The following is a 68014-nucleotide window of genomic DNA, read 5'->3' as shown; positions in this document are numbered from 1 at the left end:
CTTCCAGTGAAAGCTCCGGGTCAAGGAGCACTCCCAAGCTGCGGACCTTGTCCCTAAGAGGGAGTGCAACCCCATTCAGGACTAAGTTCAATTCCCCTTTCCCGAAGCCCGATCCGCCAACCAACAGGACCTCCATCTTGTCTGGACTGAGCTTCAGTTTATTGGCCCTCATCCAGCCCATTACCTCGGCCAGGCACCGGTTCAGCACAGCCACTGCCTCACCTGGATTGGTGGAAAACAAGAGGCAGACCTGGGCATCATCAGCATACTGATGGTTCTGCAGCCCACACCTCCTGATGACCTCTCCCAGCGGTTTCATGTAGACGTTAAACAGCAAAGGGGACAAAATGGACCCCTGCGGAACTCCATGGCATAACTGCCATGGTGCAGAGCCATAGTCCCCCAGCACCATCTTCTGGAACTGGCCATTGAGATAGGAGCGGAACCACTGCAAAGCAGTGCCTCCAACCCCCAATCCCGCTGGCCTATCCAGAAGGATACCATGGTCGATGGTATCGAAAGACTCTGAGAGGTCCAGGAGAATAGGGATGCACTCCCCCTGTCTTTCTCCCTGCACAGGTCATCGTACAGGGCGACCAAGGCAGATTCAGTACCGTACCCGGGTCTGAAGCTGGACTGAAATGGGTCCAGATAATCAGTTGTTGTTCAGCAGCACCCATGCCCCCCAAAATTCCACCTTGCTAACAGTCATTGATGTCACATAAGATGGAAGTTTACAGGTGATCATGAAGCTGGACAGAGTGCATGAGCTCTTACATATATAGAAAGAAGGCCAATCCGTAGAGGAACCGAACAAAGCCTTGCTGGGAACAGGAGAGTAGGGCAAGCGCCCTTCCTTCCAGCCACTGGGAATCTGGCTGCGCATGCCTGCTCTTCCCAAAGCTGCCACGGGAGCAGCAGTAAGATCGTGCAGTCCCGTGATATCTCGGGGTGGGAAGAACCCTTCCATGCAAGCTGGCCCCATGCTGGGCTCACAGCCAGAGCTGAGCACTGCTTGGGCCGGGATCCCCCACAGTTCTAGGCTCTTGGGGTCAGCCAGGACCAGCCCAAGCTGGACATCGGAAGGCAGCAGGCGAGCTGGCCGTGTGGCACAGCACGGTTTCCACGCTCTTGCTGTCACCTCCCAGCATCTAATGCCTGAGGCAGCCCCCCCACTCTGTCCACTGGGAGGGCTGGTGCCGGTGCCCATCCCCCTTAGCCTGGTGGGGACATCCTGGAGACATCTTGATGCCCTCCAGATGCACTGGACTTCAAGCCACACACCCCTGCCTCCACCACCTGGCAACCTCCAGACATGCTGGGTTACGAACCACCACAAGCCCAGTCCGGGGTTGTACTCTCGCACGCCTGGAGAACGCCTCTCGGGACGTCTGCCTGCCCTCGATCCGTTGCCGCACCCCTCTTGCTCTGGCATCCTCTCTCTCCTTGTCTCTCCTTGCCGCGGCCTCCTGTCGGTGTGGCAGGAGGCGCCAGCGTTCACAAGTGATGCCCAGCTGGCAAAGGCGGAGCTTCTCTCCATTGGCAATCCATGCCCAGGGCACTCCAGATGGACCGTGTGGAATTCGCCTGCCGTCAAGAGCACTGGAGGCAGCCGATGGTGCAGGAAATACCGCTCAGTGGCTGTGCAAGATCACCTTGTGCTTCATATTCCAGATACCATATGTGGATTCCCATTTTAGAAAACAGAGAGAGAGAGAGAGAGACAGACAGAGAGAGAGAGAGAGAGAGAGAGGATGCCTGATCCACCAGGTGAAAGAAGCAGACCACAGAAGCAGAACCAAGGTACTCTGCTGTGATGCCACTAGATCACATGTGCATGATGGCAAACGATGGACCATGAGAAGTCACCCTTCTTTAGTAATTTGTTTAATTGATTTCATTTATATCCCGCCCTGAAATGGCACTCCAGATGGCTTACAAAACTAATTTAAAACAGATTAAAACAATAAACCCCATTAAAATTCAATAAAAAACATTGCCGTTACTGAATAGAGAGAACACCGAACCCGAAGGGCCATTTACAGCATTTTCCTGGAGTCAGAAGGACAGCAGACAGAGAGAGACCCCTGCCTCCCTTGGCACGGCATGTCACCCCCAAACCTACCTCTGGTGCAGGAGAAGGGCCTCTCCAGGAGAACTTAAGGTTGGGACAGGCTCGTCTGGGGAAGGTGGTGTTTCAGGGTCCCTGGTCCCAAGCCACATGGAGCTCTATAGGGCCTAACCAGCACCTTGACTGCTGCTTGGAACCAGGTTGTAGTGAGCCACCGTAGCGCTCGTGCCAACGACACCCTTGCTTGGCAGGTGAGCTCCAGAAGCTTTTTTCTCTTTGCTGCCTGGCCATCCTCACCACTGCCTGCAGTCCTTACCCAGGTCTGCCTCTGGAACCCGTTTGTCCTTGACCGGGGCTTCTTCGGCCCCCTGTTCCTGTTTTTCTCTGTTTGTTTGCATCTCTGGGTGGTCTCTCAGAGGAGAAGTCTGATCCTGCTATATCTTTGGAAATCTTTGTCCAGGAAGCCTGATGCTCGCCATGTCCTCCTGCTCTCTCTCCTGTTGAGGAATCCGCCATGAACAAAGGGCTCGTGAGCCAAAGGTTCTTTTGCAGGGGATCCTGGGACACCCTCTCCACTGGCATGGTGCAAGAAGCCGCATGAGAGCCTGGAAGTGCAGGCGACTTGCTCCAGAGAAGGTACGCCATGCCTCATGCTGCACAGCCTGCCTGTATCCACCTAGCACAGCCCTGGCCACGCTTCCTTTGAAGAAGAGGAAGGCAGCATGCTCGGATCTCTGCCCTCAGGGTGACGCACTTGGCTGCTGCCTAGTTCGGATGAACACACTCCCCCAGAGGCACGGAACTGCCAGCCTGCAGGCCAAACCTGGCCTGCCGGGGTACTGGAGAAGCCCATGTCCCTTCTCCCAGCCGCACCTCATTCCCTCCTGCCGGCAATCGGTTAGTGCTTCCCCAGATTTTTCAGGGTTCCCCCAACTCTAAGCAGTTGCAAAGCCTCTCCTAGGCATAGTTCTTGGCAGTCAGAGCTTTGAGGTACGTGGAAGAGGCTGGAACGGGCCCATCCCTTTTGCCCCTGCCCACGCTGAGTGCCACATGGGAGGCCTGGGGCTGAGGAAAGGTTTCCCCCCTGCCCTACCTGTGATGCCAGAGCTGAGCTGGCATGCTTTCTGACTGAGCGAGAATTGGAGCCGAGGTCTTCTGTGCCCCAGACCCTGGCAGGGCCCATCGCACTTCAGTGGCTGCCACGAGGGGGGCAGGATAAGGACTTCGACTCTACATGTTCTGGCCTGCCAGCTGCCTCCCTCCTGCTCGAGGGGCTTTGGGGAGAAAGGGGCTCGTTGCATCCCTCTGCCTCTCGTCCCTCCAGCCCTCCCTCCGGCTGCAGCGATGGCCCTGGCAGGGCTGGCTCCAGAATGCCAAGTGGGGGGGGGGGGCGCCACACTGCAGTCTCATTCAAGAGATTTTATGAATAAAACGGGCTGCGTGCCAGCACTGCTTCTCCGGGGACAGGCTCTGGGCGCCAGAGACGGACTCTTTGCACGCATTCCTGTGCCAGTGGCCACAGATGCAGCTCCTGGCAGATACGCACAAGGGCCGGGCACACAAGGAGCCACACACACACACTCCGACTTATTCAGGGTGGCACCCAATTGCACACGTCCTTTTCCTCCACAGCCCCCAAACTGGCCTGATAGGCCCAAATCAGTGGCAGGCCCACGGCCATGGCTGTGTTACCTGCTTAGCTCTTGGCCACACGGAAGCCCTCCATAACCAAGGATTTTTGCATCCGAGGGCATCTTGGGAGCTTCTGGGCAAAACTTGTCACTGGGCTAGCCGGGCTTTTATTTGAGTCCAGTGCGGTTCTTGTGCTGTTCTACTACCCTTCCTAAAGCTACTGGGATCCTCCAAGTAAGGCTGTCTGCTCACAAGCCCTGGCAGACCAGCAGCACCTTGGTCCCGCGCAGCAGTGGGGCCGCCCTCAAGCTGGCAGCTCAGGCATGGCCCACTGGCCTTTCCTTCCAAGGCTGGCCATCCCTGCCTATGTTCTGCACCCTCCCCTTTCTGTTGAATGGCCCAGTGGGATTTGTGGCCCCAGCCACTCCACCTGCACAAAGGAATGCAGTTCTTCACCTGGCCATAGAGGGAGCCTATGCAAAACCCCGTTACCCCAAAGAATCCTGCAGTACCTGAGAGCAGTGGAGCTGGGGGGTCTCCCTGGCAGTAGGGTGGTGAAACAGGACTGGGTTCCCGTCTGAGCTTTCCAGGAGCTATCCATGCGGCACAAGCCCGGCTCCCGAGGAGGTTCAGGACCATGGATAGCCCCTTCAAGCCTCCGCCTGGAACCTGGAGCGGCCATGCTGCTGACTGAAAGACAGACAGAGTAACTTGGAGCGTTTTCTGTAATACATGCTAACACAGCTACTCCTCTTGAACTTGTCTCATTGCTTCTGCTTCCACTTTCCGGCCCTGAGCAGCCCGCTGCCGCCTGATTTCCTGCGCGCGCGCGCGCACACACACACACTGCTTCCTGATCCCCCCCCCCCCACACACACACCCTACCGCCCTTGCACACCTGCCCGACTCTCCAGGCCACCCGCCTGCCTGGGCTCTGCGCGCAGCCCCTTCGACAAGCTGCCCCCCGGACACCCCCCATCACAGCTCCCAGCATCCCCGAGCATCAGCCTTGCCAGCAGGGGCTGGTGGGAGCCGAGTCCCAAGCGCCTGGAGGGCACCGGGGTCTGGGAAGGCGGCTGTGTGAGACGCGCTTCCTGGGCGAGAGCGTGCCGAGGGAGGCCCGCCGCCCGTGCCCGGGAGGGTCCCGCAGCCCAGGCGCTCGGTGGTGCCGGCGCCCGCCTCCCCCGGCTGCAGGAGGGCCAGGGGGGCAGCGGCCCAGGCGGGCGGGCGGCCCGACCCACCCTTTGGACGGAGACCGCGGGGCGGAAAGCGGCCGGCTGCGGCGGACCCGCCGGCGGACCCCCTCACGCAGCGCGGCAGACGGAGGGGCGGCGCGCCAGGGAGCTGGCCGTGGTGCTGCATAGCAATCCGCCCCGGCTGCGCCCAAGGAGGCGGCTCCGCGGAGCCCCGGCGCGGCTTCGTCCGGGGGGGGCGGGGGGGCCGCCTCCGCCGCGCTCATTGAGAAAATGCTCCAGTCGCATTCCTGCCGTCTCTGCGACAGCGGCAGCCCTTGCAGGAAGCAGCATCGCAGGACGAGGAAAGAGCCAAGCATGTTATGCAACCAGCCCTGCCCTGAACTCGGCCGAGCCTCTCTCACAGCCCAGACGCAGCAGGCGGCAGAGGTGTCCGTGCCGGGCGTTTTGCAGAGCTGGGCAGGGGGAGGCTGGCCTTTCCATCCCCACCAGCGACCCCCACCAATAAAGCCCCCGCACGGAGGCTTTTTCTCCGTGGAGTCCTGTTGAAAGCCTCACCAGCAGCCTGGGAGGGAGCGAAATCCCCAGGGGAAGCTGGGCTCACGGTGGGGCTCCTTAGCCACTGCAGCTTTTATCCTGAGCTTTCCATGGGTCTGAAACCCATCCCCACCTCCTAGATGGTTCAGCACCAAAAGCACCCTGGATAGCACCCGTAAAACATGGGGTGGAAAGCTACAGTGGAGAAGGCGCGCCACTGTCAGAGGGGCTCACATGCCTCCCCTGGAAACCCTTCTTGGAGAAAAGTGCTGGATTTCCCCTAATGCCATTTGCTTTGCCCAGAAGCAAAAATGACAAAACTCAGGCTGTCATACTTTGGACACATCTGGTGAAAACACAACTCACTGGAAGAGACCATCATACGAGGGAAGGTTGCAGGCAAAGGAGAAAAGGAAGACCAAGCATGAGGTGGATGGACTTCATAAAGGAAGCCACGGTCCTGAGCTCTGAAGAGCTGAACAGGGCTGTCGCAGATGGAAAGTTCTGCAGAGCTTTCCTTCAAAGGGTCACCATAAGTCAGAGACAACTTGACGGCACAGAACAACAGCACAAAAGGGTTTCCTGTACCCCCAGTGGCACTTTTAAGGAGGCAGATTGTCCGGGTAACCCATGACTTTATAGACGATATGATTTTATTATGTAGCTCCATCAACAAGATGTTACCTGGCCAGATAGCCTCAACTACTGGGTGGCATTAAAATAGACAAATAAGTAAATAAATGGTATTCTTTTTCATCTCAGAAGGAAAAGTCTCTGCCCAAGAAGCTCGTGGTCTAAATTTTAACACAGGAGAAACTGCAGAACATCAGAGGCTGCCCCCTGCTGAATCCGCCCCTTGGTCCATCTAGTCCAGTATTCGCAACACTGACTGGCAGCAGTGGCTGAACAGAAGTTCAGGCAGGAAGTTTTCCAACCCTCCCTGGCGCATTGGATGTGGGGCTGGATGTGGGGCGTTCAGCATGATTTGCTACTTGAAAATCGGGGGGAGGGTCTATGGGGACAAGGCGGCTGAGCAAGGCTGTCATGCGTGGGACACTGGGAGGGCTTCCATTCATAAGGGTGCCATAAGTTGGAGATGACTTGAAGGCACAAAACAATGACAGACGGGGATGAAGCAGAAGGCAGAACCAGACCAGGATACTGTGATTGCTTCAGGTACGTGAACGTGGGCCAGGTGATTGTAGGTCTAATGCCCACCACTGGTCAGGCAGTCTGGACTTGCAATTCAGCACAACCAAAGAGAACCCGCTGGGGATATTTGCAATAGGATGTGGGAATTAGGGGTTGTACCCAGAGACCTTCATGGAAAAGGTGGGCTGGAGGGATGCAATGAGAAGCAGGGGGCACCACTGGGAGGCAGTTCCAAGAGTTAACTCTGGGTTCCTCTTTCCTTCTGAGCTGCCATTCCTTGGTTCTTAGAAGTTGGGACTAGGTCCTCAGATCACTTGGGCCGTCATGTGGACTGAGCTTCACTGAGGACTGTAATTTGTCTAACTTGCCCTGGGAGCAAAAATGGCAAAACTGAGGCTACTTCGGGCACATCATGAGCGGGGAAGACTAATTGGAGAAGGCAGTAACATTAGGGAAGGTTGAAGGCAGAAGAAGTGAAGAACCAGCTATGCGATGGATCAGTTCCATAAAGGAAGCCACATCCTGGAGTCTGCAAGAGCAGAGCAGAACTGCCAGGGACAAGCCACTCTGGAGGATACTCTTCATATGGTCACCATAAGTCAGAGACAACTTGGCTAGGAATGGCAACAGAATTCTTATATTTGTCATGATCTGAGAATGCCCCATGCTTTGCATGCCTGCATTTCATTTGCTCGGTGCTTTATACTCCCGTTTTTAGTCCTCTGCCCTTTTACAGAGGGGGAAACCGAAGCATTAGTTGGATGACACGCTCCTGCTCAACCGACGGCTGCACAAGGTGCAACTGGACCTTGCAGTCAAGATTGGTCAGAAGGCGAGATTGGGATCCGCAGGCAGATTTACTATAGATCAGGAAGGGCTTCTGATTCTCAGTTGTCTAAGAACAGGAACCACTAATAAGACCTCCCCCCCAACCCCCCCCCCCCAATGTTGCAGAAAAAGAATGCCTGGCAGAGAGGATTTCTGTTTGAAATGACTTGTACTAACAACAAATTCCTGGGATGAGCATGTGATCGGAGGCGTCCTCTCCTCTGACCAGGCTCCCTCATTCTTGGTGTACAAGGGTCTGTGTAAACTACTACTGCGCTTCCTCTCTTTGGTGGATACTGGGTTCTAGTCAAATGCAAAGAAGATCGAGCAAGCTCCGAACTGCACCTCTCGGCTGTTCAAAGCACAGACAGTGAAGTACAGGACTTAAGAGAAGATTTTGTATGTCCAGGTCTGGGGTACAGGGGGCAGCTAGGTTTCAGAGGATGAGTAGTAGAGTTGGAAGAGAGGAGAGCAGGTTCCAGCCAAATTATTACCTTAGAGTTACATCCTGCTTTTTCCCTTCCAAGGAACTCAAAGCGGCTTACATCATTCTCTCCCTGCTGCTCTCAGTCTTATCCCCACAACAACAACCCTGTGAGGTAGGTTGGGCTGAGAGCCTGTGGCTGCCCCAAAGTCACCCAGTTGGCTCCATGGCTGAGCGGGGACTCGAACCCGGATCCTCTGAGTCCCGGTCCCACGCTCTTAACCATGGCGCCACACTGGCTCTTGATAGTCAAGGTAAGGTGGAAGCCCAGGATTGGCTAGCTCTCTTGAGACGAAGCCCCGAGAAGGGCAGGGGCTGGGTCCAGGCAGCATGACAACCCACATAGTGTGGCTGACGACACTTAGTGCCAGTTGTGGTGCAACCGTGGGAGAAAGGGCGTTTGGATCAGCCTGCAGCTCGCAGAGCAGAAAAGGGGAGGCCAGCTGGTTGCAGCGGGGGTGGCGCTTGCTAGAAGCCGCAGAGGCCATGGAGGCCGGATGGTAATAATTCTCTCCCTAATAGCAGAGGAGCTACGAAGGGGCAGAGAGGTCAGCGAAAGAAACAAGGCGAGACATCAAGACAAATGCCCCGGTGCAGCAGCATAAATAAGGCCACAGACCAGCAGATCACACCTGGAGCACAGAGTCGCTGTAACTGGCGCAGGTGCCGCTCCTCAGGTGCTGGACAATCACGTAATAACAAAGGAAGCGACAAGCACGCTTGTGGCAGGGCCGGGGGGGGGGGGCGCTGTGATTGTTCCCCTTTTGTCCCCTTTCCTGTTGCACCCAACTGTTGCCTGCCTTTCTCCTGTGCACCTGCTCTGCTTGCCCTGCTTCCTAACCTTGTTTCTGCTACTGGCATTCTTGCCCAGCTTTCTGGACATATTAAACTACAGTTCCCAGCATCCCTGCTCTGGGGAAGGTAGGGAATGTGGCCCATGACATCTGAAGGATGCCAGCCTGGGGAAAGCAAACCCTTTTGGAAACCCCCTTGGAGCCACATCTTTGTTTCCGTTTGGGTGCGATGCCATTAAGGGATGAACAGAGTGGGACATGGCACAGCTGAGAGGGTTGATGCTTGTGATGGGACCATGGAGACATGGAGCCTGCCCAGCTGGTTCCCACTGCATCCGCAGCACAAGCAGCTTGCAGAACCCCTAAAGAGCATGACAAATCCACAGAAAATCTGTGTTGCAGATCACAGGCTCCGTGGGAGGCCACCTCGCTCTCTCTGTGTGGGTGAGAATTGGCTCCCCATTTTGAACTCTGTCAGCAGTGCGGAAGGATCCCTCGGAGCCCTTGAACGAGCTCCATCTGCGTCAAGGTGATGCAGATGTTAATTACTTTCCCCTTAAAATCCTGCAGAGGTATCAGTGGAAAAGCCAGGGAAAGCTGAATGAAGCCTTTCCCCCTCCCTTGCCCAAGAGAACCATTCAGGAATTAAAAATGGAGGGAAAGGAGTGTTTGTGTGTGTGTGGTTTTCTCCCAACGATGATAAAAAATAAACACAAGTTCCGAGTAAGGTTTTGCCTCTGTCTGTTTTAGTCCAAGAATGGCTTTACACTCACACACTCTGCACACATACTGAGAATCCAGTAGTGCCACTTAAATGGATGGCACACACACAAATCTCACATAAATAGAGAGCGTAATTAGCACATAAACAGACAAGAGCTGCTGTTCTCAGTGACAGGGGGCAGAAGTCCTAACGGAGAGATGTGGGGTCGGTGTGCCCGTCTGTGTGTTTTGCATGCCAGGACCCCGTTATCTGCAGCTTTGTCAGATGCTCCTGCAGTGGTTGCTCGCAGGCGTTCGGTTTGACCTTCACAGGCGATCATGAGGATGCTCGCCTCGTCTCCCTCCGTCATCCCAGTGATCCTGCCGGCTGAGTCGGAGGAAGGGATTTGCATGCAGCTGCGTGCGTGCTCCCTGCCAATCTAGCACTTTGAGGCTCGAGAGATGAATGGGGTTTTCTTCTTCACAGCAGCACTGCCAGCAAAAGGAAGAGGAACTTCCGTCTCTCCCCACCAGTCCATGCAGCACTAGAGTCGCAGGCAAGCTCTGCCCAGGGAAGGGAGTCTGCGGCCGAATAACCATCAGAAACCTCAGGCCTCTTCAGTGCAGGGAGCCGCCCAGGGATCCAGAACTGTCCCCAAGGCTTTGAGCATCTCCCCCCACCAAACACAGGCACCTGCTGCCACCCTCAAATGGCCAAGATTCCGGGGCAGCTGCCCCAAAAGGGAAATTTGCTGGCACCGGAGGCAACCCACAGGAGAGGCTTGTTCTTGTGCCATACGATTGAGTCATCTCTGACTTTTGGTGGCCCTACAAATGAAAGCCCCCCCCCCACCCTTCACAGCCTTGCTCAGCTCTTGCAAACTTAAGGCTGTGGCTTCCTTGAGGGAACCTGTTCTCCTCTTCTGTCGTCACCACCAAATTCAGCTCACTTTCAAGTTAGATGTGTCTCTTTTGAGTTTCTGTGGAAGGAGCTGGGTTCTTGCTGTTGCGACTGCAGGCAGTGAGGCCCTAGAGGGATTTCTAGGACGGAACGTGGTCCCAGAGACACCCAGATTTGCCCAATATTGTCACCCAAAGTTGGTCTAGGAGGCCTCAGCAGGCACGTCTGTTGCCACACTGAGTCACTGGATTTGGCCTGTAACCTGGCTTACCTCCCCTCCCTGACAATTTCCATTGGAGCAGACATCTTCTTCTACTGGCATTCTGGAAGCATAGACCCACCTCCCTGGATGTGACGAGACATCCCCCTGCCACAGCTGGTTCAAGGGTGTGAAGGAGCAACAGAAGTTTATGCAGTTCTACCATCCTTCAGCCATAGGCAGCCATGGGGTGCTCTGCAGAGGACTGTTGCCCCTCGTGAAGTGATAAATCACACGTGATGCATCTTTGTAGCTGTGTACAAATGCCAGTTTAAAGCCCCAGACTGCACACGTGCCACACTTCAGCTTCTCCCACAGGGGGAAACACCACAATCCTCTAACTGGTACCTTGATGTAGTGACTGAGACCCAAGATACCCTCATGAATGTCGGTGCAGGGCTGGAGAAAGACCCACAAAACCCATGAAGTCACCCACAGTTCCTCAGAAATGGCAAGGGAAACTTGAGGGCCAGATGGACAGGAACAAAAAGGATGGCCCAGTGCGGCACATATTTGTGTAGGGTTACTTTTGTAACCCAAAAGCTGGCTCCAGCATCCTTCAGGAAACACGAGGGCCACATCATGTCGGTTAGACATCTGCTGTAAAAACACTTCTGCTCTGTTCTGTTATTCAGTTGTTATTCCTTTGAACTGGTACAAAATGAACAGAAGGGAAGCTTGCTATACTCTTAAGCCCTGCTTCAAATTTCAGCTTCAGAGACAAGGATTTCAAACAAGGGCATGATTTGCTCATCCAGGTAGTTCGACTCTCCTGTAAACAACGCTGAGGCTTTCTTTGTTCCTATCCAAAATGTCTTTTGCTTAGTCTGCGTTTCTCATGAGATCTCAGCTGTGTGACTCCATCATAAGGTTTTCTGAGGGCATCAGCCAAGTGACGGATTTGGCAAGAAAGCTGGATGGTCAAAACATTCTGAGCAAGAGAACGGCAAAGCATTGCCGGACTGGGAGCATTTTCCTCTCCTTTGCAAAGCTCACTCTTGGCAGCAATGTGAATGCCTTAAGCCGTGTCGGACTGCTAGGAAGGGTTTGACATAAAATATAATTTCTAAGCCAGGTGCTTTGTCTCGAGGAGACTGGAACTTCACCGACTAGATGTGCATCGGGGCCCATGGCCTCTTGTCTCCTTCGCTGTGGCATTGTCACTTAGAAACATAGAGCGAGTCAGAAGGGGATGCCTGAGCCATCTAGTCTGACCCCTGGCTCCAGCCAGCTCCACTTATGCCTACCATGTGCTTGGCTCTGACAAGGAGTCAATGTCTCTGAAAAGATTCCTGAGCCTGGCTCAGTGATCTTAGCTATTTTTCAAGAAGGCATCTCTCTGGTGCTGGGCACTACTACAGAGAGCTCTTGTGTGAGTGTGTGTGTGTGTGTGGGGGGGCTTTTCGGGGCTCTTGCAAGGCCTTTCCTCTTCCCCTGTCAAGCAGCGAACTGGGCTTCACTGGAGGCCTTCTGAATTCTGCCCTTTCTGCTCTTCTCCACTGCCCAAGCAAGGCCTCTGCCAGTCCGTACCCAGGCAGCCAAATCCCTTTGGACCCTGGACGGAGAGGGACCTTTTGTTCCTCACCAAAAGTATTTTGCTACATGCTGCCAAATCTCCCAGCACAGGGCTATGCTGCTCTCTCTTTCGCCTGCGCATTTCAGTTTCTCCTCTACAGCATGTGCGGTGCTCCTAGCCAACCACATCTGGTGCTTGGGCTTCTCCTGGTACCTCAGTCCGTGGCTCTGGCACCCTGCTTTTCCCTAGCTATCTTACAGCTGCAAAAAACGGCAGGGCTTCTGTCTCCCCAGCTCTGATACCCACCCGGCCCCCTTGCTAGACATGGCCATTGCCAAAGGGAAGAACAGATGTGAGCAGCTACCAGGGAGAGGGAGAAAGAGAGAGCCACACTAGGAACGGCTAGTGGCTCATGGGCCCTGCAGTGCGAAAACACTGGCCTAGGGGACGTAAAAAGTAGGGTGCTGAAACTAGCTAGAAAGTTTGTAGTCTTTTCTCACTGACATGCATTGCTCTCTTTAAGCTACCGTGACAGCCCATGTGCACAGTGGTTAGAGCACTGGATTGGAGCAGAGCAACCCAGGTTCTCAGCCACGAAGCTCGCTGGGTGGGTCACCAACTTTCCACCTAACCTACATCACAGGGTTGTTGTGAAGATAAAATGGAGAGGGTGAGGATCACATGGGATGCCTTGGGCTCCTTGCAAGAAAGGCAAGCTCTAAATGCAATGAGCAAATGCATACCAGAATAGATGGGGTGCCATGGGGTGCAAACTTACTCCGTACTTCAGCTCTGATCGGGTGCATAAAAAGAACTGAAAAGGAACCATAAGCTGCCTCAAAAGTCCGGCAAATCACACCGCTACACACACATGCACGCATCTGTTGGTTCAGAAGGCAAGAAGCATCTCCTACCCCAAATGGGGCACAGAAGGCAGCAGATAGCCCGCCTCGCTTGAAACCCACCCACGCGGGAGCTTTTTAAGACTAGGTAATGGTCTGTTAACTTCTTATTGTTAAGGCAGACGCTCGGGTCTTATTCTGGTGTTCCCCAGAGGAGGCAAATAAGGCCATCTTTATTTGCAGCAGGCAGAGATGAAGCACGTGAGATCTTAGTGTTGCTTCCCCTATTAAAGGCACGGGTGAGAGGTTCCCCGCCTGCAAACAGAGGGGTTCCCAAAGGCACATAAAAGCAGCCATGCCGTTACAGAAAAGGGAAGGGCTCCAAGGTGCATCACTGGGCACCACAAAAGGCTTTTATAAGTCCAACGAAAGTGCCAGGAAAAACGAGCAAGACTTCCAGGTCTCCAACATGCTTCATGCAGAGCAGAGTGGGCAGCAAAGATGAACAAACATGCAACAAAATGCAATACTTGGTATTACTCTCCTTGCAAGGCCTGCGTCCGTTTGTTCTCAAAGAAGAGTGTTGGATAAACTTGGAAGTAACCTCAATCCTGCCAGTCAGTTACATCAGCCTTTGGTGACCCCCAGATGTGTTGAACTACAAATCTCATCATCCCCAGGCAGCAGGGTCAATTGCAAAGGCATCCATCCATCCAACGTTGATACTGCCCAATAGCTAAAGCTCTCTGGGTGGCTCACAGCAATTTAAAACCAATGACGCAGTATACTGTGTTTCCCCCAGAATAAGACCTAGTACTGTTTTTGGTACTTGCTAAAATATAAGACCTCCCCCGAAAATAAGACCTAGCTGTGTTTATTCCCAGGGCCAGTGGGGAACATAAAGAGCCTTTCTAAACTTTATTTTTTAACTGAACTTTAACTTAGTGCACTGTGTGGAGGAAACACGCTTAAGCAGCTCTGCTCCCTGCGCTCCGTGCGGAGGGAGCGGAGCCACACAAGCCGATGCTTCCCCTATAGCGCCGGCTCCTGTCACAGGCGGAGTGATACCAAATGTACTTGTATTCATGCTGTTGTACATGAATAAGTGTGGATTGTTGTACACATTTAAAAATAAAATAAAAAATAAGACCTAGTGTGTTTTTGTGAGTCAAAAAAAATTAAGACAGTGTCTTATTTTCAGGGAAACATGGTAAATGCAATACAAAAACTTAAATAGTTAAGACAACAGTCTACAAGAAAAGTGAGAACTGAAGTGAAACCTAGCAGGAGTACAACATTCCAAATACAATACGGAATTTAAAATCAACAGAAAATAAGATTTCTAGGAGAAACCCTTCTGGTGGGCACCAGGTTGGGGGTGGCTGAGCTATATCCATCCAAGCTGCAGATGGAGGGAACAACTTACCTCAGCTGCTGACATGCACTTGAGGTAAACTCTCACCCCAATTCCTTCCCCATTCATCCCTGGCTAACATGCCTCCTTGCCAATAATTCCCGGGCAGACAGTAAAGGGTTTGGAGGTGATTGACAAACCTGGATGAGACTGTATGCCAAGAATTCAGTGACCGTGTCTTAAATTTTAGGGCCTAAATGTCATCAGAAAAACCATGAATCTCTTAGTTGCCTCCTAGCATTTACTGTTCAAAGGGGGAGAAGCGTATCCCACGGTTAAGTCCTGCTAAACAGCGCCCCCCCCCCATAAAAGGGCACCTGCTCCTTTTTGTTGTACAGGTGTGTGAATATTTAAAAGTGTAAGGTATGTGGGTTGCCTGGCACTCAGGCAGCATGGAGTACCCGAAACCCAGTCAAGCACAGATTTATTCACAAATGTCCCTGGGTGTATTTAAGATTCTCTCTGAGCTGGAATGATTAGATAGAAACATAGAAACAGAGTGAGTCAAAAGGGGCCTCCTGCCCCATCTCGTCTGACCTCTGGCTCCAGCCTGCTCCACTCATGACATGCCCACCATGTGCATGTCCAGCCTATCCTTGAACACCCTCCCTGATGGGGCCTCAACCACCTCCCATGGAGGCCAATTCCATGCCCTTGGGGTCCTAACCGTCAGGAAGCGCTTCCTGGCATCCACCTTGAATCTTGGTTCCCTGAATCTTGGTTCCCTGAGCTTTGCTCCATTGGAACGATCCATGACAACTGGTGGTAACTTGGAAGTTGTGTGGTATAAAACCAATGCCAAAATGGGGCAGTGCAAATTTTCCCAACCAGGTACCCATTCTATGTGTTCAGAGAATAGTAGAGCTGGAAGGGGCCGGAAGGCCTCTTCTGCCTCTTCTGGCTCTTCTGCCTCTTCTGCCTCCTCTGCCACTTCTGCCTCTTCTGCCTCTTCTGCCTCTTCTGCCTCTTCTGCCTCTGCCTCTTCTGCCTCTTCTGCCTCTTCTGCCTCTTCTGCCTCTGCCTCTTCTGGCTCTTCTGGCTCTTCTGGCTCTTCTGCCTCTGCCTCTTCTGCCGCTGCCTCTTCTGCCTCTTCGGTTCTAAACATGTGCAGCATTGTGCCCCCACCCGTGGTTGGCAGATGAGCTACTAGTTTTCCACCTGCAGGGTCGCTTGGTGAAAACTTTTCAATCCCCCTCTGCCATCCTGGTGCTCTCCAGACAATTTCAACTCCTCTCCTTCCCAGTCAGCTGAGAAAAGCCAGACAGGCGTGGTCCAATTCATCTGGAGGACACCAGGCCGGGGAAGGCAGACGTTGGCAGCCCGTCTAAGCCAGGCTGGGCGCCCTGAGGAAGAGGGGGGCACAAATGGAATTAAGACGCACTGACTCTTCTAGTCTGGATGTGAAGCTATTTCTAGGTATTAAATAAATGCGGAACTTGGAAGTTTACTAGGACCAGGATTCGGTGCAATGGCGAGAGAGCCAGGCCATGGGAATGGCACATTCTCTCTTTTGCTCGCCTAGCCAGTGGAGTGCAGGTAAACCCCTGAACAGGGGTTGTCTCAAAACTGAAGCACAGAAGCTAATGGCATTATTCTTTGTGTGTTTAGCCTGAAAGAAAGGACTATAGCTCCCAGCATCCCTGGGTAGGATGTTTTTACACATGCATAGGCACACACCCTAAGAGCACGGCTGTGTGAACCAGGAAGTGGTCAGATAAAATCTCACGTCAGCCAGGAGAAGACAAAGTGGTCTTAGAATGGCAGCCTCAGTCTAGCCCATCTTCACCTGCCTTCTGTTGTACGAATGACTAAAACAGTGGCCATTTGAATAACTGAATCCTGCAAAGGAAATGCCGGTGCTGATGATCAGCCCTGCGGAATTGAAACCTTGTGTGTGCTTGCTTAATTGTGTAAGTGAATCTCTACACAGACTCTGGATTATTCCGCACTGGGGACCTATTTGGTGCCTCACAGAACAGCTGTGATTGGGTGCAGGCGTGGATGCGCCATTCCCCATCCCAGACTTGTGCTAAAACTCCGTGCTGTGACCTGAAGTGGTTCTAAGTGCTGAAAAGATCTGGGGGACTCCGGGAAAAAGCAAACTAACAGGCACATGCTAATTCATCCAGGCTCTAAGGTTTTTGTGTTTAAAGGATCCTGCTTCCGAAGGATACCCTATATATAAAAAAGGATGCACAGAAAGGAGAGGAGGGCATTTGAGATCAGCAGCAGGGAAAGAAAATGCCAGGCAGACAGATGCATGGCAGCAGCGAGTGAAGCCCCCGGGGGCAAAAGGCCAGCTGATCCAGGGGACGCGATGCAGCAGAACTCCTTGGGATGCCGGTCCCTTTTTTCAGCCAGTTCCACAGGCTGCAGGAGGGTGGGGCGGGGCATTTCCCAGAGATCTGGGGCTCCAAAATGCAAGATTGGGGCTCCAGCTTTAGCAGGACGCCCTACAGCCTCCTCTGGCTGTAACAAGTCCTCTCTCTCCAGCTGGGACTCTCCCTGTTTTGACAGATGAAACAGTGCCTTGCTGTGAGTTGTGAGGACATTTCCTGCCCTGAACTTTCAGGATCTGTGAGTTCTTCCCTGTGGCTTGAATGCCACAGACAGTCTGTGCAGCTTCCAACCTGTGGGCTGTGCCTTCTGTACATCTCCCCCTAGACGATCATCTTGCCTCGTCGGAGAGGAAGGAGGATTTCCGTATCTGAAAGGCTTTCAGAGGAAATGGAAAAGATTCGAGCCTGAATCCTTCAGGCATTGTTGTGACTCCATCGCCACCATCCCACATTGGAAAGAATATTGTAGAGCTAGAAAGCAGGGAAGAAAAGGGCAACCAAAATGATGGAGCGGCTGGAACAACTCTGTTAGGAAAACCTAGGATGTTGGGAGCTGCTTAGTTTGGAAAAATGATGAGTAAGAAGCGACTTGAGAGGGGTGTGCCAAATTAGGCATGGTGTGAAGAAAATGGATGGGAGATATTTCCACCTCCCACTGAAAATGCCAAAAGCCAAAGAGGTCCCATCTCATGCAGCTGATGGGTGGGGGATCTGGGACGGATCCGAGGAAGGACCTCTTCACATGGCACATCGTTCCACTGTGGAATTCAGTTCCTCAGGATGCCATGAGGGCCACCAATCTGGACAGCTTGAAAAGGAGATTGTACTAACTCCAGCAGGAGAGGGACTACCCATGGCTACCAGTCTTGATGACTCTGTGCCAGATCCAGTATCAGGCAGGATGCCTAGGTTCTCCAGCGGCTGGCGACCATGGGCCAGAGGGTGCTGCCACAGTCAGGTTCAGGGAGAAGGAGACAATCCGTGGCTGCTTGTCTTGCTGGCCACGTGCTTCCTCCTTGACCAGAGGTGGGATGCCTGCGTGCCCCAGTCCCTGAGGAGCTTGGGCAGGAAGAAGCCTCGCACGCATCCTGCTTCAGTGATCCTGCAGGCCGCTGGTTTGCCTCCATGCGAACGGATTGCTGGACTGGATGTGCCTTTGGTCTGATCCAGCCGGGCTTTTCTTGTGTTCTCAAGGTGTGTGAATCCATCTGCCAGGATTCAGGTGGGTACCCTGAATTAAACAAACCAAACCAAAACTTCAAGGAATATTATTAACATATATTGCCATCAAAATACATTTTATTTCATTGATTCCATTTCCAAACTACCCAGTGGCCAGGGTGAAACATCCATAATATAAAACCAGCATAAAAATAGAACATTAAAAAAAAAAACAAAGAATAGCAAATCCCAGGATCTTATTATATACTGTCAAATGCCTGGAAGCAAAAGAAAGTCTTAACTAGGTGCTGAAAATATGACAAAATTGGTTCCAGGCAGACCCCAGTGGAGAGCTTGTTTCATAAACAGGGGAGGGGGTGACCGCCCAAAAGTCCCTCCCTCAGAAACAGCACTTTGAGGAGGGCTTCAAATGATAAGCATTGTTTATGGTAGGTCTATGCACAGTGCTGAACAAAGGAATACCAGCCAACCACCCCCACTCCTCCCGTGAGGCATATGCAAGCTGTATATCATCTGTGAAGGAGAGAAAACCGAAAGCACCCAAGATGGAAAGGGACGTCAGTCAGTTGGGATGAATCAACTCTATGATGCCTGCTTTGGGGCCTTTCCACAATCCCTATCATATCTGAAGCAGTTTCTCTCATTTGGCCTAACCCACCTGGAGTCCTCCAGGCATGCTGGACTACAAGTCCTATCATGTCTATGCTGGCTGGAAATGATACGACTTGTAGTTCGACATACCTGGGTGATGCCAGATTGAGGAAGCCTACCCCTCCACAGTTTTCTGTAAAAACATCTGAACAAACGCCAAAGAAAAACAGACACTTGCTCATTCTTTGCATTTTTCCAATATGACCTGTGCCATAAGACCTCGTGGCATGAATCTTTTCCATTTTCGTCTTTAGGAAATGTGATATGAAGTGACCTGATGCAGGATGCCAAAAATGATGCTGTGCAGGAGGGCGCAATCGTCCTCTCAAGCTCGAGACGTGAAGTTTCCATTAACGCAGGCCAAAATGACATCGACCTTTACAGCTGTAACTTCGCCTCTTTTGAGTCATGTTTGCAACATGGTGAGACCAGCAGCGCTAGAAACTTCCCATCCCAATTAAGTGCTCCAAATGTCACTCTTGTTCCCAGTCAGGAGCCCAGATGGGGAAGAAATCTCACACCTACACTTGTTTCCATACTTGAACGACCCAGTGAAATCAACACTTCTTTGCCCATCAGGAAATAAAACATACATGGGCTCTGCCACATAGAAATGAAATCACAAGGTGTTTGGGCAGGAGACTAGCTTTCTCTCCATTCTCCCTGACAAGGGACTTAAAGGTCGGGTTCCAGGAATGCCAATTTCCCAGTTTTTCTGCTCTGCAGAGGCTGGTCAAGCAAGAGATGGTCCGAACCTGCACTGGGTCATGGGGGGTGCTTCAAAAAGTTTCATGATTCAAGGGGAAGTGTGTGGTGGGAGGTGAGTAAAGTAAGGGTCCCCTTTGGATGGGAAATGGGGTGAGATTGTTTAGGGCAAGATAGAGACAGTGTCCTGGGACTCCAGGCATAGCCCGCCCTTCCAGGAGATGCATTTGCTAAGAACATCTCTTGTGATAGCTGAGAACTTGTAGCGTCAAGTTTAAGCACAATCCTAGGCAAGTTTAGACAGGGAAAAGGGGCCTTCAACCCCCAGCATGCTAAACTTGCCTAGGATGGTGCCTTTCACAGGCAGATTGTTGAGTCAGAAGTTCCCTGTTCTGTCCTGCCGAGTACTAGGCTGCCTTAAGCAAACCTCTTGCCTTTAGCCCCCTTGCCTTCCCCATCCCAAAGATCCACACACGCACATATCTGCAACATGGGGATGCCAAAAATCCTGCGATCTGAACTCTTGCAAGCAATACGTCATGCTAAGAAGTATTATTAGCGTCTTTGCTGCAGCGGACAAGAACCCTGCGAGGCCCATCATGTTCCCTCTAAGGCTCTTCTGGAGTACTTGAAACACTGAAGAAGACGCGGCACGAGCTAAGCTTGAGTACGAGTTGCTATGTTGTTTGAATCCAGCCAGAGTGTCTTGGAAGCTTCCTCAGCTGAGATGTGTTGGGCGAATCTCCCATTATCCCCGGCAAGTGAGCTGAAGGGAAACTAAAGCCCACCTTCCCGAAACCCCAGCTGGGATTGGTTCCCTGCTAGCTGCAGCAGGATTGCAGAGGGAGGAGAAGGACGGAACTCCAGCTGGGACTGTTGTCCCAGGATGTCAAAGAGCAGTGCTAGGAAATGCCTTTTCTCCTGCCGCTCAGCTGATCCGGGGAAATGGGTGGAGCTCAGCGAGCCATAAGAGGAGTGGCAGGGGGCTCTAGGGTGCCCCCTCCTGGAGAATGGGAACAACCCCCTCCAGCCATGGAGTGGGCAGGGCAGGAACAGAGCAATTCTTTCCCTTTCAGGGGCTGCACAACGCCAGCCACTGCCTGGCACTTCATGAACTCATTCAGCTGCTTCCATTTCAAGTGCTCGCCACTTTAGCATTTCAGATAATATCCCTTTTGCATCACCAGCGCGGGGGTCTAGAGGCCCGATTAAATGCAGGGTGCAATATGCTGCAGTCTTTGCCAGCGGAAGAATTTGCCAGCAGAAGAATTCTTCTCCTCTCCACACTGTGTCATGAAGAGCATCGGATATTCCTAGCAAGCTCACAGCTATCGTGCTCCCAATTTCCAGTCCTGACAGAAGTAGGGTGAAGAGCTGCAAAGGCGCTCCTGTGCCCCATTTTTTAAACTGTGCCAAAGATTAGACTTTGGCAAATGAGGCTGGCAGGAGACAAGCTGTGCTTTTCAAGATTCGCTCTTCCACCCAGCTATTGGAGAAGACGGTCTGTGCTCTTTTGCCTCTGGTCAGCTCTTGTGCATGGGGTTTGGATTAATCCCCCATATTAATTCAAAATAGCCAATCAGAATCTTTTGACCAGAGGACCCCAGATCATTGTTGTTATGTGCCATCTAAATCATTTCCGTGACAACCCCGATGGGCTCTTGTAAATTCCAGGCTGCGGCTTCTTTAATGGAGTCAGTTTATCTCATATTTTGTCTTTTTTTAAATTCTTCTGCCATCAACTTTCCTGAGCATGATTGTCTTCTCCAGGGAGTTGCTGCCTTCTCATGGTGTTTTAGGAATGCTGGAATGTATCTGAAGTCTTCTTCTAACTCACTCATGCAATTCTAGGTGTTCCTCCACCTCCTGCCGGGTTTTGGTGCACCTTTAGACTGTAACTGAATTGTAAGAAGAGAGAGATGGCCCAAGGATGCTGCCTGAAGATTGGACCTCGGTGAAGAAGAGTACAACCTTGGTGAGGTAGTATCACCTAGTGAGCGCTGGATGTTCTGCCTCTGGGACAAGGCTTACAAGAAGATGCTGTTCCCAGGAACCACACAGGCAAAGGGACAAACAGGGGACCCCAAGTGGCTGATCTGTGGTTCATTGCACAAAAAGCAATTGCTTTGCCTCTCTTCGTTATGTCTGAACAGAATCCAAGCAAGCTGAACCGAAGCGGGTTCTTCTTCTACAGCTAGGACACCAAACCACACCTCCAGCCGCCTTTTTGCATTTCTGAAAAATTCCCTTAGATTTACGATCCGTGTTTTGACCAAAAAGCAACTTTAATTCCAAGAACTCCATCCGTCCAGTTCTTGGTCTGTCCATCCGATGCATTTCATAATCTGGCCAGCAAAAGTCTGGGAGGAGGGAGCGCATGGTAATCAAAGCTGTCCTACATTCCTAGGAGGCTACAATAGACTTTTTATTCTTTTTGTAGCTTTTGCTTGCAAGATGGAATAAGAAATGACACAAAAATTCTCAAGGGCTGCGTTTGAGGAGATGCCCTGTGATAGAAGAAGTTGGGGTGCTAAAGGGGCGCTCACAGCATGATGGCTTGTTTCCCGTTCTACCCATGTTATACATATGGGGGGCTTTAATATGGAGCATTAACACAGGATACCTTGCACTGGAAAGAATCTCAGCTGTCTCTACTGAGGCAAGGAGCCTGCCTCGATTCCTAAAGATTGCTGTTTCTGTTATGTGCATCAGGTTGTTCCCAACTCTTGGTGATCCAATGCATGAAAGCTCTCCAAAATGTCCCATCTGTGACAGCCCTGCTCAGCTCTTGTAAATTCAAGGCCGTGTCTTCCTTTATAGAGTCCATCCATCTCATCTGTGGTCTTTCTTTCCTTCTTCTGCCTTCGACTTTCCCTAGCACGATGGTCTTCTCCGGGGAGTTTTGCCTTCTCGGGATGTGCCCCAAGTGCAACAGGTTCGGTATCATCATTTTTCCATCCAGGGAGTGTTCCAGCTTGATTTGATAGAGGACTCACTTGTTCATCTTTCTGTCAGTCCAGGGTATTCACAAAGCTCTCTTGCAACACCATGATCAGAATGCATCCAGTTTCTTTCTGCCAGCTTTCCTCCCGGTCCAGCTTTATACCCATAGATGGTGAGTGGGAACAGAACGGAATGACTCCCCTTGGCCTTGGACTGCAGGGAGGGTTGGTCTTCCAGGATCCCCATTTTGAGAGCACTGTCAACTCCTTCCAAGTGCCATTTTTTTCCCTTAGCTTTTGCACCAGGTGTGCAAAAATGTTCATTTAATTTTTTAAAATAGAAACTAAACTGTGCAGTAGCGTGGGCATGCAAATGCAGAAATCGGCCCCCTTGGCAGAACCATGTCAGAGGGGTACCTCTATCTTAGCTTTGCTTGCAAAAAGGAGGCGTGACTGAGATTTACACCCTCCTTGTGACAAGATCCTTTAAAAAAAAAAAAACGCTGAGATTCTAGCTGCTCGAAAAAGCACAAAACTTCATTCCACCCCCTTTTCCAACTGTCAGACTCTGGGTTCCCTTTAAAAGGGAGTTTTGACAAGGCAAAGAGTAGTTTGTGGCTGGGATGTATGACCTTTGCTATTTTTTGACAGCTGTCCTTTTGACTGCTGTCAAGGGAAAGCAAAAGGGGTGGAAAAGCCCCTTTCAACCCTCTTTGGATCCATGTCCAAGGTTTGTGGCTGTTGCTCGAACCTGACATTGCCCAACAGAGGGCTCAGTTTGCACACCAGCACTCCTGTGTAGTCATACAAGAACAACTAAAGGAAAATCACAACAAAAGATCAACCAACCGAAAAATAGCAACCGAAGGTTTTCGCATTGATAGCTCCTCCCAGGTGCTGCTTGGGCACCTCGAAGGGCCGTCAATGGCTGGAAATACCGAGACTTCTGTATTTATCTAGCTATTAAGCTGGGCCATACAATCTGTTGGGGAAAAAGAGTAAAGATGTTAAAAAACCTTGCAATCACAGAAGGGAGGGAAAGGCAAGCAACAGCAGGGGTTGGACTCAATGGCCTTCGTGGCCCCTTCCAACTTCCATTCTATGATCCTAATCCTGCCACCGGGTCCTCTGGTTCACCTGCAGGAGGACAAGGAGGGAGGAGGGCTAAGAATGGGGCAAGCTTCCCATGGTGAGGCTCATCCCCTGTCAGATGCAGCACGGGTTGTCTGGTCAACAACCAAGCAAGCATAAAGCTTAGCAGGCTGTGCAGCACCATCCTATGGGCATCTATACAGAAGTAAGTCCCTTGCCCGTGGATAAGTAGCGATTCGTTTGCAGCCTTTAATTAAACTTATGCATACTCCCTTGCAGTATGAGGACTGAGGGGCTAAGCCCAAAGTGGCTCAGAAAAAGAAGCTGAGCTGGGAGTGGGCCTCATTTTAGTTACTGCATTTCTGAGCCACACGATAGCAACGTCCTCTTGGTGGCTCCGATAGGACTGCTTTCTGCAATTTCATGCCACGTAGGTGCCTTGGACTATAATTGCCAGCACCCCTGGGCAGCAGGGGGCATCTGATTGGCGCCAGTTCATGGAAGGCTGGCACAAGAGTTCTCAGAAGTTGCTGCTTGCTTGTGACACATGGCCAGGAAGTTCAGAGTTGATTCCTTCCAAGAGGCCAACAGATTTATTGAGGCATAAAGTCTGGTAGGCTGAAACTTATTCCAGCAAAGCGCTTGCTGTCTGAGCCACTGTGCCCACATGTGGGCGGTTAATGACCCAGGTGCACGCCGCCCGAATTCTCTAATTAACCCCACCAGGTGCAACCTGTCGTTGTGTGTGAGACTGGCAAGTGTGTGTGTGGGTGGGGGGGGGCAGTAAACCACCTACCCTCACCAAGCTCACATGTCCGGATGATCCGTGCTTGGCATTAGGAGAATGAGGTGGTTGGCACACAGGTAGCATGCATGGAGCAGCCCATTAGCCGCCAATACATGTACGAACCTGGTCAATGCATTTCCCTGCAGGCTCCCACAAGACCCTTCGTTGCTTCTGCAGCCAGAGACGAGCATGGCAGCTACCCCTCTGGAAAGAGCCGAGGACCTTGCAGTGAGTCAGCAGCCAGGAGATGAGAGAAGTGCATCTCTCATCCCAAATATCATGGCCCTGTTAGAAATCTGGAAATGGCATTAGTTTCTACAGGTACATGTGATGAAAGACCATGCTGGCTCTTCCGAATTGCTAATCCATAGCCATCCACACCGGACCAGCGGGAGAAGACCGTGGGTGGGTTAGTACGGCACAAAAGCCATGGTGGTTTCTTGCACAGGATGATCTGTTGTGTCATCCAAACCCTGCCGTGGTTTTTAAGCACAATACATTTGGGTTTTTAGACCAACCATCCATTCTGTGGTTTCCACACTCCTGGGATGCAGCTAGCACTGGACAAGGAAGCTATTCTTGGCTTGCTTTCCAGACTCAGGGCTACTGAAAAAGAGAGTTTTCAGAAGTAGTTTCTAGTTTGGGTTCGGCAAATTACTTTGTTCATGCACAGAGACTCATCTTCCAGTGGTTATAGTTTCTTAGCTGTGAATTGGAAATAAAAAATGTCTTGCAAAGAGACTGTCTGTTGCCTGACACGAAGAAGTGGAAATCCAGCTGAGAACACCTGGAAAGAGTGGCAGCTGCCAGAGCTGCTCCAGAGTTTTAACACGGGACTGAATTTCAGGCACAGTGGCTGTTGGCATATGTGCCAACAGCAGGAGCGCTGAGCAAGGAGTAAGGAAACCATGCTCGTGTGGAAAGCACATGAGTGTCTGCCAGACCCATCCAAGCAAGAAATGCACACTGTGGAAACCATGCAATGCTGCTTGTCACGGCATGTGGATCTGCCCCACATCTCCTGTTCTCAGGTCCAAAGCTCAGGTACTTTTTGCGGCTCTTGGCTTACCTCGGTTGAAAATCTCCTAATAGTGCCTTGGATTCCACCTTGCGTTGTAGCCCCGGGCGCGATTCTGCTGGGTGAGGGCATCGAAGTGGCACCGTCACCACTGCTCCAAGACAGTGCGAAGCTGGAAAATCAGACAACTTGGGAGCTTCATTTTGCAGGCAGAATGCAGAATGCAAATGAAGCGAATATGTACATATATATTTAGCTCTCTGTATATTTTAATCATCTCCCGAGAAGGAGGCCTACTTCATTCTTGGGAACAAGAAGCAGGCAGGACAAGCAGAGAAAAGCACAGGCGTCCAGCACTAGCAGGCGACAGGTAGCAGCTGTGTTTGAAAGAGCAAAGAGAGTCTTGGGGCGACTGAAACTTCCGGGCAGGAGTAAGTCTGGGGAACTTGTTCAACAATTTATGGGTAAGTTTGGTAGACAAGCCCTCCCATTCTTGTTTGGAGCTTTGGACAGGGCACGCTTGCATGTTCTGTGCACAAAGCCAACCTTTTCATAGGTTCCAGGCTTAAGGATGCCCTCTTCGTGTGACCCAGTGCATCCAGGCCAGGTTGTATGCAGGACCCTGTCAGGAGGAGTGGGGGAGGCCTTGCTGGTGGCCTGCAACTCCCGCCAGCCTTAGCCACTGCAGCCAGCTGTGCAGAATGCCGAGCCTAACCCTAACCCTAGCCCTGGAGGCCTGCTCTTTCCACCCTGCAGCCAACGCTGCTTCCACTGAAATGAACCGGTGAATGGGGAGCCTCATGCGTGCATTGGAGCCCATGCACGCCCCCAGAAAGTAATGCTGCTGAGCACACACCGTTCTGTGGGGTGGGGGGGGGCACAGCAGGTGCAAGATTAGGGGCTGGGGATCTCAGCACCACAGCAAGTTCAAAAACATATTATGGCTGCATAAGGATTGTTTTGGCTTAGAATTAGCAAGAACTTTTCGTCCTGCATTTCTTTGCTTCTTCTGAACAAATAGGCATAGGGAAAAATTCAGTTTCAGCTGCAAGCTGCACAAAGGACGATCTACCTGATAGGGCTTCGGGGGACATTTATGAGAACAGTAGGAGCTTAAGTTCAAGAGTTTTCCTGACATCATCAAGTCCTTTCCCCCCTGCTGTGCGAGGCCTGATTCATCGCTCTGCCGCTTTTGTATCTGAAGCCTTTGATGCTTCACAAAAAGATTTCACAAAGAGCAGCCACCTGGCTTACCATCTCTGACATCAAAATGGACCCAAAATCAGAAACTCAGGGCTGTTAATTTCATTCTTGCACATGTGTCTGTACAGAAGAACAGGTGCTTACAGCTCCACTGGAGGCCAATGCCAAGGAAATGCTTTTAAGATCTTTGTGTTCCTCCCCTTTATTTTTAAAAATAATATTTGGGAGGAAATGGGGAATGCAGTAGATCTGTTTCTCTTTATTGTCACTGGAAGTGGGGGCAGAGAGGGGGGTGGAAAAACCACAAAAGGTTCATCGATGTCAAAGGTGGACAGTCCAAAAGCATTTCATGCCTTCCTGGCTCTTCATTGGAGGATCACTTTAAAAATACAATGCCCAATGCAGGACCTTTATACACATGCGCAGCGAACACCCTCTCAGCCAAAGTTTTATTACACAGTTTGCCTTGTGACATGCTGTATCTCCCTTACTTCAGGGGTGAGAAGATCTCATGCTGGCAAGGCCTGTTGTGTGTTTTGTTTTGAACTGGAGATCCACCAACTGCAGCCGGGTGCAGAAACAAGCAAGCGAGGGAGCGAGCAAACCCAAGCACCAAAGCAGAAGCCATACATAGACCTGAAGAATTTGGAGTTCTTTAGTAAGCATCACGTCCCAGAACTGAACACAGATCACAGTCCATCCACACACGAAAATCCACTCCTGATTTTCCTAATTTCAGTCATTAAATTTAAGATTGGAGAGGAGTCATTTAGTTGCTTCTACCATGTGTCCCCACCCTTTCTGGGCTGGTGCTGCAGGTGCTCTTACAAAATAGCTGGAAGGTGGACATGGGCCAGTGACAAAGCACTTGTGCTTCAGAAGTGAAGAGGTGCGACTAAAAGAAAAGCAAGGACCTGTTTTCCAAGGTGGCCCTAAGTTGACCAAGAACTGAAATATAAAGCACAGGTACAGTCTGAACTCTGGAACACAAAAGAACTCTTTTCAGTCCCCCAAAAGATGACTCTGGAGGGATACATTGTGTTTTGAGGCATTGCAGCCTCCACATTTAAAGCAGGTTGGCTGAAAACATGGGAACAAGAACTGCAGGAAGATCCAACAAAAAGAAACCTTAGGCTCCAAATGAATACTTTAAGGAATTGTGACTTCAGATGACTTACCACCTCCTTGGAAATCCCAAGCAAATTATGTGCATTTCCGTGTACTTCCATGATGCAGCCCTTGTGCTCTGCTTATATGTGGATAGAAGGGATCCGTAGACGGTTACTCTCTGCTCGGACTTTCACAAGACTTCTGACAAACACAGGAATCGAGGGATAGAAAGAAAGGTGTCCTGTGAATTGGCGACCAACTAAACCCTAGGAAACAGAGAGTGGGAATAAATGGCCAGTTCTCCCAGGCGGGGATGTAATTGCTACAAGATTCTATATTAGGAATTGGTGCTTTTCAGCTTGTCCATTAATGATCGGGACTTAGGGGTGAGGAGTCGGGCCAGTCTCCTGGTTTCTGGTGAGCTGTGGGTGGCAGTGAAGCTGGACGTTACCCCTCTGCCCCCCTTGCACCCCTGGGTCACTCTCTGACAGAGCAGCCATGGGGCCATTACACCTGGGCCCCAGCAAAGTTATATTGGAAGCACCACGCTCAGTTAACCTCCAGACTGGATTAATGTGTTGCATTATACAAGGAGCTGACCTTGGTAGCAGTTCAGAAGTTTTGACTAGCATGGTCTTCCCACTTCTGAAGGACCGACACAGTCTGCAGATGCACTACCAAGCCCAGGGCAAAGTGCTGGTGTTTGTCTTTCTAGCCCCTAATGGCGCAGGACCCAAATATTGCAGGAGCATCTCCTCCCACATGGAGCCTGTGCCTTATGATCAGTTAAGGGCTCTATCCCATGGTTCACACCTACAAGAGAGTACAGTTCTCGTCTGCAGCAGAGCAGGAGCACTCTGCAGGGGTGCCCTGGTGCTGAACGCCCTTCCAAGTGCCTGACTCTGGGTTCTTGTCAGACCCCAGTCAAAACCTTCTGTTGGCCCAAGCATTTAAAATGGGTAACGCTAGCCCATTGAAGGTTTTATGCCTCTTTATTCTAGTGCATTTTATGGTGCTGAAGAGCTGATTCCTGAAAATGATGCTCTGAAATCCACATTTTGGATGAAGACGTAGTTTATACATTTTGAAATTAAGCAGCTGATACACACATATAACGTGCTCCGTCTCTTACCCCAGGCAAACCCTCTAGCTGGAGGGGGGCGGGTCACTTTCCCCAGACAGAGGCCCCTTTCTATTCTAGGCATTCCGGAAGGATTTCCAGTGATCTCTTAAGCCTGACTTCCACTGCAGCTCAGCTCTGACCAGCTATTGGCTGGATTCAGACAACATGGAAATGAAGATTGAATGTAGATGGTCATCAAACCGTGGCTTGTTCAGAAGTAGGTTATCATGCTGTCTGAATCCAGCCATTCTAACAAGACATGGCTTATTAAACATGAACAATCTGGAGTTCACAACCCAACAAGCCCTAGGATCTTTTCATGGGTTATTTGTGGCTAACCCACCATAGATTGTTAGCACAGCTGGATTCAGACAATACACTAACCCACAGTTCAGTGATGACCTACACTCAACCCCTGCAGTCGGAACCTTGCCGTCGCCCCCTTCTCTTCCACACACACACACATATGGACAATGGACAAATGCAAGGGCTCCGGCCTCTCCGTCATTTCTGAATGTGGCACTGATCAGCAGTTCAGTGGCAGAAAGAGAAAGCAAGGCAGAGCATAGAGGAGGGAGAACAAGAGGCTGCAGGCTGGGGGGAGGGAGAAACGATGGGGAGCGGCAGGGCAGAGGGAGAAACAGCAAGGAAGGGTGAGAGAAAAGGGCAGCCACAGAGACGCAGCGAGGAAACGAGTGGGAGAGGACGGGGGAAGTGAGAGGGTGGGACCTGTCGGAGGGAGGAAAGGGAAAGATGTTTGGGTGGGCCATGGAACCACTTTTTCACTCTTTCCCAGTCTGTTTCTTTCCAGAGACACACACGTCCTCACTCATCAGGCCCCCAGGGCAGCCGTCGGGAGGCGTGCCACATCCACCATGGGGGCCATGTCTGGGGCCCCCAGTGTGCCCAGATGTCCCCCAGAAGGAGGAGATCTTCCGTGTTGGGATGTGAGCCTTGGTGCAGAGCCTCAATTTGCAGGCTTTCTTCTTCTCCTCCTCCAGGTGTGTTTTTTTTAAAAAGGAGCGGGCAGTCAGTGTGGTGGAGGGGTGCATCCATTATCAGGCATAAAAGGGTCTTAGGAGAACTTTACCCTGATTACACCTGCACCCCCACCCATGTAGTACGAATCTGCCTGAACAGCCTCGCTCCATCACCTAGGCAAACATGCCTGGCCAGAGAGACCTCTCTCCAATCAATGTGTGCGCCCGTGTGTGTGTGTCTGTGAGAGAGAGAGAGAGTGTACACAGGCACAAGAGAGTGAAATATGGCAGTACAACCAAATGGCCGGAGGCAATCCTTTTCTTTTTATTTAATAGCTTTGCATTTGGTCTTGCTCTTGAATCCTGGCATCTTGGTTATATACAATGGTATCTGAGAATCTTTATGTGCTTGGAAAGGCCTTTGGCTACATAAAATGAAGATGGCTCGGGCCTGTTTTTGGCACAAATATTTCCCAGAGCAGGCTCACCAGCATGAGCCAGTTAGAAGTGTTGTCTGGGACTCAGCAGATCTGGGTTCTTGCTCCCCAGGCAGCCATGAATTCACTGGGGATTTTATGCCATCCGCAGACTCTCAGTCTAGCCTACCTCATAGGGTTGTTGTAAGGATGGAATGGAAGGGAGGAGGCATCCATGAGCCACCTCGCGAGAGGAAAAGGGCAGGGTAGAAATGCAATGCGATCCTAATACTAATAACCACGAGGCGAATTCAGAGGTAAGGGGAAAGGCCTCTGCACATGCTCAGACGCCCCACAGCCTCTGGGACGTTCCGGAGCCGGGCCCCTTTCCCCCACAGCCCGCGCCGCGTGTTCCTCTCATGATTCAGCCGCCGTTTCGCCTCCGACGGGCGAGTCAAAAGGGCAGAGAAAGGCGGCAGGAAGGAAGCCCGGGCCGGTCGGCGGCTGCCGGCGAGGGGATCCCCGGGTCCGCGGGGCGAGGCGCGCCCGGGGCTCCGCGCCGCCGGCCCTGGGGGGGGGGCCCGCCGCCCTCGTCCTGCCCTGCCCCCCGGGCGCTGCGGCGGGACCGGGGACCGGGGGGCGGGCGGCGGGGGCGGGGGCTGCGCGGGGGGAGGGTCTTTCCGAGCAGCCGCGCGCTCGGCCCCGGATGCATGACTTCATCTTCCGCCCGGGTTCCCTTTATGATGTAGGGCTGTCCCCGGCGCTGCGCTCAGACGCTCGGCGAGGCTGCTGGACGCTGCAAGCGCTCGCCCGCCCGCCCGCCCGCCGGAGTCCCGCGCCCGCGCCCAGCCTCGCCGCCCCTCGACCGCCCCGGGGACGCCGAGCACCACGATCCCGCGCCCTCCGCCGCCCTCGCCACCATGTCCGAGATCTTGCCCTACAGCGACGACAAGGTGGCTCGCTATGGCACCGACTCGGAAGTCAGCGACCTCTCCTTCAGCTGCCGCCTGCAGGACACCAACTCCTGGGGCAACCAGGCCAAGAGGCCGCCCAAGCTGGGCCAGATCGGCCGGGCCAAGCGAGGTAAGCGCGCCCGCGCGGGGCTCTCGGCTTCGGGGCAGCGGCGCGGCGGCATCGCCCCCCGCCAGCGCCCCCGGCCCCCTCCCGGCCCCCCGCTTGGGCGCCTGGGGGGGGGGGCTTGCCCTCGCGCCCTAACACCATCAGCCCCCGCCCGGCTCCTGCCCGTAGACGGGAAGGGGAGGCGAGCAGTTCAACGGCCCCGCGAACCGGATCGCGCCCTCCTCCCCAGGACAAGAGTCAGATGGGGCTGGTTGTTTGCCCCCCACCCCGCAGGCGCCTCCCCACTTTGTCCTGCATCTGGCCGCACTGTACTTTCTAGGCGGATTGCTGCGGGGGGGAGACGGACTTGAGACCCTCTCTAAAGACCCTCCACTCCTCTTCTAGACCCATGGGCAGTTGACTCCAACTGGCCCGTTTGCCGCATCAGTCCTATTCACTCCCCCCCCCCCACTCACCCCCCTTGTCCCCCCCCCCCCAAGGGCCCCCCCCCCCACGGTCCGGCTCCTCTCGCATGCGATGCTGGCTTTTAATCACCTTAGCGAGCTGGCTCTGCGCTGCATCGGGAAAAGGCAGGGAGCCATTTTCCTGGAGTTGAATCCATGACCAGATGTTGAGCGGGGAAGAGGCAAGCAAGCCCCTCGGCAGCCCCCCCTCCCCCTGCCAGGAGCGGCGGGGCAAGGGGGCTCTGGCATGCCAAGCCCAGGCAGGGGGCAGGCGGGTGCCCGGTTCTCCCCCGCTGCCCGTTCTGACGGCGTGCTGTGTTTATTGTCGTGTCCTGGCAGTTGTGATTGAAGACGATAGAATAGACGAGGTGTTGAAGGGGATGACAGATAAGTCGCCTTCCGGGGTATAAATCAGGACAGAAGACGCCTGCACCCAGCTGCAGACTGATCCCTGAATTTTTAAGCACTTTTGGCTGTGCATGTTTGTTGGGATTGTGGACAAACAAGGAAAGCAAAGCAAGGAGATGAGGCTGCTGGCAACACCCTCCACCCCCAACGCAGACCCCAACCCGAAGAGGTAACGGATGGAGGTCACCATCTCGCCCTCCCCCGCGCCCCGCGGAGAGCCGAGGGACAACGAGACCTTGTCGCCCATCGCTGTCCTGATTAGCAATGCACGATGCCCAACCCCGGCGTTGACACTTCCACAACCCTTCTAGAAGGAGCTCCGGTTTTGTTCTGGTTTTTTTTTTTTTTGGCGGAATGGACGCTCTTGCGCTCCGGGGAGCTGTCCATTTCAGCACCGCCGCTCGACGCACCGGGCCGCCTGCATCTCGCCACGTCCCTGTGCCCGGGGAGCTGTCCGTCTCAGCACCACCCCCTGGCCGCTCGGGCTGCAGAACCGTCCCTGGCCGTCCTTTCCCGGCACCCATGCTGGGGTCCTGCCTGTTTTCCTATGTGCCAGAACCTTCTACCCCCCCCCCCACCCCATTCCCCTGCCCGGCGCACAGCAGCACCAATGGCCGTGCAGAGCCCCCCTTTCCGTCTTGGGTGACCCCACGCCACAATATGAAGGTGCTGTTCCTCTGAGAGCACTGAGCCATGGGATTGCCCACTGCTCTCTCTTTTGTTTTGTTTTTTGGGGGGGTCTCCTTTCGCAATGCACTTTACACTTTTCAGGGGTGGCTGTGCAGCTGACACACTAGACACAGAAGCACCTATACAGACACACTAATCTAACTCTAACAGGTCCGTCGTATTTGCAGCCACGGCTTCTGCATTTCAAACTGACAAGCACTCCATAATACGCAGTAGCCCCCCTCTCCCTCCAACCAACCCTTAAACCCCATCAGTTTGGAAAATACCAGCAGTTTGGAAGCAAACCCAAAGCCAGCAGTGCTGAGTGGAAGACAGAGAGGTTCTGACGTGGATGGACTCTAATAACAATAATAGTACTAAAAGACAGTGATGGTTTTGCTGTCAAGAGACATTTTTGCTCCATCTTTTTTGCATGAGCTTCCTGGTCTTGGTGCCACGTCTTGGTGCCACGAGTCATCCCACTATGGCGCGCTTCTTTTTAACAGAACTCCTCATATTTGTATTTTTATATCTGAATATTTGTTAACAACAATCTGCTAATGTCTAATGTCAAAACGTTGCATCGAAAGATTGTTTGTATTTTTTCCCCATAAAAGAAAGTCAGACAAGGTTTTTGGTAAGACAGATTTCCCACTGGAAGGCAGAGATATTGGAATAGTTGGCTCTCTTACTTATATATCAGTATTGGACAGGACTTCTTGAATGTGTTTCAGGTTTTGCACACATCATTGTTAATAAGAAATGTATTTAAAGAGTCTTATACTGTGATCAATGGCTTTGTTGATGGACTTTGTAGGAACTTGATGAATTTAGGAAAAAAACCTATTGCACTGTTTATGAATGTGTTCAGATAACTTGCTGGTTATTTGATGCCTCTTTCTTAGGAGGGGATGTTCAGAGTTGTTTTTAATTTTGTACTTTAATTTATTTTTTTTAAGAAGCTAATTCTTGTCAGTTGTGCATGAAAAACCATCATCTTTTCAATAATATACAATGACATTTTATGAAGACAAGCAAAAAAAAATATTGTCATGACATTCTAAGGATGACCCATTGTAAATTTTAATGCCATTTTTCACTGTACTGGTGAACAAACTCAAATGAATAAATACATACATGTACTGAAATGGGAGCAGCCGGTTCTGGGTATCTTCCTTGTTAATGATCAAGTGCAAGACCTAGAATCAAAACCACAGTGCCTGCCACTGCAACTTGGCCACTGGACTCTGAGTCATGGACAGAAGTGGCTGGGAGACGACTTTAAAAGCATTTGCTTGGCACAGCCCTGCCAAGAACTATGCTGAGCCATGGTCCTTGAGACAGGTACCACCTCTCACCTTTTCTCTCCCAGGGCAAGATGCCTAGGAAGCAGGCAGAGGGATCCAGACTTTAAGGCAGATATTCTAGCAATGGAAGCCTCAATCTCTGCAGTTGCCTGATTGGGGAGGCAAGAGCGAAATGACCTAGTTTTGCTTGATAGACAGAAATAGAAATTCAAGCAGCAGAGCAGCTTGTTGGATGTTAAATATTTTAGCAGAGCCTCTCGAAGGAGCTGCCCTTTTTGCCTTTGAGAGGAGGAGAGGGCTCTGTGGAGGGAAGCAACAGTGCAGAAACCTGGAAATCTGCACCTCGGGGCACCTGCATTGTGCAGGACTGGATGCCAGGCAGGATTGCTGCATTTTGTCTAGTCTCAGTTGAGGTGACAGGCTGATAGCAGCAGCACAGAAAGGGTGGCCCAGGGAGAGATGGTGGTGGCTATCAGCAAATCCACTGCTGGAAAAGCTCGCGCCTGGGGACCAGTAGCGAAGTTCCTGGGTCCAGTCCAAGCAGGAGGCCTTGGAAATGTCCTTCAGACCCTTGGGAAACGTTTGCAGTGAGGGAGGACTCGAAGGAGGGGTGCGAGTTTGGTTCTCCTGCTTCTCACCCTGGAATGGCTCTGGTCTTCCCTTTGAAGCGTCCGTTTCATTTCTCCAGTGGAATGCTGCTCGTGTGCTCACGCTGTTTGCCGCCAAAGGCTCTCCTTGCACCTTGGCCAGTGGGTCCCCGCCATTGCCGCTAAGAACACACCACAACAAACTACGAAGACCTAGGGACGTGCAGCCATGGAGCAAAAGTACTGAGAGTGACCACATGCGTGTGCGTGTACACACACACACACACACACACACACACACACACTGACATGCAAAGAAGATGGTGTGAACAATTCGGCAAACCGTGCGTGTTCTGGGAGGCAGCAGCTTCATGCACAGATGCTGTGTCACCAAAACGGATACTCAGAGCAACAGAGACTCATAAAGGACAATTTGTCCACACAGAGAGGTGTGCAAATATCCCTACAGTCCTACACGTACCGCCACGTGCACCGGAGGGGCAAGTGTACACAGCCAAGTACCCTGGAAGAATCACAAACACCACACCTTTTAAACTGTTTCTAAGCCCTCCCACCCCTGCAATTCCAAAAGGGTATCGTGTGTGTGTGGGGGGGGGAGGGGGTAGTGAAGGGCTGATTCCCTGAAAGGGGACTTTTGGGGGGCACCCTGGGGGGGTGTGGGGGGGGGTTCTTGCTGATCGCTCAGGGAGGGATGCCTCGTCGTGTCCTTTGCCTCCTCCGTCAGCAACTTCGCCACCTTGCAGTCTCCGATGACACCGCGCCTCAAGCTCCACTCAGCCCCACCTGGCTCTGCATAAGAAGGCCCTTTGCAATCAGAAACTTTTTATTCACAGGCTAATTCCCCCTCCTGAACAGCAACACTTAATTAATCCTATCACCTGACGCACGCACGAGATCCCCAGACAGCCACCACTGCCGCCTTCGCCTTCCTGTAGGCAAGTCATCCGCCTGGCAGGAGTGACTCAAGCGAGCGCCACCAGCAGCACAAGATGCCTGCCACGCTCAGGACCCCGCTTACGTCTGTGCGTGGTTCATCACTGGCAGGCAGAACTTGCCACCCCGAGGAGCAGTGACGGAGCAGCTGGCTGGGAGCTGGTCCACTGTGGCACAATGTGGACTGGGAGGCAGACGCTCCCTTTCTGCGCCCACAGGCACAACCTGGACAGGGGTTCCTCCAACGCAGCGTCATGCTCTAAAACGAGGGTGGGAACCCGTTCTTCTGTGGCAGGTCGCCGTTCCTCAGGTCAGCTGGCGTGCCATCAGCTTCCCCCTTAAAATCAAGCACCAGTGAGAAATGGGCCACAGATCAACCAAGGGTGGGGCTGAAGCCAGCAGTGGAGGGGCCGTTGCTCACCTTTTCTCCACCTCGCCGTGGAGGTGCCAGGTGCTCAGGCCCATAGGACCAGCCCCCACCCCAGCTGCCTAGGCTAATTTACATAGGCTTTAAAACCTACGGTTATAAAGGGCTTCGTCTCCTGAAATGTCTATTTGTGCAAAAGACATCTATGGACAGGGCAGCTGATTTCAGGGGGAGACTCAAGAAGAGAGACTTGGAGTGTGGCACCCACTGAAGCACATATGGGTAAAAAGCCAGCTGCTCCGGGGGGGGGGGGTGTAGCCCCATTTTCCCAGATGGCACCCATGGATGGGGGGGTGTATTCAGATATCTCCCCCAAACACTGCCTCTGTTCTCCCCCTTTCCTGCCCAGTGGGCTGTCAGAATCCTGAGCAACTGCTTGCAGAAAGCTTTCAAAATTATGTAGATATCCATCCATCCTGATCTAAAACCTAGAACTATGCAATAGGCAGCTTGATGGCCAATGAAGCAATACAGCAATCTGCCTTTTTCCTTCCATAATTTTTCTTTCATAGTGAAGTTTAATGTGTGTTCTTTCAATTACAGTAGAACTTGCCCTGTGTTCCAAAAGTCCATTGGCTCCTGTATATTTTTTATGAATGGGATTCGGCTTTCAGGTAAGTGTATGTAAGCTGCAAACCTACATGCATTTACCTGGAAACAAGCCTAATAGAGTTTCATAATGTTTACTTCTGGGTGGGCAGGTATAGAATTGCAAGGTTCACTGAATGCCAGTGGACACACCACCAAGAAATTCTGAAAGGTCAGTCCTCACCATTAGCTGCTAGCTGCCTTAGCTCAATGGATCCAGCCGGAGTCAGGCAACAGACAACAACACTCCAGGGGCAGCCCAGGATAAGGCCCTGCTAGATGGCTCCCTCTGCTCCACATACGGAAACTTCCGGATTTCTACACTGGCAGCACCACCACCTCCTTTGCAGCACCTGAGCGTGGCCGGCCGGTTTTCGGGCAAGGCTGGAGACACAATGGGCTTAATCCTGCAGCGCAAATCATTAGACACCCCTTTCTGAGGAAACTAAATAAATTGCTTCAGTGCAGATCGTTTCCAGAGGTTCCGTTTCCAGGTTCCGTTTCCAAATTCACCTGCATTTGGATGACAGCCTTGTAAAACAAGCGGCATGTTTATCCCCATGTGAATGTGCCCTGTGACCTCCTCTTGCCCGGTGGTGGCCTCCAGGTCCATCGGAAAGCTGCACTCAGTGCATGATTGGGACATGCCGCCAGTTGTAGGCATGTCTCTGTTTAAACATGCGCAGGACGTGTTGGCACCAGTCTGTGGCCACACCTTTACGCATGCGGCCCGTGGACCAGAGGGAACCCGCAGTTTGGAAGGCATTGCACAAATCTGAGCAAACACAAAGGAAAGTGAGGTGAGCAGAACGTCAGCGAAAGCTCCCTTGACTGCTAGAACTGAGATGGGCAGGTTTGCTGGGTGAATCTTAAAATCAAGCACCAAAGAGAAATAGGAAGCCTTGCGCATTAATCGGGAGTCTATGGAAGGTCCTGCAGGGCTGGCCACAGCAGCAGATGCACAAGGGTGGCGGCAGCCATCCTCCTGAGCCCTGAGCCATTCCCATCCCCTGGAAGGCACAAGCCCCATGGCTTGCCATGTGCTGCTGAACTAGCCACCTGCCAAGTGGGCATGGGCAGGTGGCATCGCGCCCACTGCCAGTCCAGTTGGCCTCTGTCAGGGGCAAGGAGAAGAGGAGCCTGCCCTTAATCTCTGGGAGCAAAAGTCTTGGTCCTGCTACCTTTCCGGTTTTAGATCGAGGGCACAGATCCTGTAAGCCAGGGCTGGCTAACACATAGGCCTCCATGTGTTCTGGGCTAGTGCAGAATTTTATCTGTATATTTATAACTTGCATTTTTCCCTCCAAGGTGCCCAAGGCAGTTCAAGTGATCCTCCCCTCCACCTTATCCCCACAACAGCCCTGTGAGGTCGCTGAGGCTGAGAGTCTGTGACTGGCCCAAAGAGAGCTCCAAGCCTGAGCAGGGATTAGAACCTGGGTCTCCCCAGTACTAATCTAACCACTCTGGCAACTTCCATTGCTCCGGACAACAGGGCCACTGGAGCAGGCTGATCGGAACCGCAGATGAACACGGGTGGCATACACAAGCCGCTCAGTGTATCGGGGGGAGCCATTTTGTGTAGGGCTTTCCCCTTCTCCTCCTGGATCTTGAATGGCAGAATGATCTACTCTAGAAAATTTGTAGTAGAAGGCAGAACTGGCAGAGGTGTGAGGCTGCCAGTATATGCAAACTAATTTTCTAGTCCTAATGACCACTGCACAGGTAAAGGTAAACATACCCAGGCAATTCCTGTTTGATGCTTAGCAGCAAAGCATTTTAACCTTGGGGATCTTGGGGCAGGGGTGGGCAGCTTGATTAAAATGTTGGCCCAGTGCGCAGCTGCTGTGAAGAAGGCAAACTGCATGCTGGGAATCATTAGGAATGGAATAGGAAATAGAACTGCCAAAATCTTCCTTCCCTTATACAAATCTCTGGTGCAACTACACTTGGAATAGTCTGTTCAGTTCTGGTCTCCATGCATGAAAAAGGGTATTATTCAGTTGGAAAAAATGCAGAGAAGGACAGCAAAAATGATCAGGGGGCTGGAGCACCTCCCCTAGGAGGACAGCTTTGACAACCGGGACTGTTCAGCTTAGAGAAAAGGCAAGTAAGGGTAGGCAGGTGACTAAAATAATGCAGGAAAGTGGAGAGGGAGACTTTTTTCTCCTTCTCCCATAACGCTTGAACTTGGGGTCATCCCATGAAGCTGACTGGTGGGCGGTTTAGGACAGATTAAATGAAATACTTTTTCATGCACAGTGTTTACTTAAACTACGGCGTTTGTTGCCACAGGAAGTGGCGATGGCCACCAATTTGGCCGGTTTTGAAAGGGGACTGGACAGATTCATGGGGGAGGCTACCCGTGGCTACTAGCCTTGCTGGCCATGTGCTCCCTCCTTCACCAGAGGCGGCCTGTCTGCACACACCAGCGGCTGAGGAGCTGGGCAGCTGGAGGTCTTGCACCTGCCTGAGCAATCCTGTGGGCAGCTGGTTTGCCACCATGTGCACGGACTGCTGGACTAGGTGGACCTCTGGTCAGATTCAGCCTGGCTTTGCTGGGTTCATTCCCAATGGAGCGTTGCCTGTCCAGACACCGCCAGCCCCATTCTCTCACTCACCCAAAGGAGAAGCATGAGCATAGCTTCTCGTCCAGGCTTGGCACACCTTCGAACAATGGAGGTTCTCTTTTAAGGTATGAAATGGGTGAGCAACTTAAGATTGTCCAGAAATCACTGCACTGCAGCTCTCTTCAGCTCTAACCAGCGGGGCTGGTGGCAAAGGCTGGTCTGGTTGGGCACTTGCCAAGGGCCCACAGTTCAGCAGAAGCCAAGTGGCGAAACTCCACAAGAATTGCCTCTCTTCTTCATCATGGCAACCTGCCTCTTGCTCTGGGCCTAGAGGAGGTGGTGATGCCATGGACAACCAAGCAAGGGATGGGAAAAGAGCAAGGTGAGAATGGGAGAGAAGGTAAGACTCCCGGACGGTGTCTGCTGAAGGGCCGTCAAACACCTGGAACTGGCCGTCAGACCAGCATAGCCAAGGATAAGGGCTGGTGGAAGGCGCTGTCTAAGACCAGATGGCCAAGGAGGCCCCTTCTGACTTGCTCAGTTTCTATGTTTCTATCCCACTGCTGTATTGCTCTGAAATCTGGAGTCCTGCAAGTTGCCCAGCCAGGGTATAAATCACTTGGCTTTTCTAAAAGTTGTCCTGTACATACTGTGACCAACTCTCCCTGCTTCCTAGGGCTAGTAAACAAACACATCTTGTATTAAAGAATGTTAAAGTAGGGGCTACATAAACATTGAGCCATTTCCCCCCAAATCTATTTTGATTCACATCACAGGGCCTGGTTTTGAAGGATGCACATGCACCTTGTAGCTGGAGGGGCAAGAAAGGCTCGCATGAAGAAATACTTCTGGTGCTTTACTCCCAGGTAACTCCAAAGTAATGTCTGCATGGTGGCTGGAATAGGATAGAGCAAGAAGGCATCAGTCAGGAGGTGAGGGGAAGCATAGTCCCTCGTCTCTAGGCAGAAATAAGCACCGCTGTCGCCCCAGGAAAACCGGGTAGAGCTGACCACCGCTAGCGGCCAGCACTGGCCGCAACTGTCCCAATTTTCCCTGGGACAGGAATTGGAGGTGGGAGGATCTGCCCCGCAGGTTGTCCTTCCAGCTGCATCTCTCACACTCCTCACCCTGGGAGCTGGGATACTTCCTTCACGACTCAGTGCCTTTCTAGAACAGCCTCTGCCAACTCGGGAAAGCAAGGCGGCATGTCAAAGCAGGGCGAAGAGGAAAGGTAGGCATGAGGATTCTGCTCCTCCGATGGGAAGAGGGATGGCGCAAGCCAGAAGGAAGCCAACGCCAGGCGAGGAGCGAGTGCGGTGCTGCTGTCTCCAAGCGACACACACGCACCGTCCTGTCCAACCCTGCTAAACAGATCGCTGCTCAGGACTGCCGTTGCACAAACAAGCACGAATGGATGCTATCGATCCAGCCACGGCTTCCTTCCGGCAGTTTCCATGGAAGATCCTGAATGTTTGCCTGGGTTCCCTGCTGAGCTTGCTTGAGTAATGAAGCCTAGACTGTGTTTCACACAAAGCCATCGGGGAGGTGGGGAGAGAGAGTCAGTCACCCCCCCCTTCCTTGCATCACCTCCTCCAAAAGGTTTCGGCAAACAAGTAAAAGAGGAAGAGGAGTGCCAGCTGCCGTTCAGGGGTTAACAACAAAGAAAGTTTCTCCCCAGGGATGAAAAATATCCCCAGCACAAGCCTCCCCTTTGTGGGTCTCCAACACTCTGCTTCAGCTGCTTCCGCAGGCCTGGCTTGGTGCTCACCACCCATTGCTGGAATGTGTTTCATGGCTGGGGTTCAGCCATGGGTGATACAAAGTGAGAATAGTGAGAAATGCAGCTCTGGGCATGTGCAAAGTACAAAATCCCTCACCATGGAGTATAACTATTGTTAGCCCAAAGAAACTGCATGGCTGGGCCAAGCTTGGCATTTGCTGTCTCAGACAAAAATGGAGTCCCCATCCAACTATGGCAAAGTGTTATGAACCTCCAAAAAGGAAGATGAAAGAGGGCACAGACTGGCATTAAAATGATAACAATTTAAATAGAAATATAGGACATCTCACCACAGAGCTGTGACCAGATGACCTCATGGTGGGCATGTCGTGAGTGGAGCTGGCTGGAGCCGGGGGTCAGACTAGATGACCCAGGAGACCCCTTCTGACTCACTCAGTTTCTAAGTTTCTATTGTGGAGGATCAACTTCAAGGAACTTCACCCCTTCCTTCAGATGGTCATTTATCTTTAAACTGGACTCAGCCCTTCTACTGGAGGCCACCTTCAAAATAGGAGGCAGTTCTTCAAAGAGAGGACTGTAAAAGGGAACACCTTAGTACCCCTAAGTCAGCCAAGCATGAAGTGGAAAATCCTACAATCACCTCTCCCCATCCCTGGTTGGAAAAACACAACACTGAAGCTGCAGAGATAAAGGTAGACGCTGCATAATTAGGAAGGGAATCAAACACAAGTCTGTGGCATGATCACACTTGGAACACGGTGAACAGTTTTGGTCACTAAAACTGGATATTGGAAAGTTGGAAAAGAGGCAGAAAAGAGCATAAAATGAGGTGGAGGGAGGGTTACAACAGCTGGGATTGGTCTGGGAAAAGAGTGAGTAAAGGGAAGCATAATAGAGGTGTACAGAATTATGCCAGGGGTAGAGAGAGTGGATAGGGAAATATCTAAGCACCAGGCCAGGCCCCATGAAGCTGAAGAATGGAATTGAAGCAAGCCCTTCTTTGCTCAGCACATTGACTAAAGAAATCACGACCGCGAGATTTACTGATGGCCTCCAATTTGGATGGCTTTAAAAAGTTAGTGGATGTGGCTTATGGAATACAAGACACTTCATTTAATTTAAGGACATTTAATATCTACAGGATTAAAGGCACCAGCTCCTGGGAAACACAAGTATGTGGGTTTTGATGCTCATGGAGGCTTGCAAGTTTTCCATGGGCAGCCGCTCGGCCATCATGTGAATGGAATGCTAGACCAGATGGATCCATGCTCTGATCCGGCTCCTCCTCCAGTCCGACACTCTTTCGTGGCATTCAGAATCTTCTGCCAGAGGCAGCTGCCTCGCTCTGCCTTATAGCAGAACTGGCCCTGCAGATCTGGGAGCAAGAGCAAAAGCTTTGCACGTGCCAAGACCGAACCCTGGCCTCTGCAGTCAGGGCTGGGGAAAGGACACGTGCCTGAGATCCTAGAGAGGCGGGGGGGGGGGCAGCTTTGTGACAGTCAGGCTCCTTATCTGCTGCAGCTTTTATTCCGAGCTTTTCTAGAAGCTATCTATGGCGTGCTCTGGTGGCAAACCTAGCTGAGGGGTTAACTTCGGCACCATGGACAACTCCCCTGAAGCTCAGAATAAAAGCACTTTCCATCGCGCCTGTAATTTCCATCCCAAACTCTTTCTGCAAAGAGCAAACGAGCACATCAAAGTTAGTCTGGCTTATTTCATGGTGCTACAGGTGGGGATTATCCTTTACCACCAGCAAAAGAGCACAAGGTACAGGGGTTTAGGAGAACCAAGTTCCTTGTAAACCGAGAGCCCATAAAGAGCCCTGTAAAAGCCGGAAGAGTCCCACCATGGGATCCTTTTAACTGAGGCGTGAATCAAGAGGGCTTCCGCTCCTACAGTGCCCCACACCCATCAGTGGGGAAGCTGGGAGCAACCCACAGCACCCATGTTAACAGGCAGCGGTGAATCTTGACTGCACTGCCTCTTACGTCAGTCCCTTTTCTCAAGAGTTGTGCAACACACCCTTGCCAAGTTTTGGAATAACTCTGTGTTATTTGAGAAACCCAGGCTGGCAAGCCTCTTGCAGCTCCTGGGCCAAATCAAGAGTTTCAGAGACTCCCCTGGGGGCCACATCCCATTGCCGCTGGGGCCAGAGGCAAACGGGGTGCAGCCAAAGAACAAGCAACGGCAGACGACGGTTGCGGTTTAATGCTCTGGCCGGCAGGACCCAGGAAAAGGCACTGTGAGGTTTGAGGAGGGCTCAGGGGAGCTGCCCAGACACCGGGGAGACACGGGCATGGCCACCGTGTGATCCCTGGAGCGCTGGATTGGGACGTGGGGGCAGCTCTGGCCCCAAGCCAGATGCTCCGCACCCCGGGCTTAAAAACCCTTCAACGAGTCTGTACAGCTCCCCCTCCCCCAGTCTCCCCTTCCCCACCTCCAGCTGCATGGGGTGGGGGCAGGTTCAGGGTTCACTCAGAAGCATGCGGGAATTCCTGGCACACTGGAACGCCCTTCCATAGATCGTCCTGCCCCACCAGCCTCGCCCAGAGTGCCGCTTCCCCTCGTTTTGCCACAATTCTACCTGCGACTCTCTCCCTGGACATCAGCATGAAGGTTCAGGGGGCCCTCCTTGCAGGCCTCCCCCTTCCACAGAGTCCTCAGCACCCTGCCCCGCCTGGAAGCAACGGCATCACCGGCCTGTCCTGCTCCATTCCTCCCCACTGCGTTTCCTGCCCTTCTTCCTCTCTGCCACAGCTTCCCCAGCCCAGATGGCGGGGACTGCAGCACCTGCTCCCTGGCAGTGCCCTGGGGTGGGGTGGGGTGGGCAGAGGCCGCGTCTCGTGCAGGATGCAGCAGCCGGCACACTTAGCAGAACAATCCGGCTGTGCACACTTCACCCCCATGTGAAAAGAGCCCCACTGGCTGCCTATTCACTGCTGAGAAGAATCCAGGGCTTTGAGACTCACGCATGAGGTTCAGAGCAGCTTGGCCTGAGGCGAAGGGGCTCCAGGTAGACCAGTCCACTCACTGAGGTCATGAGCAGCAAGATGCATCTCTGGCAAATGGAAGGGGGGCCTCCTTTGTGGTGGCCCTGAATTGGTGTGTGAGCTCCCCTTACAGTTGCAACTAGCACCTAAGGGGAGGTGCTTTGCTACTTCATGAAAACATCCCTATTCATCCAGTCATTCCTAGATGCTACGTAAGTTTTAGTGCCAGCTAACTGGATTCTGGATATTGTGTTGTGTTTTTATTGCTTTCTTGTCTTGGTCTTATCTTGCAATGCCTCCTCTTTGTTTTCTTTTATGATTTATTTATTTATTATGTTTATATCCCACCTTTTTTCCTTCAAAGGAACTCAAGGTAGCTTACATAATTCTCCTCCTCCTCTCAATTTTATCCTCCGAACAACAGCCCTGTTGTTGGGCTGAGAGTCTGTGACAGGCCCAAAGTCGCCCAGTTGGCTCCATGGCTGAGCGGGGACTTGAACCCAGATCGTCTGAGTCCCAGTCCCATGCTCTTAACCACAACACCACAGTGGCTCTTTATAATGAACAGTGGCACAGAAGTTATATGTTAAAAATCAGCCTTGCAGGGTATGGATTATTTATTTATTCACATATTTATAGGCCGCTGTAACTGCCAAAAGGCCTTCCTAGGTGGCTTACAACATATTAAACATATATCTACATAACAACATGTGAAAACCTATTAAAACACTTAAAGGTTAAAAACATCAATACAATAACAATATAAAAAGGCCACAGTATTCATAAGGGCTAAGTATTAATTTTAAAAAAGGATGATGGGCACTGTAGTCTGAAGGAAGGATGCTCTGCTGCTTCTACTGCATCTAGGGTCCTGATTCAAGGAGCTGCTTCTCATTGTCACTTGAGGGCCGCAGACAGACAGTGTTAAAAAGTAGCCACACCAGCAGCAAGGGCAGTCCAGCTCCATGCCCACCTTGCCTAGCACTGGCAGTGGCTACCATAGAAACAGAGCGAGCCAGAAGGGGTCTCCCGGGCCATCTAGTCTGACCCCCGGCTCCAGCCGGCTCCGCTCACGACATGCCCACCATGCGCACGCCCAGCCTATCTTCGAACACCCTCCCCGATGGGGCCTCAACCACCTCCAGGGACTCTGGCCAAGAAGGGGCTTTGCTGATGCACCTCAGTGTCAAGGTGTTCAGTGGCAAACTGCCCTTGGCCCACAAAGCCCATCTGGCCATCATCAGTTGTGATGATGACTAGGCAGGGACTAGCCTTGGGTGCTGCTTCTTGAGCGTGTAAGAAACCCACAGTGCCAAGGAGGGGTGTGTGAGGAGCTGACAGGAAGTGGAAATCTGACTGATCCTCCTGATTCGCTTCCCCGCCTGCTGTTTCCGGATCATTCGGTACAGAAGTCTCTTTCGCCTCTAAGGTGAGGATGGGAAGAGTTTGACTGGGGAAGGGAAACGGCATCTTCTCCAAAGGGCGATGCATGGGAGCAACGCGAGGGTCACCTCAAACTCCTGGAGCTGGACCCACTTCCCAAGCGGTAGGTTGCAACATCTGGGACCACTGAGCTCAGGAAAATGGTACGTGAGAGGAGCCATGATGGAGACACTCCAATGACGCATCACCTAGAACAGCCTTTGCCACCAGTTTGGAGGGGTTTAAAGAAATTGGGCACATTCTCGGAGGAGAAGGCCATCCATGCCTCCTAGCCCTGATGGCTCTGTGCCACCTCCAGTACGAGAGGCGGGATACCTGTGTGCACCAGTTGCAGGAGAGGACACGCACTTAGGAAGCAAGCTATCACCCCCATGTCCCGATCTGGGGCTTCCCAGAGGCACCTGGTGAGCCATGCAGAGTGAGCGCTGGAGGACACAGACCCTTGGTTGATTCCACATGGCCCATCTGACCCTTCTCACTGGAGATGCTCAGGGTTGAACCGGGGGCCTTACACAGGTCGACCAGGTGCCCTACCAGTGATAACGGTCCTTCTCCGAAGTGGCTGAGCTCTCCAACATACTTGTTTCTACTTACACAGAAAGGATTTTGTTTTTCAAGGAAGGGGGAGTCCAACCGTACAACTGCTGTTCATCTGTCGCACTGGTCTGCTTGCTGGAACAGTCCCAGTCACATCAGCAGTCCCTAGCATGAGTGAGATGAATGTCCAAACCAGCAACCATTTCCCAAGGAATACCTCACCAGTCGCATTTGCCCTTCCCACCCCCATTCTGGGGGTTCCAGATTCATTCCCTGTGAGTCCTCCCAGCTTCTTCCCCTCTAAGACATCACAAGCCAGCTCAGGAAATATTTTTCCTCCCGCTCTTCAGCAAGCTCTCCCTCGGCTTCAGTGGCAAACCTTCAGTGTGGAATCGACAAATCCCCAGAGAGCACATGGGAAACGAACCAACCTAATTAACTTCAACTACTCCCAAAGTGGCAGCTGAAAAGTGCGGCATACATTTTCTTCACCAGCACGGTCCAAAAAAGAGAGATAAATCTAGGTCATGAGCGACATTAATGGTGTTGTGCACACAGATTCTTACCCCCCCTCCACCCCCGTAATGCAGAGCTAATAGAAATACTAGGGTGTTTCAGAGTTCTGATCAAACCTGTGTGGGCGACCAGCACCTCACACCTCCTGTTGGTGGTGCAGCATCGGCTCGGCAGCTGCGCCGGCATCTCTGGCAAAAGAAAAAGGAAAAAAGAGGAAGGAGACAACTGGATGACTAACCAGATGACTGCAGAAATTTCCAAGCTCTTACAAAGCAGCAAGAAAAGGTGCTTTGCAGGCGCTCCCAAAAGGGGCTCAGCTTGAACAGCAAAGAGACCACGGCAGGAGACAGGATTCCCACAACCAACCGAGCACTGACCAGGGGCTATTTTATTCTTCCTTGTTTAAAATCCCAGCCCTTCTTCCAAGGGTTGAGGCACTTCCCTCACTCTTCATTTTATGCTCACAACAAGCCTGCAAGGAAGGTTAGGCAGAAAGATGGCCAGTGGCACTAGCCCAGCCAGACAGCAACTGCGTTCAGACAACGGGATAACCCACAAGGGCTGGACATGGGTTGATACCGAACTGTGTGCTGCTCCGGAAATGTGCATGATCATGAACCCAGCCACAGCGACAAACCGTGGCGGGCCTCCACAGTTCATAACCTGGCAAGAAACCATGGGGTTTATTCTTGGGCTGTTCAGGGTTAAGAAACCACAGCTTGGTGGTGCACATGGGTTCAGATGACACAGCAACCCATGTTGCAACAAGCAATAGCCCACACTCTACTCAACATGGGTTGAGCATGGGTTATCGTGTTGTTTGAACCCAGCCAGCTTCATGACGGAGAATTTGAACCCAGTGATGCTGTTCCTCGTGCCCTCCAGGCGTGCAACTCGCCCTCCAGCCTGCTACTAGCCACAGATATTTGGGCTGGCTGCCTCATGTGACCCAGGTTTCCTCGTTAAAGAGGGATGAGGCAGATTCATGAGAGAAAGGCCTAAGCACAATGATTAACCCTGGTACCTAAAAAGCAGGAGTTCAGCAGACGTTGGGTTTGTGGGAGCTACACCCCCATCTCCAAGTCTCTGAGATTCTTGCGCCCCGTCCTTCAGGCACAGCTGGGGTTGTGGTGTTGTCCAATGCTGGATGACAGGGCTACTACAAATTGTGGCCGGTTGCCGTGGCTTCTAAGTTTAGCCATGTGGGCTTATGAGCCATCCCACAAGATAAAGTCTGAACGCACTAAGCCACCATGGCTTAGCGAGTTGTGTAAAGCTAGTGATTGTTTCTAAACCAGAACAGGTCCTTTGAAAAAATTTATGTTTCATGAAAACTTCTGGGTATTTTTTTGTTTCAACCTCCAATCCCAGAAATCTATAGGATAGGCAACATGGCTCTTGCGTATGCAAACACCCAAGGTATCTTTCAGATGGTAATCTTGAAAAATTATAACAGCTGAAATTGTACACACTCTTACTCCCAAGTGGGCGCCAGGTGAAGACCTTCCTTCTAAAAAAAAAATTGGAAACATAATTCAACCTTCTGGGTTTTTTTATCCATATTTTATTAACATTGTATTTAATGTGTTGCAATTAAGTTTTTTATTGTGTTTTATCTTATCTTGTGTTTTAAGGATAGGCTGGACATGCACATGGTAGGCATGAGTGGAGCCGGCTGAAGCCAGCGGGGTCAGACTAGATGGCCCGGGAGACCCCTTCTGACTCTGTTTCTGTCATATGACTGTGAGCTGCCCAGAGGTGCTGTGGCACAACTAGGTGGCATACAAATGTTTCAAATAAGTAAGTCAGCCCCAACATATTCAGAGTAACTTTTTGCATAAACAAGCATCTAATTGGGCTGCATAACATCTGACAGTCTTCAGCACTTTAGTTTCTTAGATGTTTCTCTCTCTCTCTCTCTCTCTCTCTCTCCCCCCACACCCCCCATGGGAGTTCACCCTTTAGCCTGCAGAAGCTCCGACAGGCAAAAGGTTTCATCCCCAATCAGCAGGTGATAATAGGAATTCTAATAATAATTTTCCTTAGCTGATGGCATAATCAACTGCTGGCCGGTAGCCTCGACTTCCCCGCCAATTCAGACCGCAAGTCAAAAAAGTTTCTCAGCGAAGGAAGCACTTCTTTACACAGCCATGTAGCTAAACTCTGGAATTCGCTGCCATAGGAGGCACAATGGCTTCCCATTGGGTGGTTCAAGGGGGGACTGGAGGAACTCATGAGGGACGAGACTACCTGTGGCTGCTAGCCTTGCGGGCTACAGGCCGCCGCCGCCTCCACCAGAGGCCTCGCACCCGCCCTGCGGGAGGGACCCTGTGGGCAGCCGGTTCGCCACTGCGCGCAAGAGGAGCGCTGGGCTGGATGGACCTTTGGTCTAAGCCAGCAGGGCTGTTGCTAGGTTGCTCTTAGCCCTGGTTTACAGCATGTTACACATTTAATACTGACTCAGGATCCTCAATGGCAGGCATTTTCCCAGTACAGAACTGACATCGAAGTTGTCTTACAACAGTGAATTTTATTGCGTAGCAAAAACAAAGATAGTTGCGAAATTAGCTTGCCCGGGGAGACAGTGAACCACGGGCTACCTTGTGGAGTAATGAGAAACACAGCCTTGCAGTGTGTAAACGAAACACGCGCCTGGCACAGTTTCCAGAACAAGTACAAAACCTCTTTTTCCATAAGCGTGTCCTTCTTACATACGTTTGATAAAACCATGAGGGAATTTTCTTAGTAATGTTTAGGCAACCTGATGTTAAGTTCCTCCCAAAGCCTACATCTGTTAATGTGATACTTTTCATGTTCAGGTTTGTGTTTTCTTTTTCATCCTGTGAATTAGGCCACTGTTGCTAAGCCAATGGCGGGTCATGTCACAGGCAGAAAATTGAACCAGAGGTTGCGACTTCCAACCACTCGGGTCTGAATTGCTGATACCGACTGGTTAAGAAGACCTAAGAAACATTAGGAACAGATGCAGCAGGGAAGAGGGAGTAAAGAAGAGAACAAAAATGAAAACACAAGTGCCTACACTGGTTTAAACAGCAAATACAAGTTTAATTGCGTTGAGAAATAATTTCAGGATGCAGCTATCTGGACTGAGCGTGGAGTGCAGATCAGACATTCCAGCAAAGCTTTAGGGTGGCCTGTTTTGCAATTATAAGTGCAGCAAATTTGGGTCTTGAGTATTCTGCTCCAATAGCACTTTGTGTCATTTATATAATTCTAACATTGATATTCTGAGAGAGACAGAGAGACAGAGAGAAGGAGAGAGGTGGATGTACACAGATTATGTCAACAGCCCCGGACAGTCTTTCAGAGGAGACAACTCTCCAATGATGTTATTAAAAACCCACACTTCTAATTTGCAATTAAAAGCAAGTGTTAAATCAATTAATGTGTTCAGTCCTGCTGAGGAGGCGGGAAGGGAAGCAGGTGAGGCAATGGATCTTTGTAACAACTTATTTAGAGAGCAACACGCTTGTGGAAAGATCAAGGGTACTGGTGCATTAGTGCAACTCAATGTGCAGAATATATTCAAATGGCCAGATTCTGATTTCAGGGAGCAGAATCTGGGATATTTTCATGGAATATTCAAGGCAGCTTAGAGCTTGTGAGCTCTGCAGATGCTGGGGACTTTGTGCAGGGGAGCCGTGGTTAAACTGCGTGCAGTTTGCTGGAAGGAAGCACTCCATCTGCAAACAACCGATGCTGATGGGAGGTGGAGAGGGAAGAGGGGTGCAAGTTTGTATTTTCTGCAGCGAAGGGGACTTCTAAAGAAGATAATGCTGAGAAGCCTGTGCTGTCCTTCTCCTTCCTAGCAGCGGCTTCTCAATTAAAGCAATTTGCTTGTGGCAGAGGATAAAAACGAATGTCTCTCTTTCTGTCCCCCCTAACCCCACCCCACCCCAGTGCACTCCTGTGAGATCTACGTTAAAGAGTCTTGCACACATGCGCGCGCGCACACTCAAAGGCAGTCCCGTCCCTTCTTCTCTCCCCCTCATCGAAGATGGATGGAAAGCATTAAAATGATTCAGTGGTTCGCTGGCACTTTCATTAACACCCACAAAGAGCACAGAGCTGGACTTCCTCCAAAATTAACGAACGGAGGGGGCTGGGAACAGAGGCTGTGGGACGGGGGCCCTGCCAGAGAGTGGTTGAACAGAACACTCTTTGACACAATCGCCCTCTGCGTGCCCACACTGCCCTGGAGTTCGGCAAGGTGCCAAGAGGCCGAGAGCTGCACACCACAAGGTGTCGGGAATCCTTTTGCTCGGGTCCCCAGCTTGGAATGAGGGGCGCCAGAGAAGCACTGGCTTGCCCCCGGCCCAGCCTCAACAACCCCTGCAAAAGAGCAACCTCCCAGCAGTCAGTCTCGCTGCTGCTGTTCCTTTTATTCATTTATTTAAACATTTATACGCCACCTATTTCGCCGTGGCGTCTCATTTCCAGAACCTTTCTTCTTTCTAGCCCTGAATCCACCAACGGTTCTTCAGCCTGTCCTGAAATACTGACCCCAGCTCATTCCTGGGGCTGGTTTTAGTTTCCGGCTCTTTCAGCAGCTGTCCCCCAAACTTACCTTCAGGACATGAGGGCTTTGAGTGCTGACGATGTATGCTTCATGCCAAAACGAGCCAACAAAAGCAGCACCCTGAAATTTGTATAAATCTGGCAAATTTGCAAGCTCTCCTAGTTAGAAAAAATAGTTTCAGGTTTGCGAGGCTCAGCACCAGGGGGAACCCTGTTGGGTGGGGCTTATTACTGAGTAGACTTGCATCTGGCAGTACCGTTAAAAGCAGGATACAATATTCTCAGGAAGTTGAATTCTGTGCCACACCAGAGGCCTTGAATTTTGTTGCATTCCTGCAATCATGATGCACATGCAGCTCGACCGAGGTTTAATTCAGCCGAGCCTGTCCTCTTATCCTAAACTCGAAAACTCTAATCATACATGTGTTTACCATAAAGATTATCCTCCTCCTCCTCCAGCAGGGCACTCCATATCTGTACAACACCGGCACAATGGGAAGAGTTTTAAAAAAGAGGAATTCTAGTCCTCATGATCATTATCATTCTAAAAGCGTAAAAACACTATAAGCATTCAGCAACGAGACAGATTTAAACGCCCATTTTAGCTTTCAGTTTCCCTCCCTGTATCAAATCAACAATCCTATCTGACCACATCCTATAATCCTTAATTCCTGGGCCAGAAATATTCCACAGGACTATCAACTATGACCAGTTGCAAAAGGGTACAGGAATCCTGTACTATTATCAATTTAATTCATGTAGCGGTGAGAATGTGGGAAGGTTTTGCTTTACAAGAATGGAGCACGGCTGTTGTGGATGGACTCTTTGGAGGGCTCTTTCATTCATAGGATTGCTCTAAATTGGAGATGACCTGACAGTGCATCAAAATGACACAGCTTTTCACCCCTGGTAAACAAGCAGCATCCGTGCATTCATCCATCCAAATCTGTATTATATATTCAAACAGCTAGGTTCTGTTTTTAAGTAGCACCATTTGGAATGTTTTCAAACTTCCAGACAGAAGTTTTGCAGATTAAGAACTCAACTGGGTGGAAGAGAGAAAGTCACCCTGACAGAATTGTCCTGCACCTTATCCTGACATTACCTTGGGCAGGACAAAAAACCCCCAGAGAAAATCCCCACACTTGGTTGCACTGCCTGTCATTTGTTTTGGAAATCAGTAGGATGGAATAGAACCCCCCCCCCCCGCCCCCGCCCCGCTCCTGAGGGAATGGCTGGCCCCAAGACCTGCTGAGAAACTGCAGCATACCCCCAAGCACCACCCCATTAGAAATGGGGGAAAACATCATGGCACAGTGGTAAGATTAAAAACAGTCCCAGAGATTCTAACACCCTGTGCCACTCCAAGGTGCAAACGGAAGAGAATATTCAGAGGAGGGGAAAAAATGTTCTTCTCCTGCAGTGGAGCTGGCAGCAGAAAACGTTCCCATCCAGTTCCACAGGGAATTGGCTCCCGTCGCCAACTGCAGAGAAAGCATTCCTTTTTAAAAAAAAATCAAGACTGAAGATGCAGGAATCGCCCAAAGTCACTGGAGAAGTGTTGGCACTGGTGGCTGAACGGTAGGTAGATGGGTACGGGGACAGTTTCCCACGGCCCCTCGCCCCACCCTCCTCCTCCTCCTCTGCCCGAGGCTCACAGTTCAATGGCGGAGAGGTAGTCTTCATCGTCCGAGTCTTGGAGGCGGCACACCGGTGGGGGGCTGGCAGGGCGCAGGTGGAGGCTCCGGCCCAGCGCCTGGTCTGGCAGGGACAGCGCCTCTCCCTTTGTCATGACATACAGGAAATACTGGAAGCCCTCGCCGTATGAGGCATGCCGGATGGACCAGCCGTAGGCGGGCTGGGCGTAGTGGCGCTTCCGGAAGTGTGGCTGAGCAAAAGTGATGGAGATGAACCGCCCGCCTGGCCGTAAGACTCTGCTGACCTGGGAGAAAAGAGGGGCCGAGTTACGGAGGACGCTTTGCTAGGCTCCAATCATCTGCGCTTCCCCCGCCCCCACCATCCTCGGTGAGGTCATATGAAAACATCTCACACCCCCCCCCCCAAAGTAGCTCCTGCTGCCACCACTCGGTTTTGGTACACAAAGTAAGTTTCAAGTTTCTAGCCCTCATGGCCACAAAGCAATTACTTAAATATGTATGGACTCTGCATCTATCTTTGGCTTGGACATTACTGCACCCTGTGCCTCTGCGTCATGTTAAGGCACCAGTGGCTCTGAAAGAGATGCCCCTGCACAGCTGCTCCCTGTCGTTATTCATACAACTCAATCGGTGTGCATTGTTCCATCATCCATCCCCCATTCGTCCTGGCAACAGCCCATTATTCTGATTTTTCAGATGAGCAGCCAGAGCTGAAAGATACCCATTCCCGGAAGAACAAAACAGTCCGGAAGCACCTTAAGGTCACCCACCTGTGGCAGCGGAAGTTGGGTGGGCTGCAGTCCACATCAGACGCAGCTCCTCCAAGGTCACCGAGCCGGCAGAACTGGCCCTGACGTGGGGCGAGAGAGAGGCCCAGGGGAGCAACAGGAACTCAGAAAGGGAACAGAGCGGTTGCGGGTTCGATTCCCAGCGTCTCCAGATAGGAGAAAGGCTCTACCTGAAACCCTAGCCACCAACTGCCAGCTGGCTTAGACCATGGGCGGAGAAGCGCTGGCAGGCCAGATGCTGGCCCGACTCCGACTCCCATCAGCCCCACTCAGCATGGTCAGTGGGCAAGGACGGAGAAGGCTGGCCCAGCCAGGAGAGGCACCCTTGCTCTCCATCTTCGCCAGCAATGAAAGCCTCAACATACTGCAGTCCCTGAGACCATCTCCACCTGAAGCCTAACCTCGTCCACAGGAAGCCGGGATTCTCACACACCGCTCTTCTCTGTAAGCCTGGTGGAAGCAACACCATGGAGACCCCACGGGAGAGATGTAGTGACCACCCCAAAGCACTGGATGGATGGCTGCTCGGGGCCACGGGCATCCGGGTCTCCTCCACTGCCCATCTTCTGCCCTGTCTCCCCACCGCCAGGCTTCAGACCATCAGCCCCATGGGGCAGGGCTTGTCTGAAAGCCCTGCTCATTCACACTAATAGAATCACGGCTTTCCCTCCGATCCAACTCGACGCTGGCCACTTCCAGCTGCTTCTGGACTTCCAACCCAGGGAAGAAGTCAGTAATGGGAGACGCCAGCAATGGGACAGTATATAAAAGCTAGAAAGACAGACACAGACACACACACACACACAGACTCAATCTGGGCTGTAGTTATCCAGCAGCCCAGTTTTGGAAGTGGGGACCAAGATGCGTGCAGATGGGGGGTGGTGTGGGGCCATCTAGGGCTGGAACATAACTGGGGCCAGATTCCTGGGCCATCCAGGGCAGAAACAGGACTTCACCCCACACAGATTCCATCCAACCTCAGCACCCTTTTTCCCGAGGAACGCCCGCCCCTCACTCACCAGCTCCAGCTGCCCCGTTCCAGTCCATCTGCACCTCCACTCACCTGCGCAAGCAGGCCTCTTCCATACCCCTTGGCAAAGCTGCACTGCCCCCAAGCAGAGGATCCCCCCCCCCCGGCCTGGCCCGTGGCTGTGCGAAGGCAGCACACCTTGCAGCCAGCCCCCCCTCTGCCCAGCACCCACACTGGCCCAAACCCCAACATGGGCATCAGAGGGACAGAGGCAGCCCACCCCCAGTGCTGGGGGAGAAATTCAGGGTGCCTTCACCTTTGCCATCTATCCAGCTGGCTGCTGTCTGAAGCAGGATGAGCCCGATCCACTGCAGCAGCAGCATTCTTCCCTCAAGGAAACATCTCCTGGCCCCCCACCCGCAAAGCCCTGGACTAGTAAGAACCAAGCCCAGAGAAGAGGTGAAGTAGCCTTCTCCTGAGTCAGCTAGCCTAGCTCCCCCAGGCAATGACTTCCCAGCATCGCAGGGGGAGGCCCCACTTCCATCCCATCACTTGAACTTGGGCCCCTGGCATGCAGAGCAAACCAGGGCCCTTTGCCCTGATCTGCAGCCGTTCCCCATAAACAGATTCCAGCATTAAAGGCCTGGTTAAGGCATTTCCCCTTTGGGGGGTGCTGTGCTATCCCTGGCAGTCCGGAGAGGGGAACGGGGGCCCTGCCTCCCCTCTTGCTCAGCATGCACCCCCACTTCTACGGCTGCCTATTGTCCTTCCCTCCTCTCCCCAGCCCACCGGAATGTTCCCAAGCCAAGATCTTAAAGACACAAGCTGTCCAAGGTACGGTTTGTTGAAGCTGATGGACTTGACCCTTTTAATCATCATTTTCTCTTCGCTGGAAGTAAGCTCCTGCTAATAGGATGGAAAAGAACATCAATTTTCTTGCTTGGCTTTATCCAAAGTCAAAGGCATTTACGGCCAGCGCCAGTGTGCTCGGCATGCTAATTCCACTGTTAGGTCTTGGCCGCCAGCACCTGGGCTCGCCCGGCGCCTTTCCCTGCTTCAGCGGAGCCGCTCCTGCTGGTGCAAGCAGCGCCCAGCGGAGCCGGGAAACTCCCCCGCACTCTGCTGCCGGGGGGCCCCTGTGCCAGGTGGGGATGGAGCGCCCTTCCTCTCTCTCTCCATGACTCACCAGTTAACCAGAACAGGCCGTGGCGAGAGACTGCAGCAGGAGAAAGCAGAGCAGGTTTGGGCTCCGCAGCCCGGAAGGAGGTACAGGAAGAGAGGCACTCGGTACTGCAGAGGGTTGATGTGCTCCTTAGAGAACTCCACTACTTCAAGCCACGCTGAATTTCAGGGGGCCCTGACTGTAAAGGCCAGAGAGCCCTGCATGTGACTACGTTCTGGACCCCTTGTTCCCCAGGGGGCTATTTTCCCTCATCAGAGCACAAAAGGCCCTGCAGCTGGCTGCATGGCCGAGCATCTGTTGATCCTCCACTGACCCATATTCTCCGGTCCAGAGAGCAGCCCTTCCGTATTTTATGTTCACTCCATCTGGGGTGGCGGGGAAGCGACCGCCCCTCCGCTGTGTTTGGCACAAGGAGCCAGTGCCTTGTATGCTGCAGGAATTTTAAATACACCACCAGCACCAGAAGAGGCAGAAAGCTTCCATGGTGGGAAATTTCAGATGGCTCAAGGCAAGACCTCCCCTGGACTTCAACCTTGGGTGGCACGGAACTTGGCACGAGGGGCTCCCCAGCCCTGAAAACTGGAACTTGGCAGCTGCCTAGGAACATAAGAACAGCTGCGCTGGATCGGACTGGGAGATGTGTGGTCGGGGAGGCAGCCGTCTCCCAGGCTGGATAATCCGTCTGTGGAGCCCACCCAATGCGTCCATGCTGGATCGGGGCCGCGGAGTCCGTGTTCCCTGAGACCTGTCTTGGCATCTGCCAGGATGCCCTCCCACTCCAATTTTTTAAAAAATAACCCATTTTGAAACAGGGAGCTGGGATTGCTCCAAAGCAAAGGGAGGGGGTCCAGCTGCTAACATCTGCAAATTCCTCTGGCAGACACATGCACGGGGCTCCGAAGCATCCACAGGAAATTAAGGGGGCAGGTTGCTGTGGACCAATGTCTTCCTTGACAGACGGACAAGGAAAGGGGAGGAGGGGAACCAGAGGGACGCCAATCGCCCCTGTCCACTACATTTAGGATGGGGCGGTGGCCATAAATGCACCAGCAAGGTACTACGGAAAGCAGCACCAAGGAGGTTTAGGAAGCCAGGGAGGGCTGGGGAACGTAAGGTGTCCCCCTGCGGAGGCGTCTGGCACAGGAGAAAAACAGGAGGACTGGGGTCAAAAGAGCAGGGCGCAGGTAGCAGCAGCAGCAGCCACTTGGGCGGTGCAGAATCCCAGCCTCTCTCCCCATCACCTGCCCCATGTGCATTACCAGGATCCCTCAGGGGAAGGAACGGGGTTGCTCCATTGATCAGCTTTGGCTGACATCTGTCCAAGTTCTCCGATTCCTTTTTAAAGGCCATCTCCACAGGATGAGGCCTGCTGGATCCCATCGAAAGACCACCAAATTTAGCATCCTGTTCCTCGCAGGGGCTGAAGAGCTGCCTCTAGGAAGTCCACTGCTGAGACAAGAAGCTGGCAGCCCTGATATGATACATGCGTCAGGGCTGACTTCTCCCCAGCTACACCATGCCTGATTTTATATGCCACTACCATGTCCCAAAGGGAGGAAAAGCTGCAGTGAACACGGAAAGAGAACAGGACTGGGCCCAGAGTTGAGACGCTCTGTGCCAGCACAGCTTCACAAAGCCATGTGTGCCAGAGAAAGGTTTCCAGGCTGTCGGAATAAAGACTAACTCTTCTCTCTACAAGAAAAGTGAGCAGGTACGGAAAGCAGGTGTCAAGGAAAGGCAGTTTATGGGAGCTGAGCAAATTGTGACTTTCAGAAATATCCAGAGGTGAAGGGACACTGTCCGTGATCACACAGAGGGTGAGCAAGCACCATGCCTCATATAACATACAAATGGAAGTGGAAGAAAGTTCATGCTTTTTTAAAAAAATCCAGGAAAAATAGGTGACTGGGACAATAAACTGGGCAAAAGGTTGGGCAGAGACGCATCCAAGTCTAACTGCAGGAATGGAGAGGCCCAGTCGGCCCAAATCCCTGGAGCCGGGTTGCTTTCACGCATGGCAAGAAGAGGAAAGGGAGGGACGGAGGATCTAAGAGGACCATCACCCTCCTGAAGAGGATCTGGAATGACACCCCCACCCACATCCTGCCCACGGTTACCAGAACGGGAAAGACGGTTGCTTAGAGACAACTGCATGGCGCTTGGCCTACTGGCAGTTATCGCAACGTCTCTGGAGGACCATTTAATTGGGCTGCGGGGTGTGGGGAGGAATATGGAAAGCCCGCTTCCCGATCCTTCGGGCAGCGACTCCAGGATATACATCCATTCGCTCTGTGCACTTTGGGGTTGCGGTACGAAGGCAAGATTCACCCAGCGTGAGGCTGCTTATCCTTTCGGCTCTGGGTCTCCCGAGCGACACCACACACGGAGACGAGCTGTCACCGCGATGACATGCCTGCATCTGGGCTGCAGCGATTCAGAGCACTGCAGGTGCCGGCCTGCATCACTGAACACGCGTCCCCTGCAATCAGTCAGTCAATCAAACAGCCTCAAAATTCCCTGCAGACAGACGGCGGGCACTCTGGGGAGGGCAGGTCTGCTCAGCTCCGGATCCACGTCGCCTCTTTTCTGCAGAGGAGAACATTCGGTCACACGAGCCCCCCCCCGCCCCCTTGCAGTCCGACATGGTACAGCCCTGTGAAAAGTTTACCACCTCCACGTGTGAACTGAAGGCAGAAGGAAGTGCTAAGACTTTGGATCCTACAACTTCACACTGTAGGTGGAAGCACGATATATTTTTGACATGCTCAAAAATGAGCTGGCACATTGGTGAAGTGGCTCCTCTTTGCCCCCCCCACTTGATGGGCAGGTTTGCTGGTGCTGGGGGGGGCTTCTGACAGGGGCATCACATGAAGGGGCTTACACAATCTAGGAACAGGCACTGGGGCTTAATTCAGAAAGGCTTAAGGTTTATTTTTGCCACATCCCAATGTGGAAGGGACTGCACAATAAGCTCCTATTACAGGTGTTTTGTCTTGCACAACCGGCAGCCTTCTCCAGCCCTGGGCCAGCAGATGCACTGGACTACAACCCCCAGCATCCACTGGCCAGTGCACCTGCAGGGTCCCAGACTGGGGAAGGCTGCAATATGGCCTCAGGGAATGCCCCAAAGACCTCTGGGGACAGCAAGCGTGGAGAAAACTTAGGGCACCATGAACTGTGAGGGATGGGCAGAGAACGTTCCCTTCCCAAACCATGCCTCCCCTCGCACCTGGGCCCCCAAACCCAGCGGCCCTCCAGCCAGAGGCAGAAGCCCCTCCCATGAGGTCAGCCAGATGGGAAGGTCGGAAATTCCCGAGCTCTGCTCTGTTGCCGCAGCCGGTTTGACCGGCAGTGAGGAAAACGGGAGTTCGGCGAAGGTGCCCAGCGCCTGAGCAGGTGGCGCTCTGTGTGGCTCAGCCGGGGATGCCGTCCGGCGGCTGACGGGAGCTGATGCCACGCAGTGGGGCTTGGCATTCGCTTGGCGGTGCAGGGGGCGGAGCCCGGGGCTGAGGAAAGAGGGCTGGGACCCGGGGCAGGGGCCGAGATGTCCCCACGGTCATGTCTCCACGGACTGACCCCTCGCCTGCTTCTGTCAAGGAAGCACATGGGCGCCAGCCCGACTGAATCCCCCAAGGGCAGTGGAGGGGGGGAGATGGAGGGAGGGAGAGAGCGACCCATGGAGTCACCCATGAAAAGCAAGGGACGAGCACGCAGGGAACCAGCTGGACAAAGGGTGTGAGGCACGTGAGAAGACAAGAGGCTGGAGCACATCGGGGGGTTTCTAGCCCGGCACGCCCGCCAGCTGCCCACGGAACCCCACAAGCCAAACGCCCGTTCAAGAGCACCCTTCCGCCCGGGTTCTCGAGCAACCAGTGCACGGAGGCACCCAGACCCAACACAGCAGGAAGCGTCTGGCCACGAGGAGGGCGGCCATGGATGGCCTCCTCCAGCCTGGCTCTGCCCGCTCCCCTCCGCGCCTGCTGCACCCGCCCCGGCCGGGGTGGCTGCCTGCCCAGGGCACGCAGAGTCAGCCTGGGGGGGGGGGAGCGGATGCCAGCAGCGCCCCCTCCCCACCTATGCGCCTCCCTTCCACCCCGACCCCCAGAGGCCTCAGGCAATGATGCAAACACAGCAAGACGACTGTGGAGAAAGATGGGGGGAGATGTATCCGCCATGCTGCCCACCGCCCCCCCGACAGGGCGAGCTGCAATTCCTGCCCCCCGCCACCGACAAAACACACACCGCCAAGCTCAATACGTTCCCGCTGCTTTGGACTCATCATGCCAATTAATAATGGCCCAGAGGCATTGCCTTTCCTATCCCAGCGCGGGGCCTAGTCAATAAGGATGAGGGTTTCCATGGAAACAGGGAGAACGAGCCGGTGGGGGGGAGAAGAGAGAGAGATTCACCGAGCTAATGAGATGGAGAGGGGACCAAAGCGGGAAAGCCAGACAACCGGGGAGGGAAGGGCAGCCAAGGGACGCGCATGGGTGGGGTGGGGTGGGGTGGGGAAAAAATGTGCCCAAAGCCACAGCATCCCCCCCCACCGGCTAGGCAAAGTCCCCCAGGCGGAGCGGAGCGGAGCAAGAAGATCCCCCACCTGGCGTGCTGACCCATTGCCCCCACCCAGCAAAATCCAGCCGGAAGGCTCCAAGGCTGGATTACGCCCCCTCACCCGAAAACGGAAGAGTGAAGCCCCCTACCCAATCAGCACCCCCTGCAAGTGGCCTGCCTTCTGGCACTGGGGGCAATTCAAGCTGGGACCCTCCCTCCCCTCCCTCCAGGGATGCTGCACATGAATGCACAAGACCCTACAGAATGGCCCGGGAGGGTCGTGGGGAGAACAGAACCCACAAGAACAAGGGGCGCCCCCACAGCCAGCACTGGGGCAGCTCTGTGGCCTTGGCCACGCTCTCCCCTCTTCCCCCAGAGGATCTTTGCCACCCCAGCCCTCCTTCCAAGGCGCTCCAAGCTTTGCTGCTTCCGGAGGCAGCCAGCTCAAGCTCACCGAGAGAGAACCGCCTCCATCAGCAGAGTGAAGCTGCCCCACCACTGTGGCCTGGGAAATTTCCACCTGGCTGGGCTCACCTGGGAGCTCACCTGCAGTGCAGGAAGTGCCGGAGCTCCCAAGGCGCAGGCCCCGAACTTAGGGGGTGGACTCAGCACGAGGACTCAGCTCTGGAACATGGGGAGAAATAGAGGCAAGCCAGCTTGGGTGTAGGGAGCGTCCCCCACCCCGCAGGGAACAGCCAGAGACGTCCCCCCCCCACCAGCCCTGAAAGGAATTAACAGGCTAGATTTCCAGGTTAATGAGGCCAGTTCCGGACAGGGATGATGTCAATCCTAGCCAGCAGGCACCGTTTCTGGAAATAGTGGGGATTATACTGAAGAATGAGGGGGAGACTCAAAAGTCAAGCTTTGAGTCATTACCCGCAAGCGAGCGGTATTGTATCACCTTAGTGCCATGGTTAAGTTGGCTAATGAAAGGCAATAAAAGGGCATCATTTTGTGCAGGGTTTCAAAGTTTGTTTCCTTTCTCAATTGTGAGTCTTGTATTTCAGCTTCTCCACATCTCAGTTCTGTGGGGGGTTTTCTCCCTGGAAAGGGGCTTTGGGACAGCACCCGGAAGGTGCACGCAGGAGCGGCACGGAAGCCAAGTACACACATCTATAGCACACCCACAGTTGTGTGCATAGTGCTGGTCACTACATCTTAAGAAAGGGCAGTTGGGGAAAAGTGCAGAAAAGGGCAACTAAAACAGCCCAAGGGCTGGAGCAATGTCTCCAGGAGAAACATCACAACATTTGGGTCTGAGTAGTGTACAAAAAAGGCAAGTAAGAGGAGACAGGAGAGAAAATTCTGCATGCTGCAGACAGAGTGGGTATCTCCCCTCAACTCCTGTAATTCGGCTGGGGAGCAAGAGATTCAGGACAGATAAAATGAAGTATTTCTTTACACCACATATAGTTAAACAGTGGATCTGCTACCACAAGATGCAGTGCCGGCCAATTCAGACGGGTTCAAGGGGACTGGACAAATACATGGAGCAGGTGGTTATCCATGGCGACTCTTCTCTACGAACATGAGTTGCTGGGGAACATGGGTGGGGAGCATGTGGAAAGAAAGGGACAGAGATCTTGGTGTGATCCGGATCTGAGCCTCTGCAGGCACCGGTCACAATCCAGCCCGCGATGCGCCAACCTTCGAAAGCACCCATTCCAAGCCAGGTGAACTTGGAGGACAGCTGCTTTCTGAAACAGGTTCTCTGGACTAGAGACATTAAAAAGCGTGAGGATTTTTTAGAACAAAGTGTGATTCTGCAATAGTGAGGAGCCGCAAGCAAGAGAAAAGCCAAGCAGCAGTGACACCGAGCTAATGCCTTCGAACCATAATCCAGCGAGGGCCGAGATCCGAGAAGTGGACAGCAGAGAGAGGGGCCACCCTGCCGCTCACCTCCGTTAGCACCTGGTCAAGAAGCATTCGGGCTTCCTGAGAGACGTTCCAGGGGTCTTTTTCTTCCACCATCATGGAATCCAAAGTGCCCTTCTCCAAGATGACGTCAAAGCTCCCGTCCACAAAGTTCAACGTCCGGGCATCCATCACTGCCCAGTGCAAGCCCGGGCAATGAGCATAGCAGCTCTGCATGCTTGAGATGCATGTGCCTGAGTAGTCTATGCTGGTGACATCGGCATATCCGAGCTGGAAGAGGTCGTAGCTCAGAGCGCTGGTTCCACAGCCTGGAAGACATACGGGCCTGGGTTACTGGAGGCATGGATCTTTCTGATACCTTTGACGAGGACATTTTGAGCACCAGTTTTGAAAGAGGAGTGAAACATCAGGGAAGTCAACACTGATCAGGAGACAAAGAGTAACTCGCAGCGCAGCCAGCCAGCACGGCTGCCAGGGTGTGTGTGTGTGTAAGAGATGCCAACTTGGTGCCCCACGGCACTGCGGAGCTCACTCGCCCTTGATTTTTGCCAGCCATCGGACGACAATGCAAAGAATTCATAAGGAAGGTGTTTCTGTGGGGTCTGGGCAGCTCCCAAAGAGGGAAATCCAGTCCAGAGTCCCCCAAGAACTCCTCCGGGTAATTCTTGCATGCATCGATTTAATTTAAGGCTGTGCGATGATGTGGGTGGATGAAAGGGATGCATTGGCTTGCATGTGTGCCATGACAGATTTGTGGACCTTCAGAGCAGGGGAGGAAGTCTCTATCAGCCCAAGGGCCAAATTCTGGCCCAGTTCTTTGGGCCTGCATGTGGTGGGTGGAGCAACTGGGGTGGTGCTAATTTAGTTTAATGCTCCTACTGCTAGTGAATAATTTGCTGAAAAAGTGGGCAAAAGATAGGAACCTACCAAAGAGCTGGTGTTTGGGGAAAGGGCACGGGCCTCTGCTTTCAATGCCTGGTCACATTCCACACTCAAAATACATTTCTGGAAAAGGGGCAGAGGAAAGCTTGGAGAATCGCAGGGCCGCCACTGCTCTATTTTACTCCCCGCAGCTCCAGCCCAGTCAGCACAGCGACACGGGACTTGTTCGATCCTCACTGGGCTCATGCTGATTTCTGCCCACCCAAGGAAGTCTGTACTTCTCTGCTGGCCAGTATGTCCCTCTTGCGCATGCCATCTTGGCCACAGAAAGACCCGGGCTCGGAGCGGCACCCGGGCTCACTCAGCTGGGCCTGGAGACGAGACACTTTCTTTGGCCGGCTGCAAAACTGGACCCTCCAACAGCCTTGCCTCTGAACCATTCCCCGTCAGTAGCTTTGCGAACCTGTGGAGCCACAAGCGACTCGGGGTGAAGGGAAGGAGAGGGAAAGCAGGGCTGAGTGGGTGACGCAGATCGCAATTAGCTTAATTAGAGATGAAGCAGCACTTAATGAATGGGTTGCAGAAGGCACTTTAATTGCTTCTGCATTAGGAGTCTCTCTGCCTTGCACTTACACATAGGGATGCCGACGCCTCAGCACTGGCCGCTACGGATATGTCACGGACCAGCCCCTGGAAGCATGCGCCATCCTTCCACTTTCTCCTCTCCCACTCTCCTGCCCAGACGTTTAATGCACTAGGGGGGCAGAGGAGCAGACACACATCACACAAGTTTCTAGTCCTTATGGATTCACAGAGCAGCTTAAAGACACTGCAAGAAGAGAGGTGCCGCTCAGCTGAGGGTGGGAAATTCTGCTCTTTGGTTACTTTGGAAAGCTTAACTTGCTGTGGAAATATGTACTGGAGAACTAGACAACCGCCATGTGAATACCACCATGTTTCACCAAAAACATGCAGATGCACAGCCTTCAGCAATGAGAGAATCTCAGTGAACGCCTCCTGGAAGCAAACCGGGTGGAAATGAGGCTGTTGTGCTTTGGGCACATCACGAGAAGGCCTAACTCAGTGGAGAAGACTACCAGGGTAGGGAAACCTGAAAGCGGGCGAAGAGGAGGGCCAATTAGGAGGTGGATCGATCCCACCGAGGAATCCGTCGCCTTGCGCTTACAAGAGCCGAGCAGGGCTGTCAAGGGCAGGTCATTTTGGCGCTCATGCAGAGGTGACTTGATGGCCCCTACACACCACCCCTGCGAGCTGGAAACAAAAAGATTCCACGTGCCGTTTGCTGAGGGATGCAGCTTTATCTGCGAGCCAATCAGATTAAGAGCAGGAGAACCATCACGCAGAAACCACAATCAATTTCACCGTGGCCCCTTTGAGAATGGCCAGCTTTAAGGGTTGCCTGATCTTGTGCACAAGAGAGTTCAAAATTGGCTGAGTGTTCACAAGTAAGATTTAATTAGAACGGTCTCTTGGACCAGTTTGCTCCTGGGCAGCCCTGTGCTTATGTTCTGCTTCGTCTGGAATCTGGGCCCTTCGTCGTAACCTTATTGACACGAGTAAAGCTAATGCATCACCAGCGCTGGGTGTCCCTCCTGGAGTTCTCACGGCGTGAAGTGTGGAACAGCTGGTGCCATGGAGTGATCAGAACCATGAACTGGGACTCGGAAGACCTGGGTTCTAGTTCCCTCTAGATGACTCTGGGCCAGTCACTGTCTCCCACCCTATCCTACCTCACAGGGTTGTTGTGAGGGTAAAATGGAGGAGGTAGGGAATCAGGCAAGCCACCTTGGGCTCCTTGTAAGAAATAATAAATTGCTGTTCTAACAAAAATATGTAACGTTTCCTTAAGATCAAGCTTTGAACCCGAGGACCAGGGAACAGCCAACGTAATGCCAATCTTTGAAAGGGGATCAGAGGGAAGCGGGAAATTACGGGTAATTACAGTCTGGGCATGCTGGTGGAAAGCTCGGCCGAAGATAAAGTCGGTAAGCATGCAAAAAGGAATGCCCTGGTGAAAAGGAATCGGTGTGGCTTCCACAAAGGTAAGTCCCATCTCAGTAACTTTTGGCGTTCTTGAGGGCATCTGTCAAGACTTGCCTCGAGTTGACGGAGTCCCTCATCAAGACTCCTGAGCAAACTTAGCAGTCCTGGAATAACGGCCTCTCAGGTGTCAGTAAGAACAGAAAGGGAAGAGCAAGAATATTCTCCCTACATAAACCGTGGGGCCTCCTAGGAATCTGTAGAGGACCAACTCTTGTTAACATGTTCATTTCTGAGCTGGAATTAGGTGCCCAGGTTCAAGATTTCGGGGGCAGATAAAACACCAAGGGGTTCGTGAGCAGCTGCCCAGTGGGGGAATGGGCTTCAGTTAATCCAGAGTAAGGGCGAAGGTGCCACCTTCCCCTACATGCTGATGGGAGCTCAGGCAGCTGGAGCCGACCAAGAAAGAGATCTTGGGGCTGTGGCAGAGCGCGTGACGAAAGCACGCAGCTGCTGTGGAAAAGGTAAAACCCAGGTTAGGCATGTCTTTTCCTTTGGCTCGACAGCCAAAGCTCTTTGGGCGGTTCAGGAAAGAGATCAGAACGGAATTTGTTAATCCCATGTTGTCCTTCCACAATACTGCAATGTTCCCGCGCTCACACCGTTCTGTATTGTTCTGGTCCCCGCGCTGGAAAAGCATGATGGAGAGCTGCAAAAAGGGCAGAAAGGGTAAGCCAGTTGTACAACCTCCTCACACTGCGGGGGGGGGGGGCACAGAATTCTTTGAAGTCCCAGCCCCCACCCTGCCCTCCGGCTGTTGCACAGAAACAACCGGGCCAAGCACCCCCAACCCAGGGCTGCAGCTGGGCCTTGGAGCGGGGAAACGGGGCTTGGGGAGCAGAGTGAGCAGTTTGGCCAACTCCAGTCACACCCCCCCCCCCCAAGCCAGCACTAAATCGAGATGGCCAGGAGAGGCCGTGCCGGGGAAATGCAAGACGCAACAGAGCTGTCTTCCGCTGCTGTTGTTTCTGCTGTTGGACACTTGTGAGCTTTTGAGTCCAGAGGCTTGCAAGATCTGCTGGGGGCGGGGGCGGGGGATAGAGGAGTGCGCCTTAAAAAGATGAAGGGCTGCAGCAACTCCACCCTGATGAAAGACTGCAACACCTGGGCCTGTGTCATGCAGCAGAAAGGCGAGGAGGAGGCGGCATGGGAGAGGTGCATGAAATAAGGCACAGTGCAGGCAAAGAGACGGGGGGTCTAGCCCTGTGGTGCCAGCCCTGTGCTGTGGGCCCAGGGCCTCGCAGGCAGCCCGGCACATGGGAAAGGCTGGCCTGGTGCACGGAAGTGCCTGCCGTAAGAAAAGCATTCCAGTCCTTCAACTGCCACAGGACTCTTTGCCGTTCCTGCCACAGCAGACCCGGCAACGACCCTTCAGAAGCTGCCGCTGCAATGAAGCAGCAAGAGACCAGCCGCGCCTGCCCCAGCCGAGTTTAGCCACCCGCGTCTCGCCCAGAATGCACCCGGGGCATTCTTCCCACCCCAGTGCCGCCCATTCTGCCCCTCAGCACCGGGTTTTCCACCCCGGCAAGGCCTGGGCCTGCCGTTAATCACACATTAGGCGGACAGGTCCTCTAACAGGATCAAGAGATTAGACCGGGTTAATCCCAACCTGCTTGGGAACCCAAGCCCTCCTCTGCTATCAGATTAAGGAATGACCCGGTTAAAAGCCGCAGCAGCCAGGCAGCAATGCGATCAGAGAGCTAAAGCATCAGGTAGGATTAATGGGGCTTAAAGTCCACTCTTTCCCGGCTCGGTATTTTCCCAACAGGTAAACCAAGGGTGTGTTGATTTGTTGGTTGTTGTTCGGGTGGAGGCATGTGGGGCAAGATCCATGGAAACAGCAAAGACTCTCCCAGTACCTAAAAGCAGGTGCATCCCTATTGCTCAGGAAAAGATAAGCTCAGCTGGGCTCACTCGCCCACCAGCCAAACTTGCATGACTATCCCAGCTTTCTAGGGGCAAAGCCATTCCCCATCAGCTGTGGCCAGTTCTGCACTGCAAATCAGCTGGGCCTCCTGGGCAGACACACTGGCATCCTTGCAGAATCGCAGCGTGCATTCGAGTTGGGTGCTCCGTAAGCCTTTCAAAACCCATCTGTTCTCACTGCCACCTGACAGCACCCAAAAGGAGGCTAAGATCAAAGCCTTCCTGCAGGGAAATCCTTCTCACTGGCCAATCCCTCTTCATTCCTCCAACAGTTCTTGCAGCTGACATTTCAGTGTGCCACAAACGGCAGCAGATGCGCTCCAGAACATTTGGGCCAAGCCAAGCGATACAGAGGCAAACATTAAAACCCCGGTTTTGTATGCATAAGCAAGCAAGAGCCTGGGGGCTGCTCCAGAGAGGGGAACATGACTGAGAAGCAGGGGGGGGGTGGATTTTCCAAGCAAGTCATGGCAGTCCTTTGGACACACACATGCCTTCTGTGGATACCGCCCACATCTCATCAAGCATGGTTTAAGTCTAGGGAAATCTGCAACATTGCACGATAGACAACTCTGCACTTCTACAGTCATGAGAACTAGATGCTTCCTCTTTTTTCTCAAAAAGCCAGGCAGACATTAAGATTCCATGCAGAACAATGTTATCTATAAAGTACAGGATAAGACCCTGTTCAGCAAAGGTACTTTTTCTATATCAAATGCTTTGCATTTCTGTTTTTGGGTGGTAGGGGGAATGAAAAGACCTTCATAAAATTATTTTTGAGAACAATGCTCGGGAACTCTAAAAACGAAGACTTAATCCACTTTGTCAATACTAGTTACCCATAAGGCAGGATATACATTTGTAAAATATTTAAACTGATCCTCAGCTTGTAGATAAATATTAAAATAGGTGTATTTTTATACCAAAGACAGACAGCCAAAGCTAACTTGAAGGTTTGTGCAATTAACAATCTGCATATCATTTCCATGGCAGATGCCAAATTAGAGTTGGTGGACAAGTTGCTGTTACACTACAACATTCCACTATAAATCATCGGCACAGAAAGCTTGACTCAGCCCCAGAAGAACCCTGACAGATGGGCTCAGATCACAAGAAACAAAGAGGGGGTGGGCAGGGATGACTCGTTTTTCTTCTACCACGGCTTTCCGGCTTTCCGTTCTTTCTGTGCTTTCACCAAGACATTTTCAGCCTCAGCCCCCTGCAGTCCTGAGGGCTAGAAACCTAACTTTTATGCAAATGAGAGCTGAGATTCCAAAGGGTCCTGTGAACTGCCTCAGCGAGGGCACCTGTGGCCAGCTGCACCAAGCAAGTGAGTAACCCATCCTACCATCTGCAAACATATGGAAACACTCCAGCATATGGAAACTGACAGCAGAATCAAAAGATCAGTTGAGCAAATAGAACCCCCAACCTCACCCCCCTAAAAA

At 52.4% G+C, this 68014-nt stretch overlaps 2 protein-coding genes across 2 annotated transcripts in view; one reads left to right on the top strand and one right to left on the bottom strand.

Annotated features, from left to right (window-relative positions):
- Positions 1-30793: 30793 nt before the first annotated feature.
- On the top strand, positions 30794-31806 carry CAMK2N2 (calcium/calmodulin dependent protein kinase II inhibitor 2). Its single transcript, XM_044434664.1, has 2 exons — positions 30794-30956; positions 31736-31806. Exons 1-2 carry the CDS (start codon positions 30794-30796, stop codon positions 31804-31806), a joined length of 234 nt encoding a protein of 77 aa, XP_044290599.1.
- A 20088-nt stretch (positions 31807-51894) lies between these two features.
- The window catches only part of EEF1AKMT4 (EEF1A lysine methyltransferase 4), a 20848-nt gene continuing 4728 nt past the window's right edge, over positions 51895-68014 (bottom strand). Inside the window, exons 2-3 of the mRNA XM_044434641.1 lie at positions 61722-62005; positions 51895-52611 (exon numbers count right to left, since the gene is read on the bottom strand). Coding sequence (XP_044290576.1) covers positions 52324-52611; positions 61722-62005 — 572 coding nt within the window. The 3' untranslated portion in view covers positions 51895-52323. The remainder of the gene's footprint in view (positions 52612-61721; positions 62006-68014) is intronic.

The sequence above is a fragment of the Varanus komodoensis genome, unplaced genomic scaffold (genome assembly GCF_004798865.1).
Source record: "Varanus komodoensis strain SLA01 unplaced genomic scaffold, ASM479886v1 scaffold28, whole genome shotgun sequence".
In the NCBI taxonomy this organism is placed as follows: domain Eukaryota; kingdom Metazoa; phylum Chordata; class Lepidosauria; order Squamata; family Varanidae; genus Varanus; species Varanus komodoensis.
The sequence above is the reverse complement of the archived record's forward strand: the minus strand, read 5'-3'. Positions and strand labels throughout refer to the sequence as shown.

What these genes read in the sequence shown, in the direction of transcription:
- CAMK2N2 (XM_044434664.1), top strand. Translation starts at nt 30,794, where the DNA reads ATGTCCGAGATCTTGCCCTACAGCGACGACAAGGTGGCTCGCTATGGC. An exon ending in GATCGGCCGGGCCAAGCGAG is followed by an intron (nt 30,957 to 31,735) that starts GTAAGCGCGCCC and finishes GTGTCCTGGCAG; the next exon opens with TTGTGATTGAAGACGATAGA.